General features: G+C 35.7%; 5 protein-coding genes and 1 long non-coding RNA gene across 11 annotated transcripts in view; 3 read left to right on the top strand and 3 right to left on the bottom strand.

The window, feature by feature from the left end:
- Positions 1-1702: 1702 nt before the first annotated feature.
- LOC125648271 (uncharacterized) lies at positions 1703-6557 on the bottom strand. Its single transcript, XM_056140457.1, has 11 exons — positions 6479-6557; positions 5399-5475; positions 5221-5301; positions 5015-5074; positions 3638-3682; positions 3432-3497; positions 3061-3159; positions 2600-2695; positions 2380-2478; positions 2049-2126; positions 1703-1891 (listed from the first exon to the last, which is right to left on the bottom strand). Exons 1-11 carry the CDS (start codon positions 6525-6527, stop codon positions 1826-1828), a joined length of 816 nt encoding a protein of 271 aa, XP_055996432.1. The 5' UTR covers positions 6528-6557; the 3' UTR covers positions 1703-1825.
- A 3150-nt stretch (positions 6558-9707) lies between these two features.
- On the bottom strand, positions 9708-13639 carry LOC130046901 (uncharacterized). The gene is made up of 10 exons (XM_056140456.1): positions 13520-13639; positions 13343-13423; positions 13140-13199; positions 11726-11770; positions 11527-11592; positions 11156-11254; positions 10604-10699; positions 10384-10482; positions 10049-10126; positions 9708-9895 (listed from the first exon to the last, which is right to left on the bottom strand). Exons 1-10 carry the CDS (start codon positions 13592-13594, stop codon positions 9830-9832), a joined length of 765 nt encoding a protein of 254 aa, XP_055996431.1. The 5' UTR covers positions 13595-13639; the 3' UTR covers positions 9708-9829.
- Positions 13640-18729: 5090 nt separating this feature from the next.
- Positions 18730-29694, top strand: LOC125647746 (membrane-associated tyrosine- and threonine-specific cdc2-inhibitory kinase-like). The gene is made up of 16 exons (XM_048874545.2): positions 18730-19248; positions 20079-20214; positions 21369-21466; positions 21788-21870; positions 21979-22104; positions 22219-22294; positions 23994-24116; positions 24422-24516; positions 24608-24714; positions 24836-24939; positions 25482-25523; positions 25633-25807; positions 26740-26839; positions 27338-27442; positions 27842-27989; positions 28719-29694. The coding sequence occupies exons 1-16, from the start codon at positions 19177-19179 to the stop codon at positions 28746-28748; spliced, it is 1620 nt and encodes a 539-aa protein (XP_048730502.1). The 5' UTR covers positions 18730-19176; the 3' UTR covers positions 28749-29694.
- Positions 29695-32880: 3186 nt separating this feature from the next.
- Positions 32881-57777, bottom strand: LOC125646593 (transcription elongation factor SPT5-like). 2 transcript variants are annotated; one of them, XM_056140455.1, is made up of 26 exons: positions 57501-57777; positions 55006-55082; positions 53615-53755; positions 51341-51431; positions 51126-51261; positions 50323-50454; positions 48988-49087; positions 48538-48672; positions 48088-48204; positions 47766-47864; positions 46766-46830; positions 46504-46609; positions 46230-46305; positions 44520-44830; positions 39511-39608; positions 38870-38939; positions 38619-38744; positions 38249-38374; positions 37699-37915; positions 37332-37437; positions 36139-36366; positions 35760-35982; positions 35658-35727; positions 34596-34840; positions 33607-33702; positions 32881-33414 (listed from the first exon to the last, which is right to left on the bottom strand). In XM_056140455.1, the coding sequence occupies exons 2-26, from the start codon at positions 55075-55077 to the stop codon at positions 33277-33279; spliced, it is 3324 nt and encodes a 1107-aa protein (XP_055996430.1). In that variant the 5' UTR covers positions 55078-55082; positions 57501-57777; the 3' UTR covers positions 32881-33276. The 2 variants fall into 2 exon arrangements, with proteins under 2 accessions (XP_055996430.1, XP_048728936.2); XM_048872979.2 differs by lacking the exon at positions 35658-35727 and having other exon boundaries at positions 35795-35982; positions 57501-57632.
- Positions 39698-43360, top strand: LOC125654895 (uncharacterized). The gene is made up of 2 exons (XR_008795966.1): positions 39698-40140; positions 41795-43360. It is a non-coding gene; the product is annotated as an uncharacterized LOC125654895 (long non-coding RNA).
- A 3921-nt stretch (positions 57778-61698) lies between the features above and the next one.
- The window catches only part of LOC125646033 (zinc finger CCCH domain-containing protein 4-like), an 18240-nt gene continuing 8094 nt past the window's right edge, over positions 61699-71844 (top strand). The window contains exons 1-11 of one of the 5 annotated variants that reach the window (XM_048872142.2): positions 61699-61890; positions 64439-65111; positions 65227-65408; positions 66005-66216; positions 68358-68457; positions 68564-68770; positions 69006-69114; positions 69696-69805; positions 70062-70137; positions 70252-70420; positions 70531-71018. In XM_048872142.2, coding sequence (XP_048728099.2) covers positions 64466-65111; positions 65227-65408; positions 66005-66216; positions 68358-68457; positions 68564-68770; positions 69006-69114; positions 69696-69805; positions 70062-70137; positions 70252-70420; positions 70531-71018 — 2299 coding nt within the window. In that variant the 5' untranslated portion in view covers positions 61699-61890; positions 64439-64465. Of the gene's footprint in view, positions 62763-64438; positions 65112-65226; positions 65409-66004; positions 66217-68357; positions 68458-68563; positions 68771-69005; positions 69115-69695; positions 69806-70061; positions 70138-70251; positions 70421-70530; positions 71019-71844 lie in introns of all 5 variants that reach the window. The other 4 variants (XM_048872145.2, XM_048872147.2, XM_048872143.2 and 1 more) reach the window with 4 other exon arrangements.

Here is a 71844-nt window from a genome sequence, read left to right as displayed (position 1 = left end):
GTGGCTATCACCATATCCTTGAAAACATTCAGATTGACTATTGATACCATTACTTCTCATTTGCGATGTAAAAAGTTCCACAAACTCATTATTCCACTTACTTTTTTAAGTGGGCTTAGATCAGTAAGCAATCCATCGTTAGACATAACAGTCGTTGCCATCATACTGTTTTCCCCACTTGATCCTAAATGTATAGGAGTAGAAATGTTCGGAGCGCAGAATTGACCACGATAAAGACCACTCCCTGCTCAAAGGCCGTAAAGACCGAGCATAGACCTAAATTTTGCAGCCCTTCACCGACAATGGTCGCGTCCCAATATGAGTGACCAGTCCCAATATGAGTGAACCGCCGCGGTGGCCGAGAGGTTAGAGGATTCGCCCCGCATGCGGAAGGCCGGGGTTCGAATCCCGGCCGCGACAGACCTAAGTTGTTAAAACAGGTAGTGACAGTTCCATCGCCAAACACTCGGCACCAGGTGTGAATGTCACGGGTCCTCGAAGATGACCTTAAAAACGGATGACCTGTGTCACGTGGCACGCTAAAGAACCCTCACTGCTCAGTGGCCATAAGCGCCGTGCATAGGCCTAGATTTGAAGCCCTTCACCGGTCTTGGTGACGTCTCCATATGAGTGAAAAATTCTCGAGCGAGACGTTAAGCAAGATACGATCAATCAACCCAATATGAGTGAAAAATTATGGAGCGGGACAATCAATCTATTAGCATGGACCATGTTGTGTAGGATTTTGTCTATTAACAATGATATCTTTGATTCATATGTCGATTCGATATATCCCTGTGAGCTCGAAATAAAAGACACCACAGAGTCGTCCACTTCTGCTTTATACTTAGATATTTTATTGAAGGTAGACATTAACGGCAAACTGACAACTCAACTGTATGACAAACGGGATGGTTTCAGCTTCTCCATCGTCAACTTCCCATATTTATGTAGCAATATTCCATTATCACCTGCATATAGTGTTTATATATCTCAACTGATTCGATACACAAGAGCTTGTTCTGCGTATAGTCCGTTTTTAAATCGAGGCAAGCTACTGACAAACAAGTTGATGGTACAGAGGTTTCAACAGTCTCGATTAAAATAAGCATTTCGCAAATTCTATGGTCGTTATAACGATCTAGTTCGTCAATACAACCTATCATTGGGTCAAATGCTGTCTGACATGTTTCATAACGATTGTTAGGCCATTTTTGGCACACTGATTTTGACTACAGATAACTCCGTTTACCTGATCAGGATATAGGGCTCACGGCGGATGTGACCGGTCGACAGGGAATGCTTACTCCTCCTAGGGACCTGATCCCACCTCTGGTGTGCCCAGGGGTCCGTGTTTGCCCAACTCTCTATTTTGTATTCCTTATAGGAGTTATGAGATTGATCACTGTTCGTTATCTTCACCTTTTATACAGGTAAAGCTAAAGTTTTCACGTTATCCTTTTGCATGGTGAAGGTCTTGCTTCTTGCCTGGTCCTTCTGATTAGTATAAATGGAACCCCCGTGTTACGGTATACTTGACAGATCCTTTCCCTTTCTGCACAGAAAACAGACTGAACACTCGAAGATTGTCCTGACACCATTCAGACGCAGCGAGATGTTCTTTGGTTTGGAAATATAGGGGAAAATTTGTTTTGATTTTATATTCAATATACATGTTTTTAAGAATCACAAATTCAAATTCATTGTCAACAATTTTAATATGGATTTAAAAATAAGAGTATCTTCAATTAGTCCTCTCGTTATTTTCGATAAAGTTTCTTTGATGTGTATTTAGATTACAACATCGCATTGTCTGGTCTCAACTCTACTTATAACCAAAGAATCTGAGAATCCTTTTCCTCCAACAGCGGCTTCCTTTACAACGAGTGACCTGTGCATATAGGAAGAAAGCAAGGGGCTCAAAATCTATATTGCAAACATAAAAGTAAATATCATTCATCTCGTATGTAATTTGGGGCTTTGAATAACAATCTCTAACAAATCGTTACCAACATTATCAGATAATAGATCTAGTTACATGTCCATACCGTTTCATCCACAGTGGAATCTTGTGAAGGTCTGGGCTCTCTGACATCAGAGTCTGCCTCTGTGATTGGACACTCACTCTAGTTGTGGAAAAAAACCAGAAAACAAAGTCAGCAATCACAATCCAACAGTATGATACACGATTCAAGAAAGACAAAACTCCCGGGAATTTTAATGAAATTACCGAATCGTTTGTAAGTCTTTAACATTATATATAACCTCAGACGTTACAAGTATTTTCAAAGACATATTTGGAGCATTTCGTTGAACAAAGGTCTCAATTTTATCCTTTAACATTTATGTACATTCTAGCGACTTTTGGGGACATTTTACCTGTGGACTTGGTTTGAACGTTTCAATCTTGAAAAAGAATAGTTGCCTAGGAATAAAGAAATCGTCCCTATCTTCCAGACTTAGAGCAGACTGCATACTCTGAATAAATGGAAGTGAAGAAATATTTCAAACTTAGAATATTAAATTGGATGTCAGAAAAGTTACGGTTTTTCTGGATAGAATATTATTTCTATGAAAACGGTGAGATTACCCAGTATACCTGTAATACTCCATGATCTTCGTCAGTGAGTTCTTTCTTCGTGATTTCCTCACATTTCTCCTTTCCTTCCACGTCTGTCTTGCTATTTACTGTAATCTAGAACATAAGTTTTGTTCCAGAAGAATGATTTTCAAAAATTCTCAAACTTATCATGGACATCTTTGCAAGCCAAGGGGATCAGAGTGGACCGAAAAGCCCTGGCTTCCGAGGAAGTAACATGGTATATTTGATATAGTTTAGAAACTAAAAAAACATTAACTATGCTGATCCAGCACATAATTGTGAAAATGTTAATTACAAGTTTATTGCCAATAAAATTTTCATTTCAATTTCTTTTTTTTGGGGGGGGGGTCTGTAAATGTTTAATTAAATCTGTACGGTCTTATACTTTATTTGTTTGATATTCTACTAGACCAATATCTAATCAAAGGAAAATTGATGACCGTCGTCTGGTAACTTACCAGCAGTTCTTCATGAACCGCAGCCATTTTGTCTCTGTGTTGTTTGATACAATCATCGATAACGGGTATGTCTCCAATGCCAAGTTTGGAATTCTGGCTCTAAAATAAAACAATTAATTTATCAATCAAAAATAAGCCTTCAATCATAATGAGTGATAAGTTTAGAATTTCTGAAATAAATGAAATAACCCTACACTTCGCACTAGGACATGAGGAATTTGAATATTAACCTTAAAGGCATAAATTGTCCCTATCGGGATTTTAAGACATGCAATCTAAGAACTTCAACAGTGAAGAAAAACTCGAAACTCGTCCGAATTCGGCTCTAAATCTGAAACTGTTGTTTTCATAAGAGAAGTGTGCACACTTACTTTCAAAGTTGCCTCTTCCTCGTGTAGTATGTTCCGGGCATGCTCAATGATGCCTTGGACGTAATTCTAGTGAAAAGTTAAAGGAACTGTTTAGTTTATCAGCATTCAACAACAAATCGTGCTTGTCCACAAATACATATAATGCATAACCCCACCCCACCCCCACCCCCGGGAAAATGTATCTAAAGTCACTAATGTTAACGTACCTTGATGTGGTCTGACTCTAATCTCAAGGCGCCACAATTCTTTGTCTGGAAAAAAGTAGAAGTGCTACATTCCATATTTCTAATATATTTTTTATATATTGGAAAATCTGAGGAGTCTTGTTACATTTTGTAAAAAAAAAAAAAAAAAAAAAAAAAAAAAAAGTATAAATTTCTCCGCTCCGTTCCTTGCCGTTTAAGTCTCAAGCCGTCATATTTCTTCTGCCTGTACTCTGACTATTAACTTATTTTTCTAGACAGGGGCATAAGAAATGATGAATGGAACTGTAGCGCCACACGTCAAGGGGGTATGGCGCTATTTTGTGGACTTTGCTTTCCGGCTGAAATGTACCTCTTTTTAAGATTGATTGAATGAATATTGTTTAACGTCCCACTCGAGAATATTTCACTCATATGGAGATGTCACCACTGCCGGTGAAGGGCTGCAAAATGTAGGCCTATGCCCGGCGCTTATGGCCATTGAACAGGGAGGGATCTTTATCGTTTCACACCTGCTGTGACACGGGACCTCGGTTTTTCCGGTCTCATCCGAAGGACCGCACCATTTAGTCGCCTCTTACGACAAGCAAGGGGGTACTGAGGACCTATTCTAACCCGGAGCTCAACAGATGACGGAAACTCAAAGGACGCAACCTAGTACCGTTAATTCAATGTTATGGTGAACGGAAATAGCATACCAGAATGACCTTAAGCAGAAAGTGTGGAGATAGTTATAGACAACTGGGTTTTTTTTTAAGGCATAGACAACTTAATTTGGGGGGGGGGGATTATGTGTAGGCCCGGGCTTGTGTGCTACCGTTGATGTTACGCCCACTCTAGATTTGTGTTCTTATGAAGATAATGAACGATGATCAATCCAATAAATGTTAGAAAGAATGCAAAATTGATAGTGGGACAAACACCAGAGGTGATATCCGGTGCCTAGAAGGGTAAGTCGTCAACCCTCAGGTAAACAGAGTAATCCGTAGGTAAAATCAGTACGTAAAGAAAGGCTTAGGAATTGGTATAGAAGCATGTAACATAAACATGTGAAATTTATAGACGGAAGACTATATTTCTTTCTTTGTTGCCTCCCCCTCCCCCCTGTAACATCAACTTATTTGTCAGTAGCCTTCCTCGGTTTTAAGAATTCGTCACAATATTTTATTTCAGAGAGCTACAGTTCTGCAACTAAATCTTATGCAGATTATGCACTGCCGAATCGAATTATGTATTACAGTGTTGCTGTTGGTTAGTAACGGGATGGGTTTTTTTTCTATCGGTATATACATGTATATTTTTATCTATAACATTGTCCTTCCCTCTAAGCAGGATGTTATCTATTACACTTAATATATCACACGAAGACAAGTTACTTACTTCTTTACTTTCATGGAGAGATGACAAATATTCTTCTGTTACCCAGTCTGGCAAAAAGTCCTGAAATTTTTTTTTTCACGTGTAAGATTAGTTGTGAGCTGAAGAACACATCAAACATACATATCATTTATTGTTTGTGATCTTAATCAATCTTGAATAATGTTGACAATAACGATAATTATAATAGTATTCAGATAAACACTTACATTAGTATCTGCGTTTTGTTTTGTGATGTCGCAGATATTTCTGATGGTTTTCTGTACCTTTCTATGTGGTACAAATTCCCGCTGTAAAAATTGCTTAATCATGTTAACAAATATGGAACACAAATAACTGTATAAACTTTAAAGAGAATTCATTTCCGAATCTATTATAAAAATGTACCATTTTAATTTTGTCATCAGACTCCATGATAAAGTAGTCAGGATTCAACTGATACGTCATTCTATTACTCTCCATTTCTGTAAATAGAAATGATTAATGATATCATATTCATAAAGTTATAAGATATATTTGTTAGGTCACCCGCGTAAACTCAGATGATCTATATAAATACCATTTCAAATTCTTTTAAAATTTGGTATGATGCATATTCGGGACAAAGGGGATATAAGTTGTAATGTTCAGGACTCCTGCACCCTGAGACGTAAGGGGCGGGATGAAATTTACCAAACATTGACAATTTGTCAAAAATTACCTGTACAACCGTTCATATGTAAGAAAAACTAAATGCATAGGCATGTAGAGCAGGGAGGTTTCTACCAAAAGTGTACATTTCATGATCCCAGAGGTCAGGGTTATGTGATAGTGATTATGGTCTTTATCATTTGAAAGATCTAGATCAGTGTTAGAGCGTCCGCTTCGTAACCGGGAGGTCGTGAGTTCGAGTCCCACTCGTGCCATGGCGTCAAATCTAAGACGTTAGAAGTGAGAATAGCGGGTCTTTTGGATATGACCTTAAATACGGGGGTTTCACGGGTGTCGTGACAGGCGTTGGCACGTTAAAGGATCCTCACTGTCACGGCCCTGAGCGCCAAAGATAGGTCTAAATTTGTGGTACTTCACCTACGTTTCAATATGGGTGAATGATATAATAAAACAATCAATGTTTGCTGATACAAGCTATAAAACCTAAGTGCATATTTAGGAAAAGCAGGAAAGAATGTACCAAAATTGTGAATTTCACAACCTGCACGATAGTCATATCGTGTTAATGTTACATATATTATGTAAAGAGACACTTTCAGGGACATTCAAGTTTGAAGAACACGTCTTGTTTTTAAATACTCTAGTACAATGGTACTGTTACTGAATGTTAGAATTTAGCTTAGATATGCAGAATATAATTTTTTTCTGCACTTCATAGCCCTTGGGGCTAGGGATACTTTTAACTAAAGCTCAGGTGACCGATAAGTCCTGTGGGTTTTTTGTTTTTAATCTAATAGTAATAATTACTTTGCTTACCTTCTAGCTGCTTAGCTTTGTTTTGTTTAGTTGGATACAGGAAATGCATTGTGACGTCACAATCATACCGTCATAGACGTAATGGCAACGTAACAATCTGTTCAACGCAAAGATTCCTTTACGATCTGAATATTTTTTTTAAGATAATATTTTGAATACCGGGCTCAATTGGAACAGAATTGCATCAACAATTAGATTTGTATATCCTTGGTTTGTAAAAATCACGCGAATTCAATGTTTTGTATTTATCAATTTCTTTCAACTTTTAAGACATTGAAGATGAATTTCTTTTGAATGTCTTTTCATGTCCCATGTTTATGGAGGAAAACCATATAAAAAGCCTTTGTTTACAAATTATTCACACCGAGTATACTCAAACATGTGCATGTAGAATAGAATCAAACATATTCCCATACACAAGAAGCTTAGGAAATTCACTTTCTGTCACTCATTTGTAGAAAAATCTCTCTCTCTCTCTCTCTCTCTCTCTCTCTCTCTCTCATATTTTCATTATTGTAGAATATAATTGCATATACATGTAATTTGCGTTTTTCTCCCAATCTTAGACAATTTAGAAGAACATTTACAAAACAACCGTGGATAAAAAAAACCACGTATAGATAACATTCGGGACATATACATGTAAGTCGTTTCATTCAATAAACTAGGCTAGTACTAATGCATGTACTCTTATATAAAACAATGAATAGAAGTACTACTACAATCAGTATGTTTAAAATTTGAATATTCCGTACTACGAGGGCTGTTCGATATGTAATTCGTATTGTACCACAGCGTGACAACGCTTTGCACGATCTCGTGGATGATGATCCCCTTGAATAGCTCTATTCAATACCTTTCCAATGGTATAAACACGAGCTTTCAGGTCCACATAGTTTTATACTTATAGTCATTTCAATAGAGCAGTCGTTGACCACTGTTGTAAAAATGGTTGGGAAACGGGTTGAGAATATTGAAGAAATTAGAGCTTATATAAAAGTTTGCACAAAACTCGGTCATTTGGTAATGCAGATTTTAACTGAATCGGGGGGAAGTTTATGGGTCTGATAAAGTATCTTATGAGACAGTTCGTGGGTGGAGAAAGAAATTTCTGACTGGCACAGAGTCTGTCAAAGATGCAGCAAAATATGGCCGACCTGTGACTGTGACAGACAAGGCAAATGTCTCAAAAGTCAGGGAAATAATTGAAAGTGATAGACGATACACCATTCGTGATATTGCCAAAACTGTTGGCATATCGCTATCGCTATCGCGGGTGCATTTCATTTTTAAGCGTATTTTCAAAATACGAAAGATTTCCGCATATATAATATTGACAGATGACCAAAAGGGGTACAAGTACAAATCGCTAAGCAATTTCTCAAAATGTTTCCCAAATTCAATCAAAGACAAATTGTAAACATTGTTACTGGTGACGAAACATGGGTTCACTATTTCGAACCAGTAAGATAAATTGGAAACAAAATTTGGCTAACTAATCACGGTAGAAGGCCTGTAGTTGCCAAAAAGAACCATAAGCACAAAGAAGGTTCTTTGTTGCATATTCTTCTCATATGATGGTATAGCCGTACAAATTCCGATGCCGAAGAGCAAAAGTGTTACAGGTCGGTATTAATTACCGAGATGTTATACTAAAAAAGCTCAAGAAGTATTGCCATAAACGACGCCCTGTGTCAGGATTTAGGCATGTTCGTCTACTTCATGATAATGTTCCATCACATACATTTGAACTTGTGAAGCAATTATTAAAGTCGGAGAAGGTTACCGTCTTGCCTCCAGATCTAGGTCCATGCGACTTTTTACAAAAACTTAAAAAGTTCTTATCAGGTCGTCGTTACAAGTCCCGACAATCCCTTGGCTCCGTCATCAGTCAGTGCCTCAGAGGTCTACCCAAATCAGCGTACCGTGACGCATTTCAGATTGAAATTATGTATTTCAAACTGCGGAGAGTACTTTGAAGGGATGTATAATGTTCATTTCACTATTTGAGTCGAATGCTTTAAATAATTTGGGATATCGTACAATGCACATTACATATCGAGCAGCTCTCGTAATTACCTGTAAAAGAAATCTGGTAGTATGTACACCCATACACAACATGTAGCAGGCTCCGTGTCACAGCTCAAAGACCGTAAGTGAAACGAATTTGGTATTATCGCTGTGTGATAAATATATTCCTATATATCCCCTTATTCTAGCTAAAGTTGTGAATCCGGAAGTGGATTGAAAGTTACCGATACATTGACCAATCAAATAGCTAGATTTTAGCCAATCATAATGATCAGTCACTATCCAATCAGCTTGAAGCTGTAGGGTATAAATGCTGCGAAACAAAGTCAGACTCCACACATCTGGACCAAGAAGAACATTGATTAAAAGGGAAAGCTTAACAACGGTAAGGTATAGACGTGGCTGAACAAGTCTTTCATTCTCAAAGCCAGTAATAATATGACTTTATTAAATACTTTACATAGGAATGAGACATTGCTATGCTTTACCCTTACTTCCGCTACATTATTCTCATTAATACAGACTGAGTCAAATTGAGCAAAGACAAACATTGAACAATATTAAGTAATTGAAGTGAGTAATTTTGAGTTGATCAAATTTTGCTATAATTGTACGTGATTTCATTGTTCTTTGTAAAATAGCTAATCATTTGAACTGAACATTGTCTCAAATCATTTTACTGTCAATCGCTGTTCAATATCTCGGAATAAAGCCGAGAGGACCCACATCGCTAATCAATATTTTGAGCAAGTAGCTCAGTCTAAATTGAGAAACCACGGTTGCACGCTACATAAGCACCAAACATACGCCTAAATTTTGCAGCCCTTCACCGGCAGTGGTGATGTCTCCATATGAGTGAAAACTTCTCGAGTGGGACGTTAAACAATCAATCTATTAGCGTGGACCATGGTCATCCGGGTTGTGCAGGGTTTATTAAAGTTCCTGTGTTATCCTTTTGCATGGTGAAGGTCTTGCTTCTTGCCTGGTCCTTCTGATTAGTATAAATGGAATCCCCGTGTTACGGTATACTTGACTGATCCTTTCCCTTCCTGCACAGAAAACAGACTGAACACTCGAAGATTGTCCTAACACAATTAGGACACCACAGGATTTTGTTTGTTTTTGGAAATACATTATACGGAAAATTTCTTTTGATTTTATATTCAATATGCATGTCTTTAAAAATCACAAATTCAAATTCATTCTCAACAATTTTAATATCAAATTAGAAGTAGGAATAGCTTCAATTAGTCCTCTCATATTTTCAATAAAGTTTCTTTGAGGCATATTCAAATTACATCGCATTGTCTGGTTTAAACTCTACTTGAATCCGAAAAATCTAAGGATCCTTTTCCTCCAACAGCGGCTTCCTTTACCACGAGTGACCTGTACATATAGGAAGAAAACAAGGGGCTCAAAATATTGCAAACATATCAGTAAATATCATCCATCTCGTATGTAATTTGGGACTCTAAATAACAATCTCTAGGAAATCGTTACCAACATTATCAGATAATAGATCTAGTTACATGTCCATACCGTTTCATCCACAGTGGAATCTTGTGAAGGTCTGGGCTCTCTGACATCAGAGTCTGTCTCTGTGATTTGATCTTCACTCTATTTGTGGACAAAACCAGAAACAAAGTCAGCAACCATAATCCATCAATATGATACAAAATTCAAGAAAGACAACAAAACTTCAGGGAATCTTAATCAAATTACCGAATCGTTTGTACCAGGTAAGTCTTTGACATTCTATAACCTCAGTCATTACAAATCTTTTCAAAGACACATATCTGGAGAATTCCATTGAACAAAGGTTTAAATTGTATCCTTTGACATGTACATTCTGGCGACTTTTGGGGAAATTTTACCTGTGAACTTGATTTGAACGTTTCAATCTTGAAAAGGAACAGTTGCCTAGGAATAAAGAAATCGTCCCTATCTTCCAGGCTTTGAGCCGACTGCATACTCTGAATAAATGGAAGTGAAGAAATATCTTAAACTTAGAATATTAAATAAGATGTCAGAAAAGTTGCGATTGTTCTGGATAGAATATTATTTCTATGAAAACGGTGAGATTACCCAGTATACCTGTATATCTCCATGATCTTCGTCAGCGAGTTCTTTCTTAGTGATTTCCTCACATTTCCTCTTTCCTTCCACGTCTGTCTTGCTCTTTACTGTCATCTAGAATACAAGTTTTGTTCCAGAAGAATGATTTTCAAAAATTCTAAAAATTTACATGGACATCCCTGCAAGCCAATGGGAGCGGAGTGGACCGAAAGCCCCTAGCTTCCGAGGAAGTAACATGGTATATTTGCTATAGTTTAGAAACTAAAAAAACATTAACTATGCTGATCCAGCACATAATTGTGAAAATGTTAATTACAAGTTTATTGCTAATAAAATTTTCATTTCAATTTCTTTTTTGGGGGTTTCTGTAAATGTTTAATTAAATCTGTACGGTCTTATACTTTATTATCCCACCTCTGGTGTGTCCAGGAGTCCGTGTTTGCCCAACTATCTATTTTGTATTGCTTGTAGATGAGATTGATCACTGTTCGTTATCTTCACCTTGTTTGATATTCTACAAGACCAATATCTAATCAAAGGAAAATTGATTACCGTCGTCTGCTAACTTACCAGCAGTTCTTCATGAACCGCAGCCATTTTGTCTCTGTGTTGTTTGATACAATCATCGATAACGGGTATGTCTCCAATGCCAAGTTTGGAATTCTGGCTCTAAAATAAAACAATTAATTTATCAATCAAAAATAAGCCTTCAATCATAATGAGTGATAAGTTTAGAATTTCTGAAATAAATGAAATAACCCTACACTTCGCACTAAGACATGAGGAATTTGAATATTAACCTTAAAGGCATAAATTGTCCCTATCGGGATTTTAAGACATGCAATCTAAGAACTTCAACAGTGAAGAAAAATCCGAAACTCGTCCGAATTCGGCTCTAAATCTGAAACTGTTGTTTCTATAAGAGAAGTGTGCACACTTACTCTCAAAGTCGCCTCTTCCTCTTGTAGTATGTTCCGGGCATGCTCAATGATGCCTTGGACGTAATTCTAGTGAAAAGTTAAAGGAACTGTTTAGTTTATCAGCATTCAACAACAAATCGTGCTTGTCCACAAATACATATAGTGCAGATTTGTTTCCCCGGGAAAATGTATCTAAAGTCACTAATGCTAGTTAACGTACCTTGATGTGGTCTGACTCTAATCTCAAGGCGCCACAATTCTTTGTCTGGAAAAAAGTAGGAGTGTTACAATCCTTATTTCTAATACATTTTATATATCGGAAAATCTGGAGATTCTTGTTACATTTTGTAAAAAAAAAAAAAAAAAAAAAAAAAAGTATAAATTTCTCCGCTCCGTTCCTTGCCGTTTAAGTCTCAAGCCGTCACATTTCTTCTGCCTGTACTCTGACTATTAACTTATTTTTCTAGACAGGGGCATAAGAAATGATGAATGGAACTGTAGCGCCAAACGTCAAGGGGGTATGGCGCTATTTTGTGGACTTTGCTTTACGGCTAAAATGTACCTCTTTTTAAGATTGATTGATTGAATATTGTTTAACGTCCCTCTCGAGAATATTTCACTCATATGGAGACGTCACCACTGCCGGTGAAGGGCTGCAAAATGTAGGCCTATGCTCGGCGTTTATGACCATTGAGCACCTGCTGTGACACTGAACCTCGGTTTTTCCGGTCTCATCCGAAGGACCGCACCATTTAGTCGCCTCTTACGACAAGCAAGGGGGTACTGAGGACCTATTCTAACCCGGAGCTCAACAAATGACGGAAACTCAAAGGACGCAACCTAGTACCGTTAATTCAATGTTATGGTGAACGGAAATAGCATACCAAAGTGACCTTAACCAGAAAGTGTGGAGATAGTTATAGACAACTTTTTGGTGTTTTTTAAGGGATAGACAACTTAATTTGGGGCGGAGGTGAAAATTATGTGTAGGCCCGGGCTTGTGTGCTACCGTTGATGTTACGCCCACTCTAGATTTGTGTTCTTATGAAGATAATGAACGATGATCAATCCAATAGATGTTAGAAAGAATGCAAAATTGATAGTGGGACAAACACCAGAGGTGATATCCGGTGCCTAGAAGGGTAAGTCGTCAACCCTCAGGTAAACAGAGTAATCCGTAGGTAAAATCAGTACGTAAAGAAAGGCTTAGGAATTGGTATAGAAGCATGTAACATAAACATGTGAAATTTATAGACGGAAGACTATATTTCTTTCTTTGTTGCCTCCCCCTCCCCCCTGTAACATCAACTTATTTGTCAGTAGCCTTCCTCGGTTTTAAGAATTCGTCACAATATTTTATTTCAGAGAGCTACAGTTCTGCAGTTAAATCATATGCAGATTATGCACTGGCGAATCGAATCATGTATTGCAGTGTTGTTGTTGGTTTTTCTCTCTCAATTAATGCATATTATTATTATCTCCTCGCAATTCATTACGAGGGGGGTGTATAGTAACGGGATGGTTTTTTTTCTATCGGTATATACATGTATATTTTTATCTATAACATTGTCCTTCCCTATAAGCAGGATGTTATCTATTACACTTAATATATCACACGAAGACAAGTTACTTACTTCTTTACTTTCATGGAGAGATGAGAAATATTCTTCTGTTACCCAGTCTGGCAAAAAGTCCTGAAATTTTTTCCATGTCTAAAATTAGTTACGAGCTGAAGAACACATCAAACATACATATCACTTATTGTTTGTGATCTTAATCAATCTAAAATAATGTTGACAATAACGATAATTATAATAGTATTCAGATAGACACTTACATTAGTATCTGCGTTTTGTTTTGTGATGTCGCAGATATTTCTGATGGTTTTCTGTACCTTTCTCTGTGGTACAAATTCCCGCTGTAAAAATTGCTTATTATGTTAACAAATATGGAATACAAATAACTGTTTAAACTTTAAAGAGAATTCCTTTCCGAATCTATTATGAAATTTTACCATTTTAATTTTGTCATCAGACTCCATGATAAAGTAGTCAGGATTCAACTGATACGTCATTCTGTTACTTTCCATTTCTCTAAATAGAAATGATTAATGATATCATATTCATAAAGTTATACAATATATTTGTTAGGTCACCCGCGTAAACTCAGATGATCTACATGTATATAACTACCATTTCAAATTCTTTTAAAATTTGGTATGATACATATTCGGGACAAAGGGGATATAAGTTGTAATGTTCAGGACTCCTGCACCCTGAGGCGTAAGGGGCGGGATGAAATCTACCAAACATTGACAATTTGTCAAAAATTACCCGTACAACCGTTCATAATTATGTAAGAAAAACTAAATGCATAGGCATGTAGAGCAGGGAGGTTTCTACCAAAATTGTAAATTTCATGATCCCAGAGGTCAGGGTTATGTGATAGTGATTATGGTCTTTATCATTTGAAAGATCTAGATCAGTGTTAGAGCGTCCGCTTCGTAACCGGGGGGTCGTGAGTTCGAGTCCCGCTCGTGCCATGGCGTCAAATCTAAGACGTTAGAAGTGAGAATAGCGGGTCTTTTTGGATATGACCTTAAAAACGGAGGTTTCACGGGTGTCGTGACAGGCGTTGGCACGTTAAAGGATCCTCACTGTCACAGTCCTGAGCGCCAAAGATAGGTCTAAATTTGTGGTACTTCACCTACAGCTGGTGACGTCTCAATATGGGTGAATGATATAATAAAACAATCAATCAATACAGGCTATAAAACCTAAGTGCATATTTAGGAAAAGCAGGAAAGAATGTACCAAAATTGTGAATTTCACAACCTGCACGATAGTCATATCGTGTTAATGTTACATATATTATGTAAAGAGACACTTTCAGGGACATTCAAGTTTGAAGAACACGTCTTGTTTTTAAATACTCTAGTACAATGGTACTGTTACTGAATATTAGAATTTAGCTTAGATATGCAGAATATATTTTTTTTTTCTGCATTTCATAGCCCTTGGGGCTAGGGATACTTTTAACTAAAGCTCAGGTGACCGGTAAGTCCTGTGGGTTTCTTGTTTTTAATCTAATAGTAATAATTACTTTGCTTACCTTCTAGCTGCTTAGCTTTGTTTTGTTTAGTTGGATACAGGAAATGCATTGTGACGTCACAATCATACCGTCATAGACGTAATGGCAACGTAACAATCTGTTCAACGCAAAGATTCCTTTACGATCTGAATAATTTTTTTAAAGATAATATTTTGAATACCGGGCTCAATTGGAACAGAATTGCATCAACAATTAGATTTGTATATCCTTGGTTTGTAAAAATCACGCGAATTCAATGTTTTGTATTTATCAATTTCTTTCAACTTTTAAGACATTGAAGATGAATTTCTTTTGAATGTCTTTTCATGTCCAATATTTATGGAGGAAAACCATATAAAAAGCCTTTGTTTACAAATTATTCACACCGAGTAAACTCAAACATGTGCATGTAGAATAGAATCAAACATTCCCATATACAAGAAGCTTACGAAATTCCCTTTCTGTCACTCATTTGTAGTAAAAAAAACTCTCTCTCTCTCTCTCTCTCTCTCTCTCTCTCTCTCTCTCTCTCATATTTTCATTATCGTTAGAATTTAATTGCATATACATGTAATTTGCGTTTTTCTCCCAATCTTAGACAATTTAGAAGAACATTTACAAAACAACCGTGGATAAAATAAAAACACGTATAGATAACATTCGGAACATGTACATGTAAGTCGTTTCATTCAATAAACTAGGCTAGTACTAATGCGTGTACTCTTATATAAAACAATGAATAGAAGTACTACTACAATCAGTATGTTTAAAATTTGAATATTCCGTACTACGAGGGCTGTTCGATATGTAATTCGTATTGTACCACAGCGTGATAACGCTTTGCACGATCTCGTGGATGATGATCCCCTTGAATAGCTCTATTCAATACCTTTCCAATGGTATAAACACAAGCCTTCAGGTCCACATAGTTTTAAACTTATAGTCATTTCAATAGAGCCAGTCGTTGACCACTGTTGTAAAAATGGTTGGGAAACGGGTTGAGAATATTGAAGAAATTAGAGCTTATATAAAAGTTTGCACAATACTCAGTCATTTGGTAATGCAGATTTTTACTGAATCGGGGGGAAGTTTATGGGTCTGATAAAGTATCTTATGAGACAGTTCGTGGGTGGAGAAAGAAATTTCTGACTGGCACAGAGTCCGTCAAAGATGCAGCAAAATATGGCCGACCTGTGACTGTGACATGCAAGGCAAATGTCTCAAAAGTCAGGGAAATAATTGAAAGTGATAGAAGATACACCATTCGTGATATTGCCAAGTTGTTGGCATATCGCTATCGCGGGTGCATTTCATTTTTAAGCGTATTTTCAAAATACGAAAGATTTCCGCATATATAATATTGACAGATGACCAAAAGGGGTACGAGTACAAATCGCTAAGCAATTGTTCAAAATGTTTCCCAAATTCAATTAAAGACAAATTGTAAACATTGTTACTGGTGACGAAAGATGGGTTCACTATTTCGAACCAGTAAGAAAAATTGGAAACAAAATTTGGCTAACTAATCACGGTAGCCTGTAGTTGCCAAAAGAACCATAAGCACAAAGAAGGTTCTTTATTGCATATTCTTTTCATATGATGGTATAGCCGTGCAAATCCCGGTGCCGAAGGGCAAAAGTGTTACAGGTCGGTATTAATTACCGAGATGTTATACTAAAAAAGCTCAAGAAATATTGCCATAAACGACGCCCTGTGTCAGGATTTAGGCATGTTCGTCTACTTCATGATAATGCTCCATCACATACATCTGAACTTGTGAAGCAATTATTTAAGTCGGAGAAGGTTACCGTCTTGCCTCCAGATCTAGGTCCATGCGACTTTTTACAAAAACTTAAAAAGTTCTTATCTGGTCGTCGTTACAAGTCCCGACAATCCCTTGGCTCCGCCATCAGTCAGTGCCTCAGAGGTCTACCCAAATCAGCGTACCGTGACGCATTTCAGATTGAAATTATGTATTTCAAACTGCGGAGAGTACTTTGAAGAGATGTATAATGTTCATTTCACTATTTGAGTCGAATGCTTTAAATAATTTGGGATATCGTACAATACACATTACATATCGAGCAGCTCTCGTAATTACCTGTAAAAGAAATCTGGTAGTATGTACACCCGTGCACAACATGTAGCATACACCCCGTACACAATATTAATTTTTCGTCGATATCTTTGAATACGATTGGTTTTATTCACTGACAGTATGCATAAACTTACACAGATAACAAGTAATTATTGGTCACGTAAAAGTGACGATAAAACAAAGCGTTGTCCTGATATTTGATCCTAGACACGCGGTAGTGCCAAACTCTTGCCCCGATCGTCGGAATTGTGTTGAGGTATTTGATTAAACTAGAAAGTGTACAGCGGATATATTTGTTTCCATATATTCCTGAAATAATACTTTCTTTCGTAACCACATGCTTTCCTGCGAAATATATCCATACAATGAGATATTATGCAAAAACGAACCTCGACCACCGAATTATACTGCTTCGGTAGCCTACACCCCGCTCACAACATAGCCTACATCTCGGTCACAACATAGCCTACACCCCACATGTTGGGGTATACTCGGTGACCCAGCTCTTCTGTGTGAAGAATGCAATGGAACTATATATAACTTTTTTTAAAAATATTTTTTTAAAGCATTCTTATCACTAGATTAATTTCCTTTATCTTTAAATAGACGTGCATAAGAGGTATGTTTGCGCGGATCCAAGATTTTTTTCCCCACTACTTTTGGCAAGAAAGAAATCCATTAAGAATATAATAATTTTCAGATTTGTAATTATATATATGTTCAATTTTGTTATATAATGCTATAAGATGTACATGTCTTTCGCAATAAAGAATCATAACATGATTAAATTTGTATTAATTTACTTCTTAAAGATATATTTTGAGCATTAACCTACCACTCATTAATTACTGCATGTCATGTCAATCCCTTTATGTTAACAGTATTCGGTTCAACTGTCCTACTGAAATATCTTACAGGTGTGATGATATATTTATTATTGTACCATGCCGGATAACATGCCAACTTGTCATCACAAAAAAAAAATAATTTTGAAATTAATTTATTTTAGTAACTTGTTCATTTTGTCGTGTTGTTTTAGTTATGTAACTTGTGCTGTATTTTGTTTATGTTAGCTTAATGGGTGATATCAATAAATAATTGAATATTGAAAACGAAGTAGACAATATGTAATATATGATGCAATATGTTCTGTTTCGAAAACATCTTAATGGTTTACAAGGGAAGAGTCAAAAATATTTCTACAACTCTCTCTCTCTCTCTCTCTCTCTCTCTCTCTCTCTCTCAATCGATCGATCGAGCCTACGAAACCTACTAAGTGAGGACGATGTGTAGAAGAGAATACACACATACCGGTATATTATTCTAAAGGCAAAAAAGAATTATATAGATAGTAGGTATAGCTATAAGGATACCTATAAAAGTTTATCTAATACTCTCTTTCGAATTATGAAAAAAAAGTTTTTGAGAGAGAATATTATCAAGGACATGTCCTCACACCACTTGTCCTCACTAAGCTAATATTTTGTATCTACATCTTTCACATGCTGTACATAGCATTTATAAGGAATTTTTTTCCCTCCTAGTGCAATTATGTCCTCACAACTTCTGTCCATTGGTTGAAATTTGTCCTCACTTTACATGTTTTACTCCCCCCCCCCCCCTCTCTCTCTCTCTTGATCTGTACTGATCAATGCGATAACATATATGTATAATGTAAAGATTTCGACAAATTTTATTCAATTACTATCAGCAGAAAATGTCATTGAATTGTGTAGATTGGGGAAATAATGTTCCCATACAAACACAAAAAAGTTTCTAAGAATTTTTCTTGTTTGAATATATATTTCAGTCTATAACGTTCATAATCCTCTCTAGAAGGAAATAAAGTACGACTAAAATGTGTGTGTGTGTGTGCGTATCAGATAATTTCATCACATGGTTACAGTCGTAAAGTTGATCGTGTATATTAGATAATTGAATCACATAGTTACAGCCTTAAAGTTAATTCTTAATCTTAATTCCACAATAATCTCTTCTTTGTGGGCATTAGTATCGCCTCTACCTTCCTGGCTACCACGTGATATTGTGGTAACGGTTTGGCAACGTGCCCGATGTAACGGTACGTGAAATAGGTTTTCATTGGTTAATGTATTGTCCGAATAGTTTCGTAAAATTTAAAAACGAATTTCAATTATTCACTTTTTGATAAAATCCGAGAAATAAATGCGCTTTTACAGAGTAATATTTTAATTTTGAATGACAATACCCCTAAAAGCAAAAATTTTGCGTATCAAAAATCGACAAAGAGAAGTAACCAATGAAATGTTCGGTAACATAAAGTTTGGCAAAAGACCGCGAAAAGAATTGCTGCTCCATTGAGAATGTTTTTGTTTACAGTTTACTACAAAGGGATTTTCCAATAATTAAGCGGTTGGAGTTGCATTTATGATTGTGCATTAGGTATTGTTAATGACTATGTGTATCGTGTATGAAATGGGTTGAGGAAATGTGAACGCAAGAAAATGGATGTGTACCCAAGTCCACGACCAACCCCCAAATTCTTTCCAGAACCCCAAACATTTTCCACCAAAAAGGTAAGAACCAGAAGAAAACGAGATTAATGTTCTATATATTGAATTTTCTTCATCCGCGCGTATTGTAACATATGTGCATATATCTGATCATATAAAGTGGAACAATAAGATGGAAAAAATTAAATAGTAAGTAGTCGATATATCATATACGCGTACAGTATCACTTGTATGTTATCAGCTGGTTGAAGCATTTTAGAGCAGCGTTTTATTTCCTAAAATTAAGCAGTATTTTTATATAATTTTTCTATATTTAGAAGTTATGTACAACATTAAAAATGAGTTGATTTCAAATGTTTTTGTAGAACTAAAAAATAAGACAAATAATTTCACATGAATATGTTAGAAATATGTTGCAGAGAGGTGGCATGAAAACTAGTATAGAATATGTAACAAGTTGTCATTTGTTTTAAGCGATCAAGATGTCATAATCAAGATGTCATGAATTTCTCTTGAGACCACTACGTTGGCCTATAGGTTAGAGCATTCGCCCCGCACACGGAAGGCTGGGGTTTAAATCCCGGCCGCGACAGACCTAAGTCGTTAAAACAGGTATTGACGGTTCCATCGCCAAACGCTCGGCATCAGGTGTGAATGTCACGGGTCCTCGGAGATGACCTTAAAAACGGATGTCCCGTGTCACAGTAGGTGTGGCACGCTAAAGAACCCTCACTGGTCAAAGGCCGTAAGCGCCGAGCAAAGGCCTAAATTTGAAACCCTTCAACCGGTCTTGGTGACGTCTCCATATGAGTGAAAAATTCTCGAGCGAGACGTTAAGCAAGATACAATCAATCAATCAATTTCACTTGGTATTCTTTATGCTTTCTGTGCAGGCACGCTCCACTCCCAGGAATTGTGGGCCACCGAGACCTCCTGTGAAGAGTGCCCCTCCCATCAGTCGAATATTTCCACATCGTCCTATTGAGAGGGCCCAGGTTGTGTCATTTCGTAGTGACGAAGGAAACAAATGTATCCTTTAATTTGACATTTGCGTAACTGAACATGAAAGTTCATTATCATTTGAAAGTTGTAACACGGAAGTTTTCTTTTATCTTATATCAAGCTCACTGTTAGCGGGAAATGTAAGTCAGCCATACTAATGTTGATTGTCCAGATGTGCTAGTTATCACAGTTCAGATGCCAGATAGTGATTGCATCACAACAGAAAGTGTGTATACCTAAATCTAAATTGAGAAAATAATGACTGAATTTGAGGTTGCAGGGCTTGACACTAAGGCACATTCGACCGACCGAGTCTGCTAAATGATCGATCCGGTCGGGTAAAATGTCGATTTACTAGTCCAACTGGTCGTGTTGAAAAAATAAACGAGAAAGTTTACTTTAAACCATAAGACATTTTATTCTGAACTAAAAAGTAACTGCAAAGAGTTTGCGAGCAATTTTGAACCACATGATGACTTAATCTCTTTTTTTAGTTCTGGTGGGAATTGATGTTTTAAGACATCTACTCGTTGTTAGTGTGTATAAAGTTATTTTTCAGATGAATAGATATAAATTGAATTTATTTTCATTAAAAAAAAAAGCCCAGTTTGATTGAATTAAATATTAAGAAAGTGTTTTATCAAATTGATGAATTGCGTTGTGAACAACCATTTTTGGGTGTTGACATATGTGCGGGAAGGTCTCTATATTCAAATGCGACTTCTTGTCTTCAAGGAAAGATGTTCCAAGAGAAAGGAAAAAGGTTGGGAAGAAACAAAGCAGGGTTTATGAAATAGAAATTTAGGGAAAAAAACACGATTGAGGCAATTTTATTCTAAATGGACTAAGTAATTTCCGAGCCAGGTAGAATTTAAAGAAACACAAAATGTGTTTGAAAAGAAGGGCATCAAATTAAATGACGAAGTTAAAGATTTTTTTGAGACAATTAAATGCATTTTAGTTCATAGTTATCATTTGAATTAAATATATAAATATAGAGAAGCTATAAAAAAAAAAAATTCTGGAAAGTTGGTCAGGGCAAGTGGATGTAAGGTCAGGTCTAGTAAAAGTCATTCGAAGTAGCCCAACTGGTCTAGTGCTCTAAAAAGTAAATGTCAAACCCTGGGTTGTGTGCTGTATTTCTGTAGCCTTATGTCACGTTTCTTTAACTCTGAGTGCAGCATTTTTAGAGAACCAGTACAACAGCAGCAGTAACCATTTGTACTTTGAGCAAGGATTCAAAGTTATCAGCCGTCTAGGAGCCGGATCTTTTGGAGAGGTAAATATTAGTATCAAGAGGTCTTTCAGTATAGTTTAGATTGATCACTTATTATCAAGACATCTTTCAGTATGATATTGTAGATCATTTATTTTTGTAGGGTTAGATGAAATAAGGCAAGTTTTGGGGAAACTTGCATTTTGTGGTTGAAAAATTGTTCTATGTTGTGGAGTTTCTTTTTTTCATGGTTGTTTCAAGATTCCACCCGCCCCATTGTGATTTTTGCAGAATGTTCATGTCTCAGATGAAATTGATATGGGAATTCTCTCTCTCTATATATAAAAAAGATATGAATGTAATTACAACATTTGATCCCTTCAGGTTTTCAAAGTCCAAAGTAAAGAAGATGGCAAGTTTTATGCAATAAAGAAGTCTCGGGATCCTTTCAGAGGTGAATCAGACAGGTATGAAATTGCTTTAAACTGAAAATAACTCTATACACTATCACCAGCTAACAGTGTTGAATTTTAATCATTGATTTTTATATCACTTTTTTTTTGGTGTGTGTGTAGGAAAAGGAAGTTTGAAGAAGTGGCAAAACATGAGACTTTACAACCCCATTCAAACTGTGTTCGTTTCTATAGAGCTTGGGAAGAACGTCAGCATCTCTATATCCAAACTGAGCTCTGTAAACTGAGGTGAGGAAATCTTCAATGCTACAAATAATGCGTGCATTGACTTACTGACTCAGAAGAAAAATGTATACTGAACTGATTTGAGACACTGGAACATGGTGTGCTTTTGTTTTGTAGCTTGACGGACTACACTGAACAGAACCATGATTTGTCTGAGGCAACCATAGCTAACTACCTGGTGGATCTGTTGATGGTTAGTGAGTTTTAGTTCGCTTTATCAGCATTTATTCTAAATTGAGAACAGTTCTTGAAAACCATCAGACCTCCATTTCATCATGGGGACGACCAAAACTCTTATCATCAGTCCTTTATCATTCTTTGATTAATTCAGGGAATCCTTATTTCTGCGGAATATATTTTGTTTTAGTTTATTACAGTCTACTTGAGTCTTCTGGTTTACATATGCATCATTATTTTCATGTGAGATATCCAACTAGTCGATTAAATGGATCACTGAGCCTGCAAATAAAGGAAGAAACCTGATAAAGGAAAACTAAACAGGATAAATCAGTGGGATATTAAAGAGATGGGCATATGAAAAAGAAAAGCAGCTAGAGCATACTGTTTAATAGCAAAGGAGAAAGGGCAGGTCTTGGCTGGTGTTTAGCTAAGAAACATTTTGATAACAAACCATTTTTTTGTACATCTTCCTAATGATGCCACTGCATTTAAAACATGCTTGAGAAATTTCGAGATTATATTCACCAATCTAGTGATGGGAAATTGAACAATTTATATAATTGTTTATTGGAAATGATCCAAAAAAAACCAACATAATTTATGAAGTGATCCATCAAATCAACAGTAGATATTCATTTTTCAATACGCATTCCTCTGTGAAATAGCAGTATGCGTGTATAAATTCTCTGTAATTTGCTTCACAACCAGTTTTAACATTTTTTTTTAAACAATTTACATACATGTTTGTATCTCCAAAATATTGTCAGACTCATTTCCAAAGATTTGTCATATTATTTCACCCTTTTTTCTTTTTTATTGAATTGAGTTCTATGGAATGAATTTGCTTTTGCATGTTTGTAATGTCACACATAATAGGATCTCCATCAATTATTAAGAACCATTGATATAAAGCAGAATTGGGGGGGGGGGGGGGGGGGGGGGCTTGCAGTGATGCACATTATGTGATCAGGGATAATCAGACCATCACTACTACAACCTCATACTTGGGTAATATCCTAAAATGTTTATTTTTTTTTATAACAAAGAGTGCAAGTGAAGTTTTTATGTTACAATGGAGGGAAAAAACGTTGTACTTAAGAGTTAATGTCCGTATTATACTTTGAATGTTATGCTAAAAAAATGGATTTGATTTTTGGGTCAAACATGGTAGTAAACTGAAGATGTATTAAAACATCTATGTAGCTCCAGTTTACCAGGATGTTTGGCCCCAAAAATCAAATCCATCCTTTTAGTATAATTCCAATATAGTTTATTACAATTTTTTGATTGGACAAATAAAAAGCTGAATGAGAATTTACACATCAATAAATCCGAAAACGTGATGTATTCATTCATGCATGAAAACAAATAACATACAGAGACTCGGCAAGGACATTTTTTTAAGTTGTTCATACAGTGAACAAATTGGAATTAGAAGAATCAAACATGTTCTTTTTGAAGAATTTATCGAGGTGTATACTCCAGACATTTTACTCACAAACTGAATAAAAGTGCGAAGCATGTTTAATCCTATGATAAAGCTAATATTCAAAGTTATAAAGCATCAACACTTTATTAGAGTGCAGAGATAAGTATTTATTAGTTTCAACCAACAGACAGACAGTATTTTATTATTTTTTATAGATGTTAACAAAATTATTACAATGACAGTAGTATGCATGAAACATTTCGTTTAAAAATCTATATTCTAGGCACTGAAACATTTACATGACCACAACCTCGTGCACATGGACATCAAACCAGACAACATTTTCATCTCCTTTGATGCTATATGCAAGTTGGGAGATTTTGGACTTGTTTTGGACCTCACTAAGGTAAGTTTTTCTCTTTTTAGCTTGGCTGCGGAGGAAAATCTGTTGTGGTCTGTACAACTCATTTAATGATTTGATGTACAATTTGATTTTTCTCTCAGGAAGTACTGAACCAAATCTGATTTTTTAAAAGAATTTTGTTATTGTACAAATGTACATAAATTGTGGAAATGTACCACAGGATTACGAAAATTTCAAGTAGACAACTCGTAAGAAATATAATTTTTAGAAATACTCCACTGAAGAGGGTATTTACATATTTTACTATATGCAAACAATTAAATGAATATTTTGTGAAAATTTGACAGAGTAATGATATATCTGAGGCCCAAGAAGGGGATCCAAAATACCTCTCACCAGAATTAATGGATGGCAAATTTGGAAAGCCAGCAGATATATTTAGGTAAACAATGAATGAATTCAATATTAAAGAGTAAACATAAAGGAAGGCCCTGTTTGTGTTGCTTTACTCTTGTGGAAACTGTTTTTTGCAGTCTTGGGATGACTATATTGGAGTTGGCAAGTGACCTTGACCTTCCCAGAGGTGGGGAAGGCTGGCATATGTTGCGCTCTGGGCAGCTACCAGAGGAATTCCTGAGAGGTAAATATAGATGCATGTTTTTTTTATTGGCATGTATGGTATGTGTATGTACATGATTACTAAGTATTGTTTTAGACAAATCTGTTATATGTATCTACATGATTACTTTGTGTTGTTTTAGACAAGTCTTTTGACTTGAAATATGTGATACAGCAAATGTTGGATCCTGATCCAAAGAGTCGCCCTACAATTGACCAAGTCTTAGCCTTTCCATATGTCAGAAAAGTAAGTCTAGTTGATCATTCTAAAACAGAGTATTGTTATGAACTGAACAGAAAAGTAAGCCTAGTTGATCATTCTAAAACAGGGTATTGTTATGGACTGAACAGAAAAGTAAGCCTAGTTGATCATTCTAAAACAGGGTATTGTTATGGACTGAACAGAATTTTTATACCCCACACAACGAAGTTGTGAAGAGTATAATGTTTTTGACCCGTTCGTCAGTCACAACTCCTCTGAAACTGCTCAACAGAATTTCGTGAAACTTAGTAGTTTAAAATAAGGACACACTGTGTAGATGTGCATATTCCCAGGAAATTCTGATTCAATAATTTTTCTGAGAGTCACATCCCTATTGAACGTAGAATTTTGAGTCTGTCCTGTTCTTTCAGTAATGCATAACATTACCATTCATTATGTGAGGCATTGTCAAGTAATGTTGGAGCGTAGAGTATGGAACTTGCTCACCTCTGCCTTCTTTTATTGTCATTGATGTTGTACATGTAAAATCAAGTGCATTTGTTGAATGGTTTATTTTTGAATTCTAGGTATGGAAAAGAAGGCGACGAGAATACATGTACAAAAGAGCTGTGAGTGTTGAGTTTATCTCCCTTTTAATACAGTGATCACAAAATGAATATTGGAAATGCAGTTTAAAGTGATGATGTTAGTTGTTAATGAAGTTAAATGAATATGTAGGTAAGTGCTGTATCAGCCATGCTCCACAGCATCCTGGCCTTCCTGTTTCTTGTCACCAGCGTGTTCACACCGGGCTACTGGAGAAACTCCAGACTGAGCATTAGCTCCAGCAGCAACCTCAATAGCAGCTACAGCAACCACAACTCAAGTGGGCTCGACCACAGTATTTCTGATGGTGAGTGAACTGAAAGTTGTCTTCTATAAGTCCACCTGTCTGTATATGTGTCTGTCAATGGGTTGTGTTTTTTTTTTCTTCTTGAGGTATTTAGAAGTGAAGATTTTCAGTAATTTCAACTGGCAATTTCAGACTATGAGTTGATCACATTTAACATGTACAACTCTATTTTAGTGTTAATATTTTAATCCATATTCAACTGATGATATTATGGCCTTTCATATATTTTTTTTCTACTGTAGTATATGCTAAAAAATAGATGGCACATTTCATTTGTCAATTGACTTGTATATGTATCTACATGTACTCATCCGTGTTCATGTTGAACGAGAGTTGATGATTGTCAGAGATAACCACATTTTCTTGGCTAGATTAATTCCCTTGGCTGCAGGATTGTGTATATAAATAAGTCCTATGTTAAGAGTTTTAATCCCCTGACTTATAGGCAAGTATTTATAGCACTTGGAGGGAAGCTGGTTTATATAATTGTGGTCCTTAAAAAATAAAGGGAATAACATGCAGCTGAGATTTTGCAGATTGAATATTGTTTAACACCCTTCTTGAGAATTTTTCACTCATATGGGGACATCACCATTGCCGGTGAAGGGCTGCAAAATTTAGGCCTATGCTCGGCGCTTACAGCCTATGTCTATATCGTGCCACACCTGCTGTGACACAGGGCCTTGGTTTTTGCAGTCTCATCCAAAGGACCACCCCATTTAGTCGCCTCTTACGACAAGCAAGGGGTGCTGAGGGCCTATTTTTACCGGGATCAAGGATTCTTGGTTGTTGCTTCTTTTTTTTTAATGTTAAAAGATAGGTCCATGGTGGATAGATAGAAATATGAAGCAGATTAATTTAGAAATTGGAAAGAAGATACAATTATACTTGTTAGCTAATATTCTTTTAAAATGTGTCTTTGTTTTTGACAGATGAATGTTTTGAAGATGACATTAGTATTCACAATAACTCCATGGGGTCGCCATTAGACAGTTCTTCTGGAGACAGTTTTAGTGAATTCATCATTCCTTGGTAAGGACACAAATACTAATGCATCCAAGTCGAAACTTATTATTGAATGATTGTTTGATGCACTTAGGATGAAACTCAACTTGGTTCTTGAAAACAGATTTTAATAGTCCTTCAGTTTTGACAGTTATTTGACCGCTATATACTCTTGTGGATACCATATAAAAGTCTCATACCTGTTACAGATGTGGTAATTGGAATCCCCCCCCCCCCCAAAAAAAAAAAACTCATTGATTAAGGGTCATAGTGATGCTTATTGGGAATGAAAGCTCCAGGTTGTATTATCTTTATGATAATCTGAAGAAGTTTTGAAATTGTTTAGAGTTGAACCTTGGGATTGAAATGTAAAGAAAACAAATCCGTTTTGTGTTCATGTATTTCATTATACATGTAGGTCATCTTCATGGTTTTGGAATTTCTAAATATCAGAATTAGAGCACTTGTGTTAAAATTGTAATATAAACTTGTATAGTGCACGTGTTACGTGTTTTGTATTCATAGTAAACCACCTCCAAGAAGAGCATTTACATCACCAATGTCAAGACAACGACCTTTGAACTACATCAATCAGCCTATGAGTTCTTCTCCAGTGCTCAACAAATCCAGGTACACACAACAAAAAATATCAATGACCCATAGATTCCTGTACACGGTTTAGTGCGGTCAAACATGCTTGTAGTGAAATGCTGGAGATGAACAATTTTGATTCATCATAAACATAATTTGTTATATCCAACAAGTTCATAACATGCTCCAAAGCTACAGGGAATGAAATTCAATGTATACATTATAGACATGTTTACTTTAACCATGTTGTACTGTATTTATAATGTTAATTAGGAAAGGGAGTGTTTTATTCTCTCTGGGATCATTCGGTCATCCCTTTGATATGTTTATACCAGACTAATTGTGTAAAATGCAGCTGCTATTGTACAGTATTATGTAAACTGTTTATCTAAGCCATACTGATTACAGAAAATAATGCAGTTTTATTTTTCCATTCAGAAAACCTGATACACCAAACACCAGCTTTGAGAGTAGTTTTGACGATGAGCGGTCGGTCACTCCCACTTTCAACAGTAGCAACAACAACTTGGTAGAGGGGGGAGAAGAGTCGACCAAAATTAGCATCGAACCCAAAAATCTGATGGATGTAAGGGAACTTCTTCACTAACTATTTAGATGTGTTTTGTAACATGGAATTGTATGGGTCACACCACTCACCTCAGCAGTTGCATTTTCCCATGTAAAACTATCTTACTTCTAGCCATTGGGAATGATGTGAGCTATTAAACACACTGTGTCAGGGCTTTTGTACTCTTGTGGTTTTGAGAGGGTGATTTGCCATGCATTCCTAAGTATAACTTAAAACCCTTCTGTGGTCCCATCTAGAATCCAGGGGTAGTCATGTGACCAAACATGAAGAATATGTTGACAGAATTTACCTTTATGGTCATGCAAGCATTAACATGTAGTGTAGACTCAAGTTTGTTTGCATCATGATCACTGGGCACTTTATTGGACCAGAGGAGGGTTTACAATTTTATTTAGGAGTATATTTGAAAATCTTGGTTTATCCTCTCGTGAACCATAAAAGTGGTTATGGAAAAGGTTAAGATTTTCACATATGTACTTGCAGCTGCGACTATTATAATGTGCCCAAAATGATAGTATGCAATGAAAAAGTTAAAGCATTGTTGCTAATGTAACCAAGCTGAAAGGCAGATGTTGAGTTTCTCGGTTTATTATATATTGCATATATTCTGGTGTGTCCTCACCTCAGAAATTTGGATTTTAAGCATTCCTTGCCATCTCCTACCACTGTAGTGAACTATTTACCAAGCTATGCATTAGTAATGTGAAGTGCTACCTTCTCTTGCAGATGTTCGATGCCACAAGTGACGAAGATTAGTGGTTTGTTGTGAGAGGAACGATGGAGAATTGCACAAATACACAAAGTAGCAAGCGTGTTAACTAGGTTACTGCTGTTTTTATATGTGTTCAACTAGCACCAACTGCCTTAGACACTTCACCGCATTGTGTTCATAGGAAGAGTGTGAACTTGTTCAAGATTGACTGCTGACAGCATCGGCAATAGCTGTGAATAGTGCTTGTTGTCATTGTACATTTATGTGGATTTGAGTATTTTGGATTTTTTAATTAACTGGAAGAGTTTTTAAGCACAAGGACTAGTGTAGACATACATTTTCTGTTGGTAATTATTAATATTTAAGTCATGTCCTTTTTTTAAATTTACTTGTGTAAATTATATTATGAATTTCATCGATTCTTTGTAAACTTGCCAAAACCATCAACTCACCTGATTTACAAAATTCATTTCATGTATCATGTGATATTTTGATATTATAATCCCACAAAAAGCTGCCATAAACAGTCTTGAGCCATTCAGGTGCTTGTTCCGATATACTTATATAGCTAATAGGGCCACCATTTGTGTTTCATTCTACTTAAATAAAGTACCACAGACTCTATGAAACGGTACTTTCTATTGAATAGTTGTAGTACTAATTCAGAGCTTTGGGAGAAATGTGTATTCTCTATATTGATAGTAATTATGAGGGATATGGAATAGATTATTACTACATGATGCTTCTGCTGACAGTATGGAAATAACTGAATGATTATGTAACAATTTTGTTATCATTTATATAATTTGTTGCCAGTGTTATTTTTTGTTACTCTCTCTGTAGGATTAGTTAGTTGGATAAGTAATGACAGGCTTATTTTGTTACATTATTTTATTGAAAAGCTTGATTTCATTTTAATTCACTCTCAAATATGGAAATGCAACACTTTGTACTCTTGGCTTCTAGAGTGAAATAAAGAAGTTACAGATATGGGGTATTTCTTTACTAACTACTGAATTAGTAGAATCAAGATTCATGGGTCAGTATCTGTCCTTCCTGTCTGTGTATCCATCTATCTTGGACGTTGAGGTACAGTGATGCCAAGTATGCCACTCCAGTATAGGTACAAATGTATCACAATTTTATTCGTACACAATGTCAGCATTACCCATGATGGTGTGGTGCGAACAAACAAAACGAGCAGGCACTCCTGTCCGAGAGAGTGGAATCTATGGCCCCAGAGTATTTGGGGTTTTGTGCTAGGGTGAGACTCATTTATGCTGAATGACAATTTTATCTAAGTACTTGCACATCAAGAGAATGTCTTATAACAATAGATGAAATTAATGGGGAGGCCTTAAAACCTTGGGTCAGGGGTTCTGGTTGCTTAGTAATTCATAGAATTCATTCCACTTGGACGAGGTGCTTGATGCCAAGGCAGGCCTGATGGTTGAAATGTAAATGATACGAGAATGCATTTAATTTTTAGCTAGCCATGACAAATGTCCAGAGCTTTTTTTTTGACTTCGGTATTATACTTTTATGGGGAAAACTTTACCTTAGCTACATTTCTGGAACCAAGGGGAATAGGGCTTTTATAGATTCTTCAGGACCAGAACTTTCATTTGGTACCTTTGACCTTAACTTTGTTAAAATTAGACTTTCACCTTCTTTTTAAAAACTTTAACCTTGGTAATTTCTTTTGAATGAAGAGGGATAGGGCTTTGATATTTCATGTATAGATTCCTCGCGATAGGTCCTTATCTGATATCAAGACTTTTGACCTAGTGACAATGGACTTTCACCTAGTTTTCAAAACTTTAGCCTTGGCTCCATCTTTTGAAACAAGGGGATATGGCATGTAGAGTCTTGTTTCCCGGTGAACTATGTTGTCTTCTGCCACATCTTGTTAAAGATGCTTTTTACTCTTGCATGCATGTTACTTGTAGTAGAAAAACTTGTTCACATTGTTGTGAACGAGCCACATGTATATAGCAGATCTGTGCATGTTGCTATGGTGAAGTCCCACAAGTCTTGTTACCACTAAGATTATTACGGTTTTATGCCGTTTTGGCAATATTTCTGCCATTTTACGGCTAAGAAGCAGAATAAAGATGTAGTTATTCATTGCTTCAATTTGGGATATCTCCTGATTCTAGCCTAGAATCATCTGGACAAGGTCAGAATGTAGCTGAATGAGAGAACAAAATTATTCCTGTACCATATCAAATCTATAGACAAGGTCAGAATGTTGTCAAAAAGAGAATAGAATTCTTGTACCATATCAAAACCTTAGAATATTCAATTCTATAAACCAGGTAGATACATGGGGGTAATGATCTCATTAAGTTTTCAGCTCGCCAGAGCTGAAAGCTCAATTGAACTATTCTCCTCGCATTTAGTGTCATTGGTAAACTTTATAATATTTTCATCTCCAGAACCACCGGGCCAACCATAGGCGTAGCTTGGATTCGAATATTACCGAGGCAGGGGGTCTGGGGGGCTGCACCCCCCAGAAGCTATGGACATTTTAACAACGTAAAAGGTGGGTTTTTTTTACCGAGGCAGCTGCCTCGGTTGCCTCAATGGAAGCTACGCCACTGGGGCCAACTTCAATCAAACTTGTTACAAATCGTACTTGTGTGAAGGGGATTCAAGTTTTTTTTTCAAATGAAGGATCATTCCCTTTTCAAAGGAGAGATAATCACAAAAATAGGGTGGGGTCAATAAAAAATAAGAACCACTTGGCCTTAAAGTCCAAATTTACATGAAAGCTTCCTGAGGGTGGGGCCACAATAGGAGATCAATTTTTACATGCATATATATATCAAAAAATCTTAAGAACCATTGGCCAGACAAGTTCAAATTTACATTAAAGCTTCCTGACTTAGTGCAGATTCAAGTTTGTTAATATTATAGCCCATAGGGCTAGGATCAAAGTTTACGAGCAAATCTATATACATGTATAGGCAAGAACCACTGGGCCAGAAAAGTTCAAATTGAATGAAGAGGGATAGGGCTTTGATATTTCGCGTATAGATTCCTCATGATCAGGTCGTTCATCTGATACCAAAACTTCTGACCTAGTGACCACGGACTTTCACCTAGTTTTAAAAACTTTTTTAACATTGGCTCTTTCTTTTTAAACAAGGGGGGTAGAGTAAGGGGTCGGTAAAATGAACATATCTGTTTATAGTGCTCATAATTTAAAACAATCTCTTTATTTTAAATTTTACCTTTCGCATATAGGATTACATTGTTTGGGGAAAGTTTTCTGGGACATACATTATTTCATAGAAAATGAGGATGTGATGAGGCCTATGTAATATATTCATGTGCACAATGGCCTAGAAAACTTGGAACTCCCAAAAATGAAGGCAAAATTTTTGCAACATGCCCTGCTTCAGTACCCATCAATACGATGGTCTATACTTGAAAACTGGGGGAGGAGTGAGATAGACAAAATCATGTTCCCTCCATATTACATTGAATATAGAATAAAGTGGCAAAACTCCTGCAAGGGAGGTAAAAATTGCAACATGATCTAGTGACCCACAAAGAATCTACACAGCAAGTTTCGGATTGATAATGCGACAGGGAAAAGAAAATAGAAATTCCTGAATGGATAAATGTACAGACATCACTGTACACCGGATGGACAGATGTATACTATACCATAATTCCCGTCTAAAAACGGACTTTGTCTGCAGGCCTTGTAACATTTGATGCTCATACTAATATTTGACCCAAGGTCAGTCAGAGAAAATTTTGAAATACAGTCAAACTTTGTTATCTCAAACTCGATGGGACCGAGATAAAAGTTACAAGATATCCATGGGTAAAATCTTAAAAGAATAAGTAGTTGGGACTTTCAATATCACTTCGACATATCCATGGTATTTGAAATATCGGTGTTCCATTTGAGATATCGGTGTTCGATTTGAGATATTGGTGTTCAATATACGAAAGTTTACCTGTACTGTGAATTATTTATTATTTTTGCATATATTAGCGAGGTTTTCTTTATTTCTTATATAGTGTACATGGTATAGAACACGTTACCTAATTTAAAATCCCTTAAAGGAAGAGTGAAAATAAGGTCTCTTGATAAAGAAGTGGTTTATAGTATGTGTACTGGCCATTTGTTATGGTGAAATATTTGAAAGAAATGTGAACAAATGTCTCGAGCTTTATTATCAGTTTCCAAAATTTGACAAAATGGTGAAAATCTGGAATTAACATACATGTAAAATCAGTATCTACTGATATGAATTGCAAATATGGCATCTTTAACAGCTATCATGATTCATTTATGATACAAAGCATATACACTTATGAAATTATGATCTACAAATACCATGCAATTATTGTCAACTCCAAATAACAATTGTTGGACATGTAGAATTAAAAAAAAAAACAAAAACAAAAAACCCTTCCTCTTTAATACTTGTAGCATTATTGCCAACATCACATTCATCAAGTAAAAATTCTGCGAGTCTCCTTAATGTCCGAGCCTCCCTTTCTGTTTGCTGTGAAGCTATACACAAATGACGTACGACAGACTCTCCATCATCAGTTCCCAGCCTTACACAGGTAGTTGATGGGTAACATTCTAATGACTCCTGTGTCCGTTTTAATCACGCCCTCGGTTCCATCAATACTAAGTAGTGTTCCCATCAATTCCCTCTCTTCTCCCAAAATCACCTTGGCCTACAAAATGCAAAATAAAACTTTACAAATCCTGAGGTTATTCAAGTATAATACATAGACAATTCATATTGATTGATATTGGTCATCAAAAATTTTTCTACATTTGTTAACTGGACAGTATATGAATTAGTTCTGCATTAGTAATGGTGGCAGTACTAGAGTACCTCCTTGCATTAGTACGCGAGTACTTACTCTGTCTCCTTTCTCTGGTGGAACCGGTTCCAAGTGTTCACAAGCAATGTTTACAACCTTGTCCTCTTCTGGTATAAATAATGAACACATTCCACCCTACAAGAGATTAATTATCAAGTTACTGACCACATAAATGTCTATTATGATACTTATTCTTGGTTTAAGAGTATGGTCATGCCATACTTTTATTTGGAGTGGGTGTAAAATTTGAAAAAAGAGATATCTCTTATGAAAGGGCTAAAAGGTGATAATTATTTTAGTGATTTGAAATTTTTTTTACATCCGCCATAAAAAAACCCAACCATATCATGAATTATCATCATCTATTTTGAGTCAATTTTTAAAGGGGCATGGACACCATTTGAACTGAAAATTTTCAAATATAATCTTTCCATTTTAAGGTTTAGAATTTTTAATTAAGATATTTCTAATAGACAAACAAAATCTGAATATCATTTATGAGTTACATTTGAGATACAGCACTCACAATTCTTTGTTATGTAAACAAGGCTTGTCCCATGTTTTTGTTTACACTTAATAGAAAATAGCGTGTTTAAAACAAAATGAGATGTGCCAAACACTATAAAAATTTATTTAATTGTGTTAAGAATTAACTTGTACATTGAAAAAAATCTGCTTTAAATGAAACTTTTACAAGTATATTTAGCCTATGTAAACAAAAACATGGCACGAGCCTTGTTTACATAACAAAGAATTGTGAGCTCTGTATCTCCCAAGTACTTCAACAACTGCCATTCAAATTTTTGCTGACCATTAGAAACACCATAGTTAAGCATTCCAAATATTGAAAATCGAAAAATAAAATTTGAAAATGTTCAGATCAAATCGCGTCCATGCTCCTTTAAACGTAATGATCAGAACCACAATTTCAAGAATTTATGTTCTAGTTTGGGGTGCAATGATTTCCCCCTTAGGCCTGCAATTCATTGCCCAATGATAGCCATCCTGACTATGGGGGTATTACTTACTGTCACACTGCGAATTATGCCTGTCTGGTGAATCAACTTGTGGTCATCATGTGTTTCTTTGATCTTGACCTCTATTTCTGTGGTGTGCCAGTCGGCCATACTTTGGTCCATTCCTGTTCCCGGAGTGAATGGAGCTCCACCAGGGGTCATTGGACTGTAACCCAGAGGTGAAGGGGTGGTGTTTGAGGGGGAGGGCTGATATCCCAAAGGACTAGGTGAAGCACCCCCAAAGCCTGGACTGGGAGCTGCAAACATTAAAAGTCAAATGAAACGTAATTCAATCAGCGTTTAGAATTTAATCTATCATGGGTTACATACAGTTAAACTTTGATATCTCGAACATCGATATCTCGAATACCATGGATATGTTGAAGTGAGTTGGAAGTCCCAACTACACTGTATATTGTCTTCATGCATTTCATCCCCTCTGATATCTCAATTTTTTCTCTCAGTCCCATCAAGTTCGAGATAACAATAATTAACTGTAATTCCCAAAGATTTTACTATGAAGTTTCCCAATAGTTATTTCCCTTAGTAGAACTCATTCATACAGTATGACACAAGTGATGGGAACATGTTTATCATGATATGCATAAAGAGGATCATACTTTGATATGTAACCACCTGAAATATATGGAAATTATCAATTAAATTTATGAATACTTGGAATAAAATATCTCAGAACTTTATTAACTTCATTATTATAATTGAAAAATAATATTTTCTTCTTGTTTAACCATCACTTAAGTGTTTAATGTTGGCGGATGTAAACACAGAACACTTCTTCAAAAACTTTTGTTTTCTATTTTTACCAGTCCATATCCACCAGTTCACAAGCATTTTGCTATTTTCGTTCATACGTAAATATGGCCTGGAAATCTTTTAACATACATATCAACTGCTTTACCGTGAAAAAGTAATTATGTCATTAATCAGTACAATTCTTGAGCGTACCCGAGTACCTTCCTGGTGAAGGAGAAGGCTGTATGTACCCAAGTAACTTCCTGGTGAAGGAGAAAGCTGTGCTTACCTGACTAACTTCCTGGTGAAGGCTGTACGTACCTGAGTAACTTCCTGGTGAAGGAGAAGGCTGTACGTACCCAAGTAACTTCCTGGTGAAGGCTGTGCTTACCTGACTAACTTCCTGGTGAAGGCTGTGCTTACCTGAGTAACTTCCTGGTGAAGAAGGCTGTACATACCTGAGTAACTTCCTGGTGAAGGAGAAGGCTGTGCGTATGGTGAGTAACTGGTTCCTGGGGTTTGTGGTGTGAACGGTCCCCTGGGACTTGGAGTGTCTTGGTAACCAGGTGTGCCTGGGTTGGGAGTGGCTCCCCCATAATCCCCTGGGGAGGGGGTATCATCAAAGTGGTAGTCAAAGTCACTGTTCCTGTACAGAAATTTAAAACTTTCACTTAAACTTCCTAAAACTGTGGACACGCAGTTACATATGTAAGCTGCATGTCCAAGATCTATCCCTTCATCCAATCATTTCACATTCTAAATAAGACTCAGATGACTGTTTTTGAGTTTTGAATCCCCCTACCTGGTAGGTGTGTTGGGGTTGGTAGGATCCCAGGCACTTTGTCCAGGGGTTCTGCTTCCCGGTTCATGTAGCGGGGTCATACTGCCATAGTTTGGAGTTCGGCTCCCGTCGTGTAGAGGAGTTTGTGAGCCATACATAGGCGTTCGCGATCCATACATTGGCGTCTGTGAACCGTGCATTGGAGTGCGACCACCAGGTGTGGTAGCTGAACCCACTGTCCGTCCACCACTGAAATCCAACAAAAAATTCATCTCTGTTTTAACATCACATGCCATCATACATTTGTATGTGCAAAGTTTTCTAAATATTGCTGCATGCTAAACATCACAATTGTTTTTGTTGATTTGACTATAAGATAGCTGTATACATACACGAGGTGACTGTCAATATGATAGTTGTATACATACATGAGGTGACTGTCTATAAGATAGTTGTATACATACACGAGGTGAGTGTCTATAAGATATCTGTATACATACACGATGTCACTGTCTATAAGATACTCGATACATACACGAGGTGACTGTCTATAAGATAGTTGTATACATACACGAGGTGACTGTCTATACATACATGAGGTGACTGTCTATAAGATAGTTGTATACATACACGAGGTGAGTGTCTATAAGATATCTGTATACATACACGATGTCACTGTCTATAAGATACTCGATACATACACGGGGTCACTGTCTATAAGATTGCTGTATACATACACGAGGTGACTGTCTATAAGATATCTGTACACATACAAGAGGTGACTGTCTATAAGATATCTGTATACATACATGAGGTGACTGCCTATAAGATAGCTGTATACATAACATGGGGTGACTGCCTATAAGATAGCTGTATACATACACGAGGTGACTGCCTATAAGATAGCTGTATACATAACATGGGGTGACTGCCTATAAGATAGCTGTATACATAACACGGGGTGACTGCCTGTAAGATAGCTGTATACATAACACGGGGTGACTGCCTATAAGATAGCTGTATACATAACATGGGGTGACTGCCTATAAGATAGCTGTATACATAACACGGGGTGACTGCCTATAAGATAGCTGTATACATAACATGGGGTGACTGTCTATAAGATAGCTGTATACATAACATGGGGTGACTGCCTATAAGATAGCTGTATACATAACACGGGGTGACTGTCTATAAGATAGCTGTATACATACACGAGGTGACTGAGACGACTCCTATCCACTGAGATAGTCTTACAGCTGGAGTGAAGTTCCACACGAGCTGTAGAGTCAGTTGCATCTTTGACAATTCCAATGTAACCTTATAGTCAGAAAAAGAAACTGTCACAATTAAAATGTAACCTTATACTGTAGTAAGAAAAACAACTTCACTGTGATGTAGAAAGATATCTAAAATTGCTGCACTAGACTCTCAGACAGGTACATGTACATTTGAGAAAGAGACTAATAACCATAATGTTTATTTTAAATTGGTTTTATCATTTTACAAATTATATACATTGTATATGCATTTTTATTGCTGATGATCATTTAAAAAAGAGAACAATTCATCAACTCCTACCTTTGAAGGGCCCTTGGATGATCCTGACTGTGGTTCCAATAAGATCTCTGTCTCTCTTGCTAAGTCCCCCTCCCCCTCCCCCTCTTCCCCTCCCTGGTGTTGCACCCCCTCCTCCAGGAGCACCACCAACACCCCCTCCTCCAGGATGAGCTGGGCTTGATAAACGGGGAGACATTGGAGCAAATCCCGTCACTCCAAGTTGGGCTCTGTTCCCACCCTGAAAAATGAAAGTTTGGAATACACCCACAAGTTCAGTTCACTCTTTAAAGGGTACTGGAGAACATACGACCTAACCTATATAAAGGAGGACCTCTGACCATTGAACATTAAATTTGATATGCTTCTTTTATGATTGTCTCTCATCTCTGTTGTGAGTATGGGACTAAAACTTCTAATGTTTTCAGTAAAATTGTAAAATCCATTACTGACTTTGAACTTAAAACCCCTGAAAAATATCACAAATTCCAATGAACTTCTACTATTACTGTTATATTCAATCTCTCAGCTAATACTACATGTTTTCACACATACTAAATCACCGTCCTCTTACCTTTGATCCTCCAGCCAACACCACATGCCTAGTCCTACACACAAAGTAACCACCATTCTCTGTCATCGTCCTAGACATCAGGAAACAGTAACTTCTGTACAAGTGTTTGATCTCTCCTTGACGACCCTTTAATATTGTATAATGTAAAATCACTTTTTATATGGGGTAAGATTTTTGAGGTGCATGAAAAATTCTGCTTTATAGAGGTGAAATATTCATTTCACTGTCACACGAGTCGAAGGATATAAATTTGTAAGCATGTTTATACCACGAAGATTACAAAAATTATACTCACACACAAATATTATACTCACACACACACACACACAAAAAGAAAGAAAGATTTTTACAGTTTGTAAAAAGGATTTACCGAATGAGGCCCATCTATGACCTTAATAATGTCCTTGACCTGAATGCTGTTGTTTTCTGAATCTAAAGCTACAGCGTATTTAGTGTCTCTCTTTCTGGTAACTGCTGCTGGTTTTAAGTTGAGAATCTTCAAAATGAAAGTAGAAAAAAATATAACACATCCACTGTAATGTTTTTAGGTATGAAGTATCTATGATACAGGATGTAATGGCAAATATGACTCAACAATCTTTAGTGACAGCTATCAGTTACCTTGTTGTGCATGGACAGAACCTGGAAATTTTCCTTCTCTAGTCTGACAATAACACCCACTGTTTGTGGACTGAAAATTTCATTTTAAAAAATTAAGGTTTTTTTTTAAATTGAAAAATAATTCCAAGATGTTTTTGATAAACAGAAATGCCCCACGAGAGTGACCATTTGTAATGATAAACAGTTTAGTAGACAAATGTAAGTAACTTTAATTTTCTTCTTTACAAAAATGGTTGAGAATGAAGAGTTTGATGAAAGACAATTTTAAAGCTCTCATATATTTCTATCATTTTGTTAAATATCAATTCTCTAACTTCTTCAGTTCAAAAGTTAGGAAGGTTAAAGATTTGGAGAGAATGACAGACAGGACAAAAACAATATGCCCCCAAATCTTTTATCTCTGGAGCATAAAAATAAAACACCGGCAAATTCTAACTACTATCAACAACTGTTAAACTAAAAACCCATCTGGATCCAGCTGCACAATAGTTTGCTCTTTTTAACAGTGAACTTGTCATAAAGCATTAACTAAAAAAAGACAATCATCAGCTAAATTTAACAAGTTTTCACAAAACTGGGACCAGATCACCAAACATGGTTCATGTGCATACAATAAGTTTAAACATGAGGGCAGAACTCACTCAATCTGGACAAGGTCTCCAAACTGATACTGTCCAAGAGAGTCCACTCCTGTCGCCATGTCTGTACATAACTGCAGATCTTTTGGTAAAACTTTCATCTGAAGTGAAAATATTTCAAATGAAACTATTAAAACATATTTTACTTTAAAATAAAAACGAACACATCTGTGTATAAAGGTATAAAGGACTAAGACCATGTTTATCAAAATTCGGCCTAACGTCCAAAGTGAATAATTTTTTGTTAGAAATATTCTCTAACATGTTCTTTTCCTATAATGTACTGGTTTTTATATGTAGAGTTGGTGAAAGAACACTATTTTTAGGTTTACATTACTAGTATAAATCCTATAATTTGCTCTACTTTTTAAGATTGCGTCATACAACGTCGCTATATATTATTAGAAGTGGTAACGTATTGTAAAACATAATTATGCAATGAGTGGTTTAATATATAATAAGATCTTGAAAAAGAAATTTTCTTTCCCAATACGCAATAAGGTTATTTTACTTATAGCCCGAATGGCACACCATATTTTTCAATCCTTCATTCGGCCATTTTCACACGCTGCGCCGTTAGCCTGTTTGCGCTGTTCGTGGAAGTTGCAGAGGATGTACTCATCGCATTTCAACGTAAGTTTTAGAAATATGAATATACTTCACCTCTACTCGTTAAACTGTATAACCAAATAGGTGTACCAATTGCTCTTAAAAATAATAAACAAGTCGCATGGAACGAATAGTATGGTGCGCCTGTGGTGTGTTGACATAAACTCATAATATTCACGCATTGGGCTGTTGGAAATCCCACAACAAATCTGTTAACTGTTGTCAACATAGAATAATTGTTTATCTATTATAATTATATATTGTTAAGATTTAAAATTGTATGTATATCAGCTGATCAGAAAAATCAGCTGTTTCACGATCATGCCATTTTCAATTCCGAGTGCATGACCTTCTCGGGTCTATCTGAATTTTCTTACATGATGTTTGACTCACTTTACACTTTGAACTTTCCATGTATCATTGTATGGTCTAAAAAGTATTTGTATAGGTTAAAGAGACATATAATTGTATATAGATGTATATTTCCATAATGGTATAGGTCACTGGGGTTACATGTAGGCCTGTGGGGGGTTATAGGTTCAATAATTTTCGAATGATTTGGTATTCTAGTATTCTACTATGTTTAAACTTAACTTAGTGATTATTTAGTAATCAAATAAAAGTTATATGATGAATCGATACATTTCTTCAATTTACTGTAAACAAAAACTGTTTCTGTGTTTTGGAATCTGTCTGGTATTAGTGCATAATAAATAACTTCATAAGTCAATAAATATATTCTTGTTGTAGTGATGACATTTGCAAAATCTGTGAGAATATAGAAAAAATGTGTTAGGGTCAACAGAAATGTTTAATTAGGGTAGGTCGGGAAAGTGGAAACCAATTAACATATATATATATATATATATATATATATATATATATATATATATATATTTTTATTTTTTTTTGGCCTTACGCGGAAACATGGATTAGAAAAGTCAAAATGATTTTTACATTCAATAATTTTTTAATACTAATTAAAAGCACCATTAAGGCAGGAAAATCATAAGAACAGTTTGGTTTTCTAACTTAAATATGCCTTATTTCAAGATAAATTGTAAACATGTCAAACTTAATTTCAACAATTACACTTACAACTTACATGCCTGCATTGGGATTAGATATAGAATCACTCAGAGAATGTTGAATTTCATGGGTACTACCATGATTTAAGCATATAATTTTTTGTTAGCTTATCTCCTTTATATTATTGAATATTAAATTTTTCCATACATCTACCACAAGAAAGAGTATGAAAGATAAAAATATTTTGTGAATTTGCTGATAATTGTGAAGTAAGATAATATATCAACATTAGCTACAACAAAAATTATTAGATGGGGAATCAAATTCAAATGAAATGTTTGTGTATATAATTATTTATGCAGAAATGTACATGTAGCTAAACTGTCCTCTATTGTTTAGTTGGAGACATGTCAATCTCCCACCGAATACATAAATGTAATTTTTCTGAATTCTATATCAATGAAAATACATGAGGGCATGAAAGTACAACTTTTATATGAATATTATAATACAGGTGTCCGTGTTTGCCCAACTCTCCATTTTGTATTGCTTGTAGGAGTTATGAGATTGATCACTGTTTGTTATCTTCACCTTTCATTTATGATATAGTTTTGATAATGATATAATACTGGAGTAATTTGAATTTCAGGATGATATAATATGTCCAGCAAAAATTGATGGCAAGGGTGACATGAATCAGATTGACAAGAATCCATATTCCTACTCCTCAATAATGCTATCATCACTGCCATCAGATTCATCAATGATAGTGGCATCAGTGACACATGCATATAAGTGTTGGACATCACTGCAGGAATAGCTTCCTTGTTGTGCCTGCTAATAGCAAGGTACCAGATTATACAGCAGTTATGTGGAAACAGATTCCCACAATAGGGGGACCAGATTGACACCTACATTGTACAGTATCAGGCAGTTATATCAAAACTGGAAAAACTGGATCCAAACAAGACTATATTTCTTGGAAGAAACATGTCGACTCTGAAGTTTAAACCTTATTAACCCATGGCACTTCCAGAGACATCCTGATACCATGGTTCTATGTCATTTGAAATATACCTGTGGAGGTTTTTAAAGTGTTGTTTTTTTTTTTGGGGGGGGGGGGAGTTTATTAATTGGAAGAATTCATATTTGATGATTCAAATGAAAATCTGTATGTTGAATTATGAATGTCATAATGTACTTTTTGAATGAGTTCAAGAATGGTTGTCCTGATGAAAAGTGCAGAGTCAAAAGTTAACAAATTGTCAAAAACACTGGTCAGGTCTGAATTCATCATCTTGGACACCTTGCAGTTGGAATTATGATCTCTATGAAGAAATGCTGAAAATCTTGCAAAAGAGGAAATGACAAGTTGGGGTCCAAGGCACTTGCACATATGCATGAGAAGGTGTTTGAGAAGGTGTTCTATCTAGGCTTGAGGTCAATTACATAGCAATGTAACACCTTACATTACCTAGAAAATTTCACATTACCATTACTCCTATTTTGAAATATAATGTATTACATTACTTGAGAGTGAATTTACATTACACATTTACATAACATACTGTCAGATATTAAAGAAATGGCAGAAAAATTATTTCTGTATTATGATTTTTAATTATACATTAACATAAGTACACAAAATATTCAGCAATGTTAGGAAACATATCTATTAAGTTATTCATTGCATTTGATTGTCATCAATGTTTCAAATGCTTCAGTCAATCACTAATATAATGAATTATTCTAAATCTTCAAAATATCATCAAATATTTGAAGTAGTGTAAATGTAATGGAAAATAATGTGCAGTACAATATGCATTACATTACCATTACTTGTAATGCAAAAATGGTCCATTACACCCCCATTACATTGAAACTGGCTGCCATTTAATTACCATTACCCCAGGCCTGGTTCTGTCGAGAGGTATTGAAATTGTCTGTAGAGACTTTGTCTCAGGAAGTGGCCGAGATTGATTGTGACAATTTTGTTGGATGTGAATTTACTGACACACATGTCTACACTTGCTACACAATATATCATGTGGTGGTTTCAACAAGAAAGTTCTTACTCTGCAGGAAATGACGAATAGCTAATGGATTCACATTTTTTCTGACTTTTCTTCTGTACATTAGATGCATTAGAAAAACTTTCCTTTCCATTATCTTTTGCTGGTTCATACTTTGAAATAAAATCAAGTCCGAAAATAAAGTATTTTGGTTTTTTTTTTCCAATGAATTTTAAAAAATGTAATCTGTAATCCTTGCATATTTTCTTGGTGTTCTGTGATTGCATAGGCCTATTGATTTTTATTTGTATTCAGGTATAATTTCATCTTCAGTGTCTTGAAAGAAAGAAATTTTTCAATAACGCCAAGAAAAATGTAGGTAACATTATGATTTAAAAAAAAAAAAAATAGTGACACGGGTAGGAATTGAACCCGGATCTCCCGATTGAAGGACGGGCTCTCTACCACTAAGCCACGAAGTCTATGACGTCACACGTTCAAAAATCCTTCATACATTTACTTGCCCTAGTTAACGTTATACTTTCGATATGTCGGCAATAGTTTTAGTTATATCAATGCATGTTTTATAAATTCTTTTCATTTTGATCTTAGTAATTCTGTTGGTGTCGTCTAAATAAAAACTTTCTATAGCATTGAAGGTCCGATTTCTCGGACAGCAGATTCGTTTGTTTACGCATTAAAATTCTATAGCTTTTAGAATGTGATAAAAACACCACATAGCTTAGGGGTGTATTCTGCATGGAAATGATGTATACTCCACATAAGTATATTGTTTTAATTTTTCAAAGCAACATAATTAATAAAATACCCACAACTCTCACAAAAATAAATAATTCCGGATTGCTCTCGATTTAATTCAAAGTTGATATTCATCAACAGCACACCTTTCGATCCAAAAAATCGTTCGTGCAAAATTTATTTGTATTGATAGATTTTGATAGACTACAGTCAGTTTCTGGATCGAAGGTCGTGTTTTATATGAATTATATAACTAAATTTGAAAAAAGTGGAGATTTCTGCAGAAAACCAGACCGATACCGGTTTTGTCTTGTATAGAATTCCACAAGCTGACGTTTTGGCGGGGAAATCTTGGCACGTCGCGATGGTATAAAGATTATATTATCAAATGATAACAATTTTATTTCAATTCATTCTGCTTTATTTTTTAACACACCACAGGGCCGATATAGCTAAACATGGTCTTAGTCCTTTTGGATCTTTTCTTACACAGGTACTATGCTTTGTCCTTACATATCGATAAACAATAAAGATATACAAGATTACCTTCATCGTGTACACTTATACTAATGCAAGAAATCAATATATTAAGACTTCGTATACCTCGTGCATCGTGAGATCCGAGAATAAAACGACAAGGTTATCCTCCACACGAACAATCAGCCCCGTGTCTCCTTCATATCTGCCAGCAATAACCTTTACGTGGTCTCCCATCTTGAAGTGTTTCTTCAACTCATGGGACATAAACTCCAGAGGATCCCGAAGGTCCTCATGTTTTGGCAGCATGGTGATTTTGTTGCCATCCACACTGATGACCTTACCCTGGAGGTGAACCAATTCACCCTCCGCTACCTCTACCACATCACCAGGAATCAGGCTGTGGTTGACCTCCCCTTGCTGCTTCTCTGGTACCACTAGAGGGAGATAAAGAGCCTTTACATTACTGCTACAAGAATAATGTTTACTCAATTTATATGCTGTGTAAGGAATGAAAAACAATAAATCATTGTTAAATACTATAGATTCTTTAATTATTAACTAATATTTAAGTTATTATGAAAATCTTAAATTACATATCATTAAGCTATAAGAAACTATTGTCCTAAGAGGATTAATACCCTTGCATGACATACCCAAAATTGAGTATAATTGAAAAACACTATCTTTCTAAATACATCTATATACCCTTTGATCCAGGTTTGTAAATCCATATAAAATACAAGGTAAAGTTATTCCTTATGTTAAATGTTTATAATCCTAATCAAAGTACTTTAAAGTACTGAACAACACAGCACACTTTTGTGTTCATCTTGTGATGACAGACCTATATGCATTAAATAGATCATATGTGACCATGAGAAAGTTTTCTTGATACATTACTTAGTCTAGTTAAAAGCTGGGAAAAGACCTAGTAAATGTTACCATTAACCAGTCACTGAAAAACAAAACACAGGTCAGATTAAGTATCCCAACCAGGAGATGAAAAAGAATCCTAAGATACATCATAGGAGTAAATTTAAGTTTATATTCCTGTGTCATAAGTGAAATTAAAGCTGTCCTTAACCGGAGTCAATGGAGCACAAAAATGTAGGTCAGATGCAGTCACAAATTGAAAGAAACATCACCAGATGTGTCATATGAGCAAGTTTGAATTCTGGTTGTGTTACGGTAGGAAGATATTTTTACATTGTTCTTAACTTTGAGTCTACAGACGGAGAGACAGGTGAGTCGAGTATATCCTCTTCAGAGACAATAGATTTAAAATGTAAAGAGGTGAGTATATCCTCTTCAGAGACAATAGATTTAAAATGTAAACAGGTGAGTATATCCTCTACAGAGACAATAGATTTAAAATGTAAACAGGTGAGTATATCCTCAACAGAAACAATAGATTTAAAATGTAAACAGGTGAGTATATCCTCTACAGAGACAATAGATTTAAAATGTAAACAGGTGAGTATATCCTCTACAGAGACAATAGATTTAAAATGTAAACAGGTGAGTATATCCTCAACAGAAACAATAGATTTAAAATGTTAACAGGTGAGTATATCCTCTACAGAGACAATAGATTTAAAATGTAAACAGGTGAGTATATCCTCAACAGAAACAATAGATTTAAAATGTAAACAGGTGAGTATATCCTCTACAGAGACAATAGATTTAAAATGTAAACAGGTGAGTATATCCTCTTCAGAGACAATAGATTTAAAATGTAAACAGGTGAGTATATCCTCTACAGAGACAATAGATTTAAAATGTAAACAGGTGAGTATATCCTCAACAGAGACAATAGATTTAAAACATAGATACATTCAACTTCTGCTCCTTCTGGAGAATCTTCAAATTTCTCTAGTTCTGCCAAAGTCGGTTTCACTCCTTCTGCAATCTGTCACAATCAAAGTGTATACTTCATTACCCACATTTCTACTGAGGATCATTTTTTTTCTGTCCAATGATTGCCAAAGTGATAATCTTAACAAATCAAATAATTACAAATCAAATAATTGATTCAAGGATATATCTTAGAGAAATGATGCTAAATTTTGAGATCAACTGGTACATCATCTGTTTTTGCAGTACTTACAATGGCTGACATAACAAAACTCTTGAAAAGAAATCCCTTTCTAGTGTAGCGGTTGTTTTCAAAGAGTAAGAAATCTCCATCGCTGGTCACTTCTCCACCAATGGCTCTAAAAGTGCAAGCAATACTTCTCATTCCTAAACTCCATACAAGACCTAAACACCATGCAAGTTCATGTGTACACTAATGAATACACTTTAAATGGAGGAACAAATGTCTGAGTTTAACAGAACTTTAAGAACCTCTGAGGTGGTTTTAATTTTACCGTATGGCGTCCACATCGAAGAGTTTCTGGGGAGGTCTCCTTTTCTTTTTCCTCTTTTCTGCTTCCTGTGAGAAAAATACAAATTTGTATTATATAAATCCTGCCTTCTACTGCTACGAATTCAGCTTCCGCGTATATTACTGTTGTTTCATTCAGCTTCCGCATACAGTACATTACTGACGTTTCATTCAGCTTCCGCGTACATTACTGACATTTCATTCAGCTTCCGTGTACATTACTGACATTTCATTCAGCTTCCGTGTACATTACTGACGTTTCCTTCAGCTTCCGCATACATTACTGACGTTTCATTCAGCTTCCGCATACATTACTGACAATTCATTCAGCTTCCGCGTACATTACTGTTGTTTCATTCAGCTTCCGCGTACATTACTGACGATTCATTCAGCTTCCGCGTACATTACTGACGTTTTATTCAGCTTCTGCGTACATTACTGACGTTTCATTAAGCTTTCGCGTACATTACTGACGTTTCATTCAGCTTCCGCGTACATACTGACGATTCATTCAGCTTCCACGTACATTACTGACGTTTCATTCAGCTTCCGCATACATTACTGACGTTTCATTCAGCTTCCGCGTACATTACTGACGTTTCCTTCAGCTTCCGCTTACATTACTGACGTTTCATTCAGCTTCCGCGTACATTACTGACGTTTCCTTCAGCTTCCGCGTACATTACTGACGTTTCATTCAGCTTCCGCGTACATTACTGACGTTTCCTTCAGCTTCCGTGTACATTACTGACGTTTCATTCAGTTTCCGCGTACATTACTGACGTTTCATTCAGCTTCCGCGTACATTACTGACGTTTCATTCAGCTTCCGCGTACATTACTGACGTTTCCTTCAGCTTCCGCTTACATTACTGACGTTTCATTCAGCTTCCGCGTACATTACTGACGTTTCATTCAGCTTCTGCGTACATTACTGACATTTCATTCAGCTTCCGTGTACATTACTTAAGTTTTAACACTTACATCAGCCTGGACTCTCAGAATACCCCGCTTCTTCGAGTAGTCAATACGAGGAATCATCTTTAAATGAACTATGTTTTGTGCTGGCTCAAAGTAGTCAACCTGTATAAATACACGCATATTGATAAAAAGCAGTAGAAATGATTCGCCATGGAACAACAATAGAAAATTTCAAAGCATCATTTCAGAAATTATAACTGAAGATGAAAATAGATAAACAATTTTGTGTATTTATCTGTAGTTCTGTCTAGCTTTTATATATATATATATATACATGTAGCAAATTCAACATAACAGATCTCTATAAATTTTTAGTTTAAAGTACCTGTGCCAGATCATCTTTGAAGATGCCTCTCTTCAATCGAACCCACTGCCTGGGCTTCAACTGTGCAGTTTCCTTCACAACTTTCAAAACATCTGTCATTTCTTTGATAGGCACCATCTTCACAATAAAAGTATATATTTACATTTCCAATGCTTTTGCCTTTGATATCTTTACAAATTGAATGCATTGCAGTTGTAAAAGATGCACATATGAATACAGACAAATATAGAACGTCTATCTTAATGGCTGGGAATTCCAACAGATATGAAAGTAGAATGTAAATATTGCAAATCAATTTCATTTTTTGGAATACAGGAGCGCATGAACTGCAATGCTTCACGCCACCATGCTTTTCATGAAAAACTTAGGCTGATTTTGATGCAAAAACTTATTTCATCTACCATATTTCTATTGATCACAGATTTTTTTTTTTCAAGAAATAACACACACCTGCTGTGCCCACTGTCCCATTCGGAGATTACCTATGCCCTCGATGGCCTGTTTAACATGGGTCTGTTTGTAAGCCTCCACATATATGTAGCCCTTCAAGCTCTCCTTAGATATCACCGATTTAATTTGAAGTGGCTACAAGAAATAAAACACATGAATTCAGAATGGTATGCATGTTTTACTTTCGAATGATGACAAATTGAAAGCGTACTATGAAATGTCATACATGTAGGTTTTATATTTTCAACAATTGTGAATGCTTAATTTCAGCACTTTCCATCCAAGTCTTGACCCTTAAATTTGTGCACCCCATCAATTTAAGATTATTAACTAAAATCTGCAGGATATAACCCGTTCCCTTCCTTTTGACTTACATCATCCGTTATAACCCGTTCCGTTCCCTTTGACTTACATCATCCGTTATAACCCGTTCTGTTCCCTCTGGCTTACCTCATCCGTAAACTGGTAAGCAATAAACTTCCTCATCAGCTGTAGAGCTGTGGCTCTCTCCTCCCCAATTCTACACTTCACCAGCCACAAGTTTGGATCCCTATTTTAATCAAAGAGAAAAGGTTTACATATTTGTTATAGGACATGCTGTTTCCAGAGTGTCAAGCCAGTTTTGGTCTAAAAAATATAGTATTATAGGAATTTTTTTTTGCAGTTTATAGGGCAAATATAGGGATTTTTACAGCAGATTTATAGGAATAAATCGGGTTTTGATCAAAGAATTTGTATAAAAGTTCATTGTTTCTGCATAAAATTCTAGCAAGCAAAGTATCTTACTGGAGAAGAAATAATATTCAACATAAACAAAGACAAAATCCTTTCAGATGTGGACAGTTTTCCATTCAATAGACAGTTCTTATACAATCATCATAGTTATTCTCTTCATAACAATCTAATCAAATATCAATCTAGCATCAGCTCCTGAATTTTGGTTTTTTTCTTCTTTTTTTTTTTTTTTTTTTTTTTTATCATTTTTGAAAATAGGACTGTGACTTTTTTGGATATATAGGGCTTTATAGGGATTTTAATGACTTATAGGGAAAATATAGGAACCTTCAAATTTATAGGAATAAATAGGGACTTAACACCCTGTGTTTCTTTATTCTTTGTCAAATACTGTTGAATCAATTTTCATAACAGATCAGCATTTACTGTATAACTAAAACCACCATTTACTTGATGCCCGGCAGAAGTCCTTGCTGTGTAATTTAACACTTACTTGACGCACGGTAGAAGTCCTTGTTATGTAATTTCTTGACTTATTTGATGCCCGGTAGAAGTCCGTGTTGTGTAATTTACCACTTACTTGACGCCCGGTAGAAGACCGTGTTGTGTAATTTAACACTTACTTGACACACGGTAGAAGTCCTTGTTATGTAATTTCTTGACTTACTTGACGCCCAGTAGAAGTCTGTGTTGTGTAATTTACCACTTACTTGACGCCCGGTAGAAGTCCTTGTTCTGTAATTCCTCGACTTACTTGACGCCCAGTAGAAGTCCTTGTGTAATTCCTTGACTTACTTGACGCCCCGTAGAAGTCCTTGCTGTGTAATTTCTTGACTTACTTGACGCCCGGTAGAAGTCCGTGTTCTGTAATTCCTTGACTTACTTGATGTCAGGTAGAAGTCCGTGTTCTGTAATTCCTTGACTTACTTGATGTCAGGTAGAAGTCCGTGTTCTGTAATTCCTTGACGCCCAGTAGAAGTCCTTGGTGTGTAATTTCTTGACTCACTTGACGCCCAGTAGAAGTCCTTGGTGTGTAATTTCTTGACTTACTTGACGCCTGGCAGAAGCCCCTGCTGTGTAATTTCGTCTGACATTTCCTCTCCCTCACCGAATCGGGCAGCTACTGACGTCTGTCCATATTTGTTTCTGTAGTATTCCTCCAATTCATCTTCTCTCTGAGAACTGGGAGAAATGAAAGAAATATTTTTGAATTAGTTACCAATTAATGTTCTTGTAAGGTAAGATTTTTGTGGTTTGAGGACACAGAAGCATGTTTGGGGGGGTGGAGGGGTTGATTTCACGGCTGAAGAGAATTCAAATTCTTGGGTATGTTCATATCATATCATGAAAGCAATAAAAATTAAACTTAAACAAAAAGAAATGATTTTTAAGTACTTATAACAAATTAGACCCATATCTCAAATCCAAGTTTTTTCATACCATTTTGAAACAAGGAGTCAAAACGAAGTGGAAATGTTCCTTAACCGTGACTAAATCTTTTCTTTGAAGGTACGTACTGTATATACTAATGATTAAAGATTTTATTAATTCCAAATTAACACGGTTTAATAATGTATCTGTGATAGTGAACAATGTTACACGTATATAATAACCTATGTAATGTATTGATTTCATCCCAAAATGAAAGGAATATGTTGAAATTTAAGTTCCTTTTTGACTAATTTAAGTCCCCGACATCTTTAATCATCCTTATTTGTATATTATGATGTATACATTATGTGCTCCTTCTTCACACATGGTCAGAAAGAAAACAATGGCGACAGTAAGTTTGATATCCGGTTTATTTTTCATACGATATAGGAACAAGGAGCTATCAGACTTATTTATTATACCTAAACAGATGTCCCAGTCTTCTGTTACTTTCAATTTCCTTGGCTGTGGGGCCTTCATAGGATGAGACTTTGTCTATCAAGTCTTCTGCTCCTTCCTCCCATTCATCTTCATCTTCATCTCCCTCCTCATCAACATCTGGAATCATCATCATCATCATCAATAAGAATGCCTTATAATTTAAATCAATAGATGGAATGGATAATAGAAAACATACCAGCTTCATCTAGAATATATCCAGCATGTCTAGGCTTCTTCTTCTTCCTTCCAGTTTCTTCAAAGTCCTCAAACTCTTCATCATCATAATCCTAAACACGAAATAACAAAATTTGAATTGAAAAAAGAAGAAGATAAAACAAACAAGACTCAACGAGTCACTCAAACAGGGATAAAGTTTAGAAAACTGCAAGTGTAAATTTTTAAACCTGTATTGCGGACTTGTGCTTGCTTCAAATTCATGGAATTGTTCTTTTAAATTGAATCTACACTTACTTTTAATGAAGTAATCTGTATTGTTATTTTTCTTGAAAGGATGATTTTAAACTTAAGAAATCCGAAGTATTATGTAGAACATTCAGTCCCTATCGTGGCCCTGTACCAAGCAATGGGGACAACTTGAATGAATCTACACTGTACAAAGAATGATTACATATTAGATACCTCAGTGACTGTTTCAAAAAATTTGTCAGTTGTGATCTCTCACATAGCTGATCATATAAGTAGCATATAACATGTCGGGTAGCACCAATTTCTTTTTGTTTTTGCTGTTCTAGAGGTCTGCTTGATTACCATGTATCTTAGCAACAGTAACGATTTTCCTTGTCACAAATGTATTGGTTGTAAAGTTCCAATACAGTGACAGAGGAATCTGCCCATACAATGGGTTAGAGTGACAAGAGTTATGTGCTCTTCATAATGGTTTATAGTGACAAGAGTTATGTGCTCTTCATAATGGTTTATAGTGACAAGAGTTATGTGCTCTTCATAATGGTTTATAGTGACAAGAGTTATGTGCTCTTCATAATGGTTTATACCATCGGATCACGCGCTCATCTTTTTCTGTAACCGGTAAGAAGACTCGGACGTGGATCGGCGCAAGAATTGCATCAAATCGATGCATTTCTTCGCTGGAAGCGCATCTGCGGATGAAGTTAAAAGGCCAGAACCAAATCCCTGTATAATGTATTATTTACATTTTCACCAGAGATTCAGTTTTGGTATCATTAACATCTTATTCATTCTAATACATAAATATAAAAGTAAAAAATAATAGTGGTAGAATACCTTAGACATGTATGATATCTTAGATGCATTTGAATGCTCGCGTTTCATATTGTAACGTACACCTGTGACGTCATAGTTGCATTAGTGTACACATGGCAACAGACTCTGATGGCGTCGTCAATCCACATACGAGGTTCATTTGCGGTTACGGAAATAGCCGAGTAGTTACAATTGTGGTTTATAGTGACAAGAGTTATGTGTTCTTTATAATGGTTTATATAATCTGGATTATTCTGATATTTGTGTAACTTCCCCTGTCACTTTTGTACTAGGAAGAATCCAAAAGCATCTTTTCCACAGAAGAAATGTTCTAAACATTTAATAAAAATAAAAAATTCAGTGGAAAATATAAGCTTAGACTTTCTAATCAATCAGCAATTTTTTAAGAATTCCGTACTGATATACCAGCAAAATGCCTGATTTTTCGAAGGACAACCTCTTATGAACTGTTCATAAATCTCATTTACAAATTAATGCATTATTTAATTTAAGATCCTTATGAAATATATTCAAAGAGCTTATATCTAATTTTTGTCAAAGAGCGAAGTGAAACTTTCTCTGAACACAACAACTTTGTCCTCCTTCAATAAATATCATAACCTCGTATCACAGTGCCTTAACACTTAATTAGTGTAGAGTCAAGTGATTCTTGAGATACGTGGCTGATGGGGGCCATATATTTTCTTACTAGATAAGAAATGATCAGTTGCCAATATTGCATTATTATACAAATATTTATTGTGACATAATTTCACTAGAAACTGTCTTATGATTTCAAAATTCAAGACAAGTTGTGATGACAAGAGAAGCAAAAAACTAATTTCATGAAGCTATAACTTGGTGAAATTTGGTTAGATAAAAGTTTCCTTCCAACTATGATTTAATGGGATCTATGTGTGACAAAGTGTTTTCCAACATACATCTAGACACCACAAATTAATATTCCCTAAGTAATGCATTGCAGTGGGCATGAAGAAAACCTGCAATATTTTCATTAACACAGCAATAAGAAACACGGAATTAATTCTCTCCTCAAAATTTCACTAATCAGCTTTACTTGACAGATAAAGGCTGATAATATGAACCACTTTATCCTCAATTTCTATATTGTGCCTCTGCACATGAAATCATTCCATTAGCAGTTATTCTGCTCTATCTATGGTCAGCTCATCTTCTCTCCCTTTCTCTCTCTCTGTTTGATAATTACATCTTCCTCTTCATCGTCTATGATGTCATCCACACTGCGTCCCCGCTCCCTTTGTCTGACGGGAGATCCCTCCTCACTGCCTTGTTCACTGCCTACATCGCTACCAACATCACTGCCTGCATTACTTTTGCCATCTTCATTCTGCAATGCACACCACAAAAAGTTTACAAGGTAGAAATGTTTTGTCTTTGTGTAGTTTCGAAATCAAAACTTTACAATTGTAAGTTTGATATTTGACCAATTGTTAAATTTATCAAACATTATATGTTATCTTGTTATTTAGGCATAAGCCAATATGTCTATAGCATTGTAGGGGCAAATTGAAGTACCAATAAATTTTTAAAAATCAAGTCAAATACATGTATCATGATTTAAAAATGCTTTAATGACTACCAACCTCAACATTAGAATTTTTCAATTTTCCTTCCCAATTCCCAAACTTTTATCTATTAAAGGAACATCACACATCTGCTAAGAGATGTTTAGTGCTTATCAATTGAAAAAAAGTCAATAATTGTTTTGTTATACGATTGAATTATTCAAAACATCATGATGCCTAGCTGGCTATATTTGTTTACGGCTAGACTACAAAACCTAGTTGAAAGTGATTAGAGACGCAAGTTTTCATTGGATGACTAAAAAGTAAAAACCAATCGTATAAAATTTGGAACTCCAAAGTCATTTTTGGTCTGATACTGGTAAAATCGAGTTATGGATAATATACAATTATGGACTGTTTAGCAGGGAGACGTCACAAATTATCAGGTCTGAGCAGGGTTATCACCTGAGGGTGCCTATGCGCCCGAGGGTGATAACCCTAACCCTACTGAGACCTGATAATTTGTGATGTCTCCCTGCTAAACAGTCCATAATAGTTTTATTATCCTGAAGAATCTGAATGTTAAAAAAGATATCAAACAGTTGTTTAATTTAAAACATCAACAAATTTGAAGCAACTTTTTCTGCAGAAAATTTTAATAAATTTTCAATGGCTGGTTCAATGTTACCCTCAACTACATGCAGTTTGTTTTACACTCAATGCTATACATTTATAAGATATATAGGTTAATGAAAGCAAAACACTGAGGTTGAAGAAAGTTAAAGGAGCGAAAGCTTGAAATTGATTGTGACATCACAGTAAAACAATGCAAAAACATGACATCAAGTGTAAACATTTCGTAACATATTTCAAAACAAGAACGTAAACAGATTTTTCCTCTCATTTGTTCTTTTGACCGTTAATGTTGACACTGAAGCCACAATTAAAATTTATTGACTAATGATCCAGCACATTTTTAATTAATTATTAATAGAGTTATCTCGTTTGTGCCATTAAAATATATCTTCTGAAGGAAGACAACAGACTTTGGTTCATGTCCATATATACATACATCACTTCCTCCTTCATTTTGTCCACTTCCTGCATCTGAGTAAACACTCCCTTCATCCTCGCTGTCCGACATTCTGTCTATTAATAGAAAAAATATTACAGTATAGTCATCTCCACTCAGAAATATCTAAAAAGTGCACAGTGCATGAGGGTCCGTGGGCAACAAAAGCATATAGTATTTTGTCACACAGCACCAAGTAGATGATTTTACTAGATAATATTCAAGAGCTGTCAGAAGACAACATAGCTCGCTAGAAAGTGTGACTCTCCTTACCCTCAGTAACCTCCATTTTATAAGATATAACTAAGGTTAAAGTTACTGAAAAGTAGGTCTAGTCCTAGGTCACTAGGTAAAAATAGGGCACCGCTAAACCGGTACATGATACACTTGCACATATTGTTGATCCAGGAATTTGAGCAAGTAAGAAAAGATTATCCACAAAAGGATTTCATTGGAGTTGCAATAACAATGTATTTTGCATTAAACAAATCTAAGTCAAAGAGCTGTAACTCCATCAAAAATAGTGGGACAGCATTACCCTTGTAATATGCACATTTACACATTGTGATCTAACTTCCTTTATACTAAGTTTCATTGAAATCCCCAAAAGGGTTTAAGAGGAGTTGCGAAGACAAGGTACATGAAAAAAATATATCCAAGTCAAAGGGCTCTAACTCCTTCAAAAATAGTGGTGCAGCAATCCCCTTGTAATATGCACATCTCCACATTGTGATCTTTCTTTGTACCAAGTTTCATCAAAATCCCCCAAAGGGTTTAAGAGGAGTTGTGAAGACAATGTATTTTGAATAGAAAAAATTAAGTCCAAGGGATTACAACTCCTTTAAAAAACATTGGACAGCATTCCCCTTGCAATATGCACAGCTCCACATTGTGATTTTTCTTTGAACCAAGTTTCATCAAAATCCCCCAAAGTGTTTAGGAGTTGCAAAGACAAAAGTTATAGGGACAGACAGATGGATGACAGCGGTATAGCATAATACGCCTGCATTTTAATGTAGGCATATAAAAATTGTAATTTTTTTAATTGATTCCTTATAGTTGTAAAGACACCATAAATTGAGGATCACAACAAGTTGTGTGCCCCCTGTATTCAGGGGGTCAGGGAGATAACTGCATTGTGAGAAATGTATTCCATTGCTGAAGTCAACAGACATATCAAGATAAACAAATAAGGTACTCATTGAACAGTTCTATGGCAATAAATTGATCCACTGAACAATGTACCGAACATATATATAGATTTACTGTTATATTGATTGAATTCACATTTAGTATAAAATTCTAAATAAAAGGAAGTTATTTTACCTATTTCAAACATTTTTATAAATGGCATTCACTGTATATGACTTTTAACAAATTTCAGTGGATAATTTATGGGAAAATCTTACTCAAAATGTTCTCTGGCGCTCATATAAAGCACAGTCCATCATCTTTTTAAAATCACATCTTGCACTTTGTTTTAGTGATTTTCATGCATAACACCAGCATTTTATGAAGATTTGTGAATGACATATGGAAAAAAATAATACATTTTGTCCACAAATGAATGTTTTATGTGCAACAGGTTTATGGCTGGACTAAGATTCAAACCTGGGACCCCTGCATTACTAGTCAGGTGCTCTACTAACCACTGAGTTATCCAGGCTGACATTCACAATCCAAAACCACTACATTCCTCCCTCCTTAAATTATCTTTGGCATTATTTGCCCTCGAAGAAACACAACCATGAATCTATTAAACCTGGCAGAACTTTCACCTGCAAGCCCAAGGGTGGTCAATGACACCAAATGTAACAGGGAGAAAATTTATGACTGGACCAGGAATTGAACACAGGACCCCTGCATTACTTGCCAAGTGATTTAACCACTGAGCTATCCTGGCTGATATCCATAGCCCATTAAGTCCAAAACATTACACATGAAAGTTATATTGTCATATCTAAAATAAAATTGACAAGGGGGCATCTAAACCTCGTCTCAAGGTGTAACATCTTTTGGATGAAATGTCCTATGGCTGTAAAAGAGGGTACTAAACACCATATCATAAATAGACATTAGCTACAGCTCACCTAATCCGAGATTCCTCCGACTCTTACCCCCGCTTTTATATTGTGACATGTGTAAATACATATCACAATATAAAAGCAGTGGCAAGAGTCAGAGGAATTTCGGGATAGCAGCTCACCGAGCTCAGGATCAACTCAGTTGACAACTTCTTTGATGTAACGTTACACACACACACAGAACGGTTTCTTAAAAGTTTAAGTATATTGTACTTTATTGGATGGCGAAATCTGAAATCTATAAAATTACACAAACTGACAATGCAAAGTTGCCACTGAAGTAATTTTAGGAAACAGCCTTTTTAATTTTCGTCGGAAAGGGGCTACCAGATATTGACAAATTCTTGCAGGTATCATCCCTTAATGGGGGTGTAAAAAACCAATATATTATACAAAATTATCATAAATTACCTGTTGAATTATATTATTATTTTTGTACTCAACAGTCAGCTACATGGATGGTGAATACACAGGTTCCCAGGTTCGACCAAACTTCCGCCAGAGGTCGTTTTATACGGTAACGGGTGGTTTCGTCCCGATTACTTATTCGCACCTAGTGGATACGCACCAAGTGGTTTCGTCCCCATTTCAATGCAGGTAACACATGTAGAAGATTGGCTTACAATCGAGTGGTTTCGCCCCAATGTACTAATCGAGTGGTTTCGCCCCTCTTTTACCTGCGTAGAATCTAGTTATATGTACATTTCAAAATTAAGGATTATCTCCCTCATGCATAGCTCTTATCCTTGGACGAATTTGGCTCCACTTGTTTGGCACGCTGTTTTTGGCTATATTTAGATCTAAAACTTCATAGTTATTTCGGATTTCAAACATTTCGGTTGAGCATCACTGAAGAGACATTATTTGTCGAAATGCGCATCTGGTGCATCAAAATTGGTACCGTATAAGTTTTACATGTACAACATCGTGTAGGTGCGTATGGCACACCAAATTCACAAAAATGAGCTAAACATAGTTTCACAGTTGATAAACTAGGTTTATCGACTGTAAACTATAGTTTACGGACCGTAAACTATAGTTAACGACGTTAATCTATATTTCACATCTGTAAACAATAGTTAACAGATAATCTATGTTTCACAAGCGTAAACTATAATTAACAATGAAAACAATCATTAGCGATTGCAAAACATATTTTATCTGATAAATACGGTTTCACAATTGTTAACTACGGTTTACAAGTCTGATAAATATAGTATCACAATTTGTGAAACTAGGATTAACAATTGGGAACTATAGTTAACGAATGTAAATTATAGTTTACAAATGTGAATCTGTATTTATCAGCAAAATCTATTGTTAACGTTTATTTAAAGACAGATAAACATGGATTAGCATTTGTAAACTATAGTTTACAACCGTTAAATATAGTTTTACGGATGAAAACTATAGTTAACGAATCGTTAACTATAGTTTACAGTTCGTAAACTATAGTTTACAGTCGATAAACCTAGTTTATCAAATGTGAAACTATGTTTAGCTCAGTCGATAAACCTAGTTTATCAAATGTGAAACTATGTTTAGCTCATTTTTGTGAATTTGGCGTGCCATGGGTGCGCGTTAGAATTGGTGTAGTTTCCGATGTCTGACATCTGTGAAGCGTAAAAAATATTCCTGTTTACTTTATCTTTTGCAAAAAATCTAAACTGTGGCCTGTAATTTCATTCAATTTTACCGGCAGTAAATGCCTCTTGAAAGTCTGTTTGTTATATTAAATGTATATCAGTGATATTTTTTTATGATTGCTAATTTTTCAAAAAATTATTCAATTCTTAACTTTGTGATTTATATAAATATATCTAAGATTAATAAAATCATATAATTGACACACTAATTTATCTACATATAATGCTAATTCTGTTTCATATGATAATTTTACTTACTGGTTTTCCACAATGAATGCAACTTGCCATGGCAAAAATTCTTGGTATAATGATAAAAATGGACATAGTTTGGACGTCGGTAAAGTAATATACTGTATAGTATTCATTAATTTCAATTAAATTGCTCATCGTTAAAAGAAAGTATGCTCTGATCAATCGTCCCAACCACTGTTGCCGCATATAAACATCCAAAAATTGTTGGTATAATAATAAAAATGAACATAACTTGGGCGTCGGTAAATTAATATATAGCATTCATTAATTTCAATTCAATTGCTCATCGTTAAAGGAGAGTATGCACTGATCAATCGTTCCGACCCCTGTTGCTACATACTCAATGGGGGCGAAACCACTCAGGACGAATCCACTTGGGGCGTACAGGTAAAAGTGCGAATCCACTAGGTGGGAATAGGTAATTGGGACGAAACCATCAGCATTCTTTTTATACACAAACTAACTATTCATAGCTGACGTAATGAGGCCTCGAACCTCAAAGGTTCGACCATTGTGCACACACAGGTCACGTGCTACCCACATCTACATTAGCAATCTCTACCCAGAGTTATCGTTCCCGCTACGCTCCACTAATACCTCTGTCAACGTCTAAAAAGCATATCAAAATGTACTAAAACTTAGCATATCAAACTGTAATGATAATATCTAAGCAAATCAAACACTTGTCTGATTTTTTTAAAAGCAGTAGATGGTAAATATGAGACACCTAAGCGAATTAAAAGGTTTATATAAATATTCATTATTCAATAATACTAGAATAATCATGGAATTTGTTGTTTTTGTGAACCTACTTTAAGATTTAAAGCTTAAAACTTAAACTTGTAAAATTATTATTTATATGATGCAATAGGTAAAAAGTAAGTTTTGCCAAGAATCTTGACATTCAGACGTTGACAGAAGTTGTAGCGTAGCGTAATACGCCCTCTGGTGAGAGATTGCTACATTAGTGTTAGCTTGATGACGCGACCTCTAATTATAGAATGGGTTAGTGTTAGCTTGATGACGCGACCTCTAATTATAGAATGAGGTTCGACAACTAGCAAAAGCGCAGATAGCGCTATTTTGGCGCGTTCAGTATTAAACAACTTGTACCATGAATATTTCCTCTTCAGCTACCTTCACAAATGTAGGTTTTATCGTACATCTTTATCTAGCGCTTCACATCTTAAGATTCCACTCCGTAGATTTAATACTGTAATTCTATCATGTGTAACATTTTATGATTATGATTTATATTTAAGGTATTTAATGTATAACGATCATATTTCATATCTAGTAAAAGGATGGTGACGTCTTCATTTGAGTGTGTAGTAGGTGCAATGGAGAAAATGCAACGGACCATCTGACCGAGACTCGAACCCGCGGGCTCCCTGAATCTAGATAGTCAGGTGCTCGATACCAACTGAGCTATCTGGCCACCGGTGATCGAGCCCGACTGGCCGCTACGTACGTTCCTCCCTCCTTAAATTGTCTTCGCACTTGAAGATATCAAACCCAAGATCTTTATTCCCTGGCAAGCATTTTCACCTGTCAGTTCGGTATACAGCACCAAATGTAACAGGAAGGGAGAAAATGCAACGGACCAGACCGGGACTCGAACCCTGGCCCCCTGAATTCTCTATTAGATTAGAGATTGGCCTTCTACCGGTACCGTATTTTATTATACCGGTAGAAGGCCATCTTCGCTAGCCAATGGTTTTTCGATTCACTCCGCACCCCGGAGGCCAATCTCTCAAACTTACAAAAAGCTAGTGTGAAACGATTACATAAATCGAAAGAAGGATGAGATAGACAGAGTATCCACACATTTCAGAGAAATCATCACCGCAAAAATTAATTATCATAAGGGGGGGGAGGGGGGGGGGAGTAGTATCCATACTTCAGTGTCTGTGTTTATCATTTATTGACACACACACCCCCAACCAAAAAAAAAAATACAAAAAAAAAAATTAAAAAATCTGGCAATGAATCTGAAACAAATAGTCTGTCTAAACACACTTAAAATACTATACGCAGTATCTGGGATATACTGTCACATGTATATACATCATTTTGTGCATGGATCCAGAAAGTTTTCCTAGAGTACGTGGTTATCCTATATAATGGTCAGGTTGCGTAGTCTAAGGATCTAGAGGGGGTGCATGGGGTGCGTGGGTGGTTATATGAGGTTTGCGCCCCCATCTTTGGTTGAATATTTAAAATATGATCATTTTTATGATTTTTATTTTTTATTTTTTTTTATTATTCATTTTTATTATATTATATGGGGAAGGGAGATTTTGGGGTCTGTTCATGTGTGTGCGGAGGGGGGAGAGGGGGTCATACTTCCCCCTTTAAAAAAAATTCCGGATCACATTAGTGATTATCATCAATTCTCATCCCTGCATCAATCAAATGATGTTTCATGGTCTGACAAAACTGTTAAAATTCCTTGAATTACCATGTGATAGTCACCAGTCCCGATTCCTTTAGTAACTCCCTTGTTGGCCTCAAATATGCATATTGTAACTGAGACAATAAATAGTGCGCCCTTTCATTTTAAAACCTCATACATTCATTAGTGTATTTTAAGTCTTTTTCTGATTTATTGTATATAAATTAATACAATTTACCTTAAAATGAAAATAAAAACATAAACTAGTAGTGATACACAAGTGACCACAAACTATCTTCAGAATGGAACGTCGAAAATAGACATTCAAGTCACGTGACTGATATAGTTTATTACGTCGCCATTTTGTTAGCGAGGGGAAAATGTGTAGTGCTTGTTGAGACTGGAAATACGCATTCAATCTGGACGCAGTTGGACAAAATTCCAAAGCAAAATACGATCAGTTAATTGTACATCCTGAAAAAGACTTCAGTGAAACACAACCTATCCGGTATCTTTCCCTTATTTCATCATAAATTTAACTCCTCTCTATCTGTGACTCCCAAAGTCCTTGTACTAAAAGGTGCAAGGTTGATATATTCCATACCACATTGAGAAACATGGATAGGCGATGGACTGATGAAGAGCAACGATAAATGCATAGACAAAATTCGGGCCAAAAATTTTGTCTAACTCGATAAACAAATATCAGAACGGATAAAAATAGGCCGAAGAAGGTATTGTAGTAAAGTATGCATAAATTATGCAAATGTGTAAGCCATTTTGAATAATTTTATTAATGCGCAGTGGGAAACTTTGCAATGAACAAGAACGAACGTGTACAGAACAAAGTCGATGTAGGATGAAATATACATGATTCATATGCAACTGGAATATATAGACACTGAACTGGCATTCAAATACCATACAAGACAAAGTATATTTTATTTATTTTAAAAATCTAGTCTGTATGAATTTTATCCAGCTTAGCAAACCGAAGGTAAGCGGGACATTGCATTCCAGATAATGTCATCTTTGAAAATATACGTGTAACTAATGGAGGAGAAGAAAAAACGTTACTCTGTAGAAACTATGTTAACCTTAACGTTTAATTCTTGTGTACTGAAAGTGCATCTTTACTTTTCTAACGCTGATGTTATCGGATGTAATTATCGGATGTAAATTCGTGTATCTGTAAATTCGTATAATTACGGACATAGAATGGGCGTGAAAGCTGCCCGGATATACAGTTCTTCCGCCATGACGTAACCAAGCAACAATGTCTATAAATAGGTCAACTGGAACGCGTGTCATTTGCCTTCAAGTTATTTCCGCGTTTCTCGATGTGGACTGGATTTGACCCAGAAAATAATATTGTTGAAGGTTGTAATGGATCTAATTATCCTCTTTGTGATCATGGAAATATAACAGGAAAACAAACATTGGATATAATGTTATTGTCTATATTGAAAACAAAAGAAAACAGCACTAGCCTACTCACACATACACATGCCTTCATGTTTTGAATAACAATACTGTTACATGTCATATTTATAATTGACATAAAATAGTGGAGAGGATTTAAATATTCTTAAGGGGGGAGGGGGGCTGCAGTGAGTGTTCAAAAATGTATTTTGGTTATGCCCCTTCAATACTTGATAACGTATGTAATCTAACCTTTATCTTAGTTATTGGTGTCTCATCGTAGTTTGACCTTCCCCGTGTGCTAATAGTATTGAGGAAGTACATAGAAATTTATATACATTTTAAACATTCATGGCAATACACTTTAATAGGAATGCTGCACCAGAGAAATTAGATATGGGTAAAGGGGGGGGGGGGGGGGGGCAATATTTTCAAATATACATGTAAAATTTACTTTTTGAAGAAGGGGGGGGGGGGGTTGTTGAGTTTTTTATTTATTATTGTTGTTGTTGACATTCTTGTAGGACAAGAAATTAAAAAGAGCTGAAAAAATTCGCACCATCGCTCTTGAAGGCTTCTTAGATAAGAAGTTCTAACTAGCTAATGAGTCAAAATACCACTGTGACAGCTTATGCCCAATGAAATTGCTAATTTTCATTTAAATGAAACAAATACTTATTTACTCATTCGGTAACTTTCTCCAATTTTCCACATATTTAATTATAGATCTGTCAACTTGAGTTCACTACAATGCTTGAGACAGGGTCCTGATCCCTAAAGATTGGGAAATTTATTGGAATGATTTGGTTTTGTTCAGATTGGGATTTTTTTATTTAAAATATAGTCAGCCAAGTTTCTGTGTCAGGTGTAGACGCTTTTTTTTTTTTTTAAATATAAGACCCAATTTGTTAGACTCTGTTTTACATTCAGTAACCCCACCCACCCCTTTCACATCAAAGAACTCGTAGATTATTCTAGGAATATCTGTTTTGACAATAGGTGATCATTTGTAAAATGCATTTTACTTGCATTGTCTTTAAATTGAGAATTTCTGGATTATGAATTGAGGAAATTTTTGCTTATTTTCCAATTGCGAAAGGTCTTTTTATCTGACCCATTTTAGGGAGATTAATGGCCTTGATTGATATAAACTCTCCCCATTATGGTAACATGAACATGACATGGGTTACTGAAAAGGAGAAATATTCAACTTAGTATATGTAATATTTTAGATGTATTACCCTCAAATATTGATATTCCCTTAAACAAGAGTCATTAATATTAGCAGATTCATAGGCTTTTAATGCTGCTCTGTTCCCAAATTACCATGATGTCACTAGTATGACCATTGGAACTTTTAGCTACACAGTACACTTTCAATGAAGTATGCCATATTTGTATGTAGAGAAAATTGAATTGTGTAATTATTTATATTTTTAATATACAGATTAGATGCATTATAAACAACCCATTTTGTAGCTATTCAATCAGAATTAAGAGAGCTAAAAGTCTTCAGCAAACTTGCGTCATTAGAAATTTATATGGATTTGTTGGAAATTAGAAGTGAAACATTGGCAGCATTTGCTTCCATTTCAAGGCTTGCTATATTGGAATTTTTGTTGTTGATTTTCCAGAGTAAATCTAAACCATGTAAATCTTGAATGATGACCGAATTGATGGAGCAAGAGGATGAATATGGAGGGGGGACAACTGATGAGTATGATCCTGAGGAGGACACGCAGAAAGGGGAAATCCCTGAGGATGGGGAGCAAGCTGAAGCCATTCTAGAGGAGGGTCAGGAAGAAGGAGAAGAAGAAGAGGAGGAGGAAGTGGAACCGGACAGGGGAAAACACAAGCGGAAACGTTATAGGGGCAGCCAGGAGGACTATGAAGAAAATCATAGAAGAAGAGGACATAGATCATATGATCCTGACTACAAAAAATTTAAGAGGTTGGGAAGTGATCGTTCTGAGAGTGAGCAGGATAGGCAGCATTATCAAGGAGGAGACTACTCCGATCAAGACGACGGTTTTAGGGATAATGACCGAAGACGACATCGTCGGTCAGAAGATAGGGATCACAGGGGAAAACATAGGAGACATGGTAAACATCGGAAAGAGAAATCTAGGAGCAAGACGCGGCTCGATGACTCCCGCAGCAGTCAAGACATGGAGGCTGAGGACGGAGAAATTCTGGAGGATGGGGAAATTGAAGAGGAAGGAGAAGAAGTTAGTGATTATGGAGAGGAAAACCAAAGAAACAAAACAGATCACCAAAGTAGCAGGAGAAAGCATGACCGAGATGGAGGTAAGAGTTTTGTCAAAATATGTTTTTTTTAACACGAATTGATAATTTGTGTACAATGTCATTAGGCAATTCCAATCACTGAATCTACACAACTCTATGACCACTTTTAATGTAGGTAAATCAGGAGATAACAGGAGAGATGAGGATTATCAGGAGAATGATTACGAGGATGGAGGGAGTGACCAGGACATGGGGCACCCAAGGGATAGGCATGACAAAAGAAGATCTCATCCACGTGGAGATCGACATAGCAGGGATCGAGATCGGCGTGACCGCAGAGGAAGGAGAGATGACAAGGTACAAAATTAAAACAGTCTGTCAGTAAGAATGTGGTAAAGCTGAGGTATACTGATATAATGTTAAATGCATCTATTGGGCTAAGCCCTGTCTACCCCTGGAAAGGCACATGGCTTTAACAACAGTGACATTTTTCACTAAGTATCATATGAATTCAATTTTTAAAAAACTTCCTTTTTGCCTTTCAATCAAAATGTTATAAGGTCATGCAAATTTTATCAACCATGATGTTTGATCTAAGTCATATTGAAGTTTTTAGCTCACATGTGGCTCGAGTGAGCTTTTCTGATCATTTGTGAAAAGGGTCTCTTATTGCATGTTTCACTTTATTCTGGTATCTGTTTTCAGGTTGTTGCTAGGCAATCTTTTCTTTTTCTCTTAGCTTTTAGATTCCAGTCCAAAGCATGTCTACATATGTTGTTTTTGGATCTTCGTTCTGGTTTGATAAAAATGCTACAAATTAATTAATTGGTGTAAAATGTATGTAATTCCCAATTGTCTGTATACATATATATTGTGATTGTTTTTCTTTTAATGGAAAAATAGTTTGTATTTACTATTGTTAATTGGATTATGTGTATATTTCCTTTTTTCAGCAACAAAGGAACAAAGGGAAAAGATCCTCAAAATATCATGACTATGACAATGTTGATGATGAAAACCAGCAGGGATGGATGTCTCATAAAAAGAATTCCTCCGGCTCCCACAAACATAATTACGACACTCAGAACTATGGAGGAGATAAGCGTGGGGATAGATATGGCAGTCCCCCTGGTCCCTACGACAGTCCATCAGATGAAGATGAAGAGTAAGTTTTACATTTTTTTCCAGTATTTTCAATTTATAGCTGCTTGTTTGGAATTGAAAGTAGTGGAAAGGGAGATAATTTTTAAAAAAAAAGATTGGTATGAATATTGTGAATTATTTATTGCAAGTACTGTTTTACAGCAAATTACAAAACTCGGGTATGACAAAAAAAAAAAACCTCGTAAGTCTGTGTGAGAACTTGTTTTGATGATTATTAGCTGGTTTGAAATTTTCTTGTTTACATTATTTCTGTAATTCAGATTCATCAGCAATTAGAGCATATACAGTAATTTAAACAAAAATAAAAAAGAAAGAATTATTTAAAGCCTTGGATTCTGCATGATATTAAGCAGTGATCATAATAGCAGTGAGATTACTATAGTGGGCATACTTACACAATTTTCCAAATGATTTCAGTGTTTGAAATATATGATACCATTATAAAGCCTTTCAGATATGCTCAAACACATTTAACAAGATTTCATTAAAGAATGGTATATCAATTTAGTTTCCATTCTTCCAATTTATGTGTGTAAGGGTAGAAGGGGGGAGGGTTCATATATGCCTTGGTATTACGATTTTCTTGTACTGGAAATAGTTACGTGGCTAATTAAATCAATAAGGTATATGATGACTTATGTTGCCAAATTAAATATAAATTCAACACTATTAGGCCATCCTTTAAAAAATATTGGTTTGCTGGGTTTTTTTTCGTTACCTATTTTTCCGGAAATCCACCCGTAACGAGATCGATCATTACTATCATAATTGCGCCCCCTCTTGTCACAGTGTATTACAAATATGGCGTCTTCTTAGGAAGCTGTGTTTTCTGTTACTGTAATTAAAGAAAGGAGAAAACAGAAAACAATTCTTGTAAGCATTTTTTCACTGATAAGATTTGATTCAATCCCAAAAGAGACAAACAAAAAATGAATAAATAAACTCTGACATCCACATCTTCTGTGAAATTCATGATGTCAATCGGACCAAAAAAAAATTGCCTACCTACCTACCCACTTTAGAAGTGGTAAGTGGTAACACTAAGGTAAACAGCAAACCAACACTTTTTTTAAGGATGGCTCTATGCAACATAAAACATACATGTATTAAGTATCCTCATTTTTTATAAAGTACCTGTTACGGGCTGTACATGGATTGAACAGTTAAAAACATATTACATATTGTGCAAATAAACATATTTATTATGTGGTTTAGATATTAGTTTTGTTGTTCTCAGATTTAATAAAGAAGATATAATAGAAACACTTGAAATAATGCTTCAAATTTTAGTTTGGGAGAGAAAGAGAGAGGTAATAATACACTAAGGCTGCAATGGGTACCCGAAATAACCGAAAACCATGGGATGCATCGTTCGGGTCGGGTTCAATTCCATTTTTCCGTATTTCGGTTCGGGTCTGGTTCTTAAAATAGAATCATTATTAGAAACCCGTTTAAATTAAATGTCGTCAAAATCCTCAAAGGTGGCTGTATTTTGATCAATTGTCAAATGATGGCATTTTGGACAAAACTGTAAACAATGACAGTATGTAAGATATGTCAAACGCATTGAAAATACGCCACAGGATCAACATCGTCAATGACAAAACATTGAAAGCATGGAATGGAAACGAGTAGAAGTGACAATGCTGTGTCTAGTACCATGTATGTCGAGTCCACGTCCTGGGTAATTATTTTAACAAAATACAATAAAGGTTTTTGATTTAAACTGTATATTAGATTTTTAAAATAAGTTATATAGAACCAACCATATACCCGAACCCGAAGTTTAAAATTTAGAACAGATCCGACCCGAAAATTTTTGGAACCGTGACAGCCCTATAATAAACATTTTTATTGTTAGTATTCTAAATACCTAAAACAATCAAAAGTATCTTTGAGTGAAATATAATCAGTATTGATTTTATTTAAGTTCACATTCAAAAACTACAGGAAACAGCTGCCAAAAGATGCTGAAATCAGCTCAGATTTACATGTAAAATGCTTGAGTAACTTCATGAACTATTTTCAGACCAAATGTGATACTAGCTGACCAAATTGTTTAATCTATTGATCATTTCAGCAGGCAATTGATAACTTTATTGTTCTTTTGATCATTATGTCAGTGAAAATGCTTCTTTGCAGATATGATGGCCATCGGGATCGATCCAAAAAGAACAAAAGCATGCTAAGCATGATTGGAGAAAATATGTTGGATCCTAATATTGCTGCAGAAGAGGGCCAGGTATGACTGGTCACAGAGTAATTAACAAAAATAAATAAATGAAAATAAAAAATATTTTTACATATATATAGCTCAAAGTCAAGGATTATTTTTTTTATGTACACAGGAAATTTACAAGAAACCACAACCAAAGAAAAAAAGAAATTTTGAAAGAGATGGAAGAGGAGGCCATAATAATCATGAGAGGGGAAACAATAAGAGGAAAATGCAATCTCGAGATCATCCTGATCTGCCTAAGAAAAAGCCCTTACTGAAGACCCCAATGGAGGAACGACCCATATGTAGATTTTACAAAGAGGGAAAGTGTCAAAAGGTGAATATATGTATTATTACAATAGTAGGAATTGAGGGAAAATGTCAAAAGGTTAACATGTGTATTATTACAACAGTAGGAAATGAAATTGGGGATTGGATATCTAAAAATTTCTATAAACAAAGATTTTTATTTAATTTAGCTAGATGTTACTATGCAAATGTAATACACCATTCGAAGTTGCTTGTTATGTATTATTGACTCTTTACAATTTTATTCATTTTTTTTTTTGCAGGGTTATGATTGTCCATTTAATCATGAGAAGATGCAAAAGAAACCAGAATTGTGCAAATATTATTTGAATTCCTATTGCTCCAAAGAAGAAAATTGCATTTTTATGCATAATATCCTTATCTGATGCAATTTTACACTATTATTAGTGAATTTTACCATGAAATCACTTACTGTGTAAGCCTCCCCCCCCCTCCCCCCCCCCCCCCCCCCCCCAAAAAAAAAACAACCCAAAAAGCAACCCTATCCACAGTTTCTCAGGCATTGCCACATGATACTGAAAGCTGCTGCAATGATCAAGACAACATATCAAAAAGGGGAATAACTCAATTTTCTCTTTCAACCATGTAATACAGATTCTGAAGTTTTAGTAAAATAATTGTACATTGTATTATACATATTAAATCCTTTATAAACAAGTGTTTAAAGAATTATTTACTCTTTATAGAGATTGATTTAAAACAATGATAATCAGTTGGTAAATTCTATTTAAAATGTTTGGATGGGAAAAATAAAGACTAACACACTATCTCATGCTACTGCATCTTAAAAAGAAACATAAATGTTGAAATATTTGGCCTGAGAAACTTTTTTTTAAAAATTCCCAATGGGGGCAATTATTTACTAGATTTTCGAAAAGAAATGCTTTTTTACAAATTAAATATTGTGTAATGTGTTCCTTAACAGAATTTAAGTGAATTTCCTTGCAAATTCTATCATACTGGTCAAGAATGCTATGGTGGAGACAACTGCAAATTTTCCCATGATCCTTTAACAGATGAAACTAGGCATCTCATTGAAAAGGTTAGAAATCATATTTAGTGTTTGAAGTCAACCCATAGATTAGGATACAACAGTGATTAATGTTTTTAAACTCAACAGGGTGAGGGGGGATTATCTCCAAGGAATAAGTGTCTTCACTTCAAACTTGAAAATGATAAGTATATTCAGCATTAAAGACAAAATATAGTAAATGTAATCCATTAAGATCAGTCATCCTTGTGTTTTAACAATATACAAGTGTGTGCAGAGATATACAGAGCTATGTTCTTGATTATAGAGATACAACAATCATGACAATGATGCTGAGTTTGAGGAAGACAGACAAAGGAACAAAAATCGACCAAGTTTATTAGGTGAGTACTTAACTGAAATTGATCATTGAATGTTCCTTCAATTAGAGTTATGTTAAAGTTTCTCATTATATGTGTAAATACATGATTGTCATTTATTGAATGATTCATTATTAGGTTCCCCACCAAGGCACCTGCTTGTAGACCCTGCAGTTCAGGAAAGGATCAAGAAAATTCCATCCATTTTTGATATAGAAACACACCCACCAAATCAAAGTCCCAGCAAACCAGGAGGGCCTGGGGGTCCACCTAACATGATGCACCCTCCCCACATGCAGCCTCCAAGGTAGCTTTTCAGATTTTCAAGAATAACATAATTGGATGATCAATGTATCAGTAATGTATTATTGCGTTGTTGTTTTACCAAAATTTTATGAATGTAATTTATAATTACAGGCCAGGATTTTACAATGAAATGAATATGAATCGTATGCAGGGCCCAGGGCCACAAATGAACCATGGTCCTATGGGGCCAATGGGTCCTATGGGGCCAATGAACCAAGGACCAATGATGGGTCCTAGAGGGCCAATGAATCAAGGTCATCCCATGGGACCACCAGTTTCCATGCCAGGACCAATGATGGGCCCACCCAGGATGATGAATCAGATGAATCCAGCTATGAATCCAGCAGTGGCATTAGTCGGGGCATTATTGCAGCATGCAGCAGGTGTGAGACAACCTAATGTCAGTACCGGAGGGCCAATGCCTAATCAGCCCATAGGAAATTTCCCTGGCCCAGGGGACCATGCTGAAGGACCTTTTTCTGGACATTCAGAGCAACCTCCCCATTTCCATGGTTCAAATAACCAAGGCCCAGATTCACATCCTGGAGAGAATACAGATGGACATAATCAAATACTCCAAGGCAGCAATAGAGATCTAGGTATGAACTGAGTTGGGAAAGTGATTTCATGACTGATTTTGATATTCGGTTAAGCATCACTGAAGAGACATTATTTGTCGAAATGCGCATCTGGTGCATCAAAATTGGTACCGTATAAGTTTTATATTATGACCCCTGGGTCGAGGCCTCTGCTGGTGGACTGTTAGTCCCCGAAGGTCTCTACAGCCCAGTAGCTAAGTACTTCGTTACTAGCTTGAAAATACGGATGTATATTTAATTGCTGTGATAAAATTTTGAAATTCATTTCAAAATTAAGGATTATCTCCCTCATGCAAAGCTCTTATCCTTAGAGGAATTTGACTCCACTTTTTGGCACTCTTTTTTCTCCTAAAATAGCTCTAGCAAGTTTATTGTTATTTCGGATTTCAAACATTTCGGCTGAGCATCACTGAAGAGACATTATTTGTCGAAATGCACATCTGGTGCATCAAAACTGGTACCATATAAGTTTTACATAAAGTTATTTGAATTGCAGCCTAATTCTCAAAGGATCAAATTTTTGCAATTTTAGAATGAAATACCTTGGGGTCTTGGACATCACGAAATTATTTTTCAATACATCCACCACTTGCACTAACCTGGACAAAATTTTAAAATTTACATCAACATCACGGGAAAAAAAAAAAAGGTTTAATACGCCGGTTTCGAGATACGTCCGAGTTATTTCCCTTCGGAGAACTCTCGTACATAGTAAGGCGCGAAAGAATTTGTTTACACGCGAGAGTGGGACAGATATTCATCACTTCTAGTGCAGCGTAAGTGAATGTACTCAGTAAGTTTCTCATACGCTGTTTGGTCACCCGAA

The sequence above is a fragment of the Ostrea edulis genome, chromosome 6 (assembly GCF_947568905.1).
Source record: "Ostrea edulis chromosome 6, xbOstEdul1.1, whole genome shotgun sequence".
In the NCBI taxonomy this organism is placed as follows: domain Eukaryota; kingdom Metazoa; phylum Mollusca; class Bivalvia; order Ostreida; family Ostreidae; genus Ostrea; species Ostrea edulis.
This window is presented reverse-complemented; position numbering and strand designations above follow the sequence as displayed.

Coding starts and splice junctions, on each gene's coding strand:
- LOC125647746 (XM_048874545.2), top strand. CDS start 19,177: ATGGATGTGTACCCAAGTCCACGACCAACCCCCAAATTCTTTCCAGAA. Junction 20,215..21,368: donor TAGTGACGAAGGAAACAAAT/GTATCCTTTAAT, acceptor CTCTGAGTGCAG/CATTTTTAGAGAACCAGTAC. Junction 22,105..22,218: donor ACTGAGCTCTGTAAACTGAG/GTGAGGAAATCT, acceptor TTTGTTTTGTAG/CTTGACGGACTACACTGAAC.
- LOC125648271 (XM_056140457.1), bottom strand. CDS start 6,527: ATGCATTTCCTGTATCCAACTAAACAAAACAAAGCTAAGCAGCTAGAA. Junction 3,683..5,014: donor CTCTCCATGAAAGTAAAGAA/GTAAGTAACTTG, acceptor ACTTTTTTCCAG/ACAAAGAATTGTGGCGCCTT. Junction 1,892..2,048: donor ATTCCACTGTGGATGAAACG/GTATGGACATGT, acceptor CTATATGCACAG/GTCACTCGTTGTAAAGGAAG.
- LOC130046901 (XM_056140456.1), bottom strand. CDS start 13,594: ATGGAAAGTAACAGAATGACGTATCAGTTGAATCCTGACTACTTTATC. Junction 13,200..13,342: donor AACAAAACGCAGATACTAAT/GTAAGTGTCTAT, acceptor AAAAAATTTCAG/GACTTTTTGCCAGACTGGGT. Junction 11,593..11,725: donor TAGAGTCAGACCACATCAAG/GTACGTTAACTA, acceptor ACTTTTCACTAG/AATTACGTCCAAGGCATCAT.
- LOC125646593 (XM_056140455.1), bottom strand. CDS start 55,077: ATGTCGGACAGCGAGGATGAAGGGAGTGTTTACTCAGATGCAGGAAGT. Junction 51,432..53,614: donor TAGACGATGAAGAGGAAGAT/GTAATTATCAAA, acceptor TTTCGTGTTTAG/GATTATGATGATGAAGAGTT. Junction 33,415..33,606: donor CACCAGAGAAAGGAGACAGA/GTAAGTACTCGC, acceptor TGCATTTTGTAG/GCCAAGGTGATTTTGGGAGA.